Source organism: Microcaecilia unicolor, chromosome 3, assembly GCF_901765095.1.
Source record: "Microcaecilia unicolor chromosome 3, aMicUni1.1, whole genome shotgun sequence".
Lineage (NCBI taxonomy): Eukaryota > Metazoa > Chordata > Amphibia > Gymnophiona > Siphonopidae > Microcaecilia > Microcaecilia unicolor.
The window spans coordinates 46,907,120-46,974,134 of NC_044033.1; the positions used below are offsets into that span (position 1 = coordinate 46,907,120).

The 67,015-nt window shown below is 42.8% G+C and overlaps 1 pseudogene; it reads right to left on the reverse strand.

Moving 5' to 3' along the window:
- Nucleotides 1–12,555: 12,555 nt before the first annotated feature.
- LOC115465427 lies at nucleotides 12,556–53,205 on the reverse strand (annotated as a pseudogene).
- Between the last annotated feature and the right edge of the window lie 13,810 nt (nucleotides 53,206–67,015).

Below are 67,015 nucleotides of genomic sequence, written 5' to 3' on the forward strand. Positions count from 1 at the left end.
GAAAAATGTTCAAAAAGCGGAACAAAGTAGTACTTAGATGTTTTGCTTGCCAAAACATTCAAATCACTATTTTCGAAACCCATTTTTTAAACGTTTTGCTATGCAGTTCATCAGCAGTGTGTCCAAATCACAAAGGGGGCATGTTGAGGATGGGATGTGGGTGTTCCTAACACTTGGACATTTTTCTGCCATAATGGAACAAAAACGTCCGGGGCTACAATTCAGACGTTTTGGTCTAGATCTGTTTTTATCATGACTAAGTCATAAGTACATAAGTACTACCATACTGGGAAAGACCAAAGGTCCATCGAGCCCAGCATCCTGTTTCCAACAGTGGCCAATCCAGGTCACAAATACCCGGTAAGATCCCAAAAATGTACAAAAACATTTTATACTGCTTATCCCAGAAATAGTGGATTTTCCCCAAGTCCATTTAATAATGGTCCATGGACTTTTCCTTTAGGAAGCCGTCCAAACCTTTTTTAAACTCTGCTAAGCTAACTGCCTTTAACACATTCTCTGACAACGAATTCCAGAGTTTAATTACACGTTGAGTGAAGAACATTTTTCTCTGATTCGTTTTAAATTTATTACATTGTAGCTTCATCGCATGCCCCCTAGTATTTTTGGAAAGCATGAACAGATGCTTCACATCTACCTGTTCATCTCCCCTCAGCCACCTTTTCTCCAAGCTGAAGAGCCCTAGCCGCTTTAGCCTTTCCTTATAGGGAAGTCGTCCCATCCCCTTTATCATTTCTGTCACCCTTCTCTGCACCTTTTCTAATTCCACTATACCTTTTTTGAGATGCCCTAAATGATCAGATGACCACTGGAGGAATTACGGCATGAACCCCCCCTTACTCCTCCAGTGGTCACTGAAGCCCCCCCTCCCACCTCCCAAAGATGTGAAAGAAACAGTACATAGCAGCCTCTATGACAGCTTCAGATGCTATAGCCAGATCTATTAGAGCAGCAAACAGGTCCCTGGAGTAGTTTATTGGCCAGTGCAGTGTACTGTAGAGAGGGGGACCCAGGCCCATATCCGACTCTAACTGTTACACTTGTGGTGGAAAGAGCAAGCCCTCCAAAATCCACCCAAAACCTATTATACCTACATAAAGGTCACACTTGCAGGTATAAGGGCTATTGTAGTGGTGTACAGTTGGGTACAGTGGGTTTTGGAAGGCTCACCATACAAGATAAAGGAGCAAAGGTGAGAGATGTATACCTGGGACTTTTGTGTGAAATCCACTGCACTGCCCTCTAGGGTGCCCCATAGCTCTGCTGGGATGTCTGTGTAGCCAGTCTAAGAATGGTGGCTCCTTCTACATCCTAAGGGCTTCATTTTGTGTATTTTTCACTTTGACGTTTTGTTTTTGAAAATGGTCTAAAAAGATAGACACACTGAGTACAAAACATCTTGCCATTTTCAAAACAAAAAGATAAACATTTTTGTTTCAAAAATTGCTGTATTCACCACTTGAATTTGGGACATTTTGAGGAAAACGGAAACATCACATCGAAAATGCCCCTCTACATCTGTGATCAGTTAGTTTTACATTAAGTTATGTTGTATATTTAACCCTATTATGTAGGTAATTTTGTAACCTGTTCTGGGAATTATAATGGAACAAATAAATAAATAAATTGTGTTTAACATCTTTGAATACAACACTGATAATTGTTAATGATTAACAACAATTAAAGGACTATGAGTGAGAATTGATCTTCACCCATCCTGGTGAAAAGTAAGTCAAAGAGAAGGAGAAATGTTTCTAACCATGCTTACTGCTGGAGGAGATGAACTTTGTATACAGTTGGCCATCAATTTAATGGACTTTTTTTATACCCTCATTAATTGAAGGACAATAAAGGCGTTCTGGTTCGGATAGAGTAGCTGATGTGGACTGTATTATTGTGTGAAGTGAAAAGTATGTGGCCTGCCAGGGAAACTCTGGTCCTGGCCTGGTCCTATAACTATTCTGTGTTTCGCAGTTCCATTTGCATTAATCAAGTAGAATACAAGTTGTCCATGCTGATAAAGATCTTGAGTGACCTAGTTGACTGCTCAGCTTCTATGTAAGCCCAAATCTCCATCCTAGTAAAGAAATTGTTTTTTTTTCTGATGAGGAAACTTTGCTGTATCCAAAACTATTTTGAGAAAGATCAATTCAGCTTTTTGGTACAGACTCTCCTACTCTCACAATTACGGTAATCTTGGCTATTCGGGCTGTACTTTGAGTCAACTGAAAAGACTACAGTCCATACAGAACACAGCAGTATGCCTAACGTTTTGTCTAACTAACTACAACAGAATTTCTCTATTTTATATTAAACTTCACCTTTTTTCTTTCAAAATGATACGGTGGCTGCTCAGTCATCTACGTTTGACAAGCTCTTTCCCTTTGGTAAGTTTCACCAGAATAAGACATTGCACATATTTTTATTAATTATCAAGTTAATGTTTTTGTTCAAGTGTACAGCGCTGCGTACGTCTAGTAGCGCTTTAGAAATGATAAGTAGTAGTAGTAGTTTTTAACTGTTTTTGTCCAAACACAAACAGGGGAAACCTCTACATTAATAAAACCAAACAAGAAGAAGTAGAGGTGTCCATCTGTATTACGGACATTTGGTTCGACCTTCGTTCAAAAGTGAAATAGGCTGTTTTGGATGAACTAGTCATATGACCCCTGATGCAGGCTAAACGCCGAAACACGGACCATGTCGGGTCCTTTTACAGTTGCATCAATAAAGTGTTTTCTCCATAAACATCTCCAGTGGTGGATACGTCCTTGAATCAGCCTTAAACTGTTTTTGACCACGTCTTTCTAATCATGGTCTTTTGGAGCCTTTTTAACCACTCTTAACATCCTATATGATTTTACTTGTAACTGGTTTACTTGCTTATGGTGTTTAGCGGTTTTAGTAAAACCGGTATCCTTATGGTTTACACATCTCAGTTTTATTATTATAAACAAAGTGGGCTCATGTTGAGTTGTTTTCATTTCCATAATGGTACTTTAAAAATCAGGACGATTCCTAGGTATAGCTTTCATACCGCGCTTCAAATCACGGTTTTGACACCTTTTACCAGTTTTGATGTTTTATCTGGTTTGTTTTATAACTGATTATTATATGTGTTAAGCTTATCGTTTACATTTTAACCTGCTTCCCTTCTCGTTTTATACTTTTAATTACATAGATACGCATTGGGTAAGGGTCCTTTTTTGAGGCTTTTTTATAGTAATGGTATTTTTAAAATTAGGCTACAAAACACACACTGGGATGAGAACCAAAAATGTTATCAACACAATAATATATAAATCTAGGTTCTCATGAATTAAATGTAAGCAGCAAAAGGCAAGGGAAGAAAAAGCCTTAAGAAGCTCCCAGCCGTTAGCTGGTTGTGCAGGACTTCATCATCGGGGGAAAAAAAAAAACTTCCCTGCACAAAATCCGTTTTATTTAAAAAAAAAAAATAGTATTTAGCTGCATAATGTCTTTCTCCCAAACAGACACCGGACCATGACCGACGTTGGCCAGCGTTTCAATATAGCTGGGTCAGGGTCAATCGGTCATAAATTTCATTCCAGCTCCATTTCAACTTGACAGAACATGGGAGGGCAGTGATTTTGCTGTCCTAACTTTATCTGGACAATTACTCTGTTAGGGGCCCTTTTACAAAGCGGCAGTAAGCCCAACGCGGGCTTACTGCATGCTAAAACTGAACTACCACCAGAGCAATGCAGCCGTTGGCAGTCGTTCTGGGTTGAGCACACACCATTTAAAATGTTTTCTTTTGTCTAGTGTGGCGATAACACAGCAGTAATAGGACATCACCACGTGCTGTCCGGTTACTGCCAGGTTACCGCGGGAGCCCTTACCACCAACTCAATGGGTGGTGGTATGTGCTCCCCAACGCATGCCATGTGGTCAGTTATCTTACTGCATGACCATTTTGGGGGAACCTTTTAATCGCTACGGTAAAAAGGGCCCTGGCGCACGTAAAAAACGGCCCCTGCTGCTACCTCAGGGCACTTTTTCCCGCAGCTTAGTAAAAGGACCCCATAGTGAATTAAAAATCACTGCCAACTTGGTAAGTCCTGCCTCTGCCCCAACTCTGCTCCTCTAAACCGCCTTGGCACCACCCAGTGACATACAATATGAAACTGCCCAGTTAGGGCTGATCTGTGGATAGGGTGGTCGACATGATTTAACTGTGCAGGAGCCTCTCCTAGTGTAATAAATCATACTGAATATTGGCCCCTAGTCACTGCCTCTCAAGATGCCACAAATTACACTGATAGGCCAATAATGCAGGGGCCAAACCATTTATTATTCTAGTCTGTTTTGTAGGAATATGTGAAAGACAAGTGCTGCATGCATTAACTGTCAACAATTCTATGAGCTATGATGTCATTGGATATAGTGTAATGTCTTGTGGGTGTGTCTGAGTCACTCTAGTTGCTCTGAGCTGTGTTGCCAGGTGGGCGGTTTTCCCGCCCAATTGGGCGGTTTTCCGCGACCCGCCGCGGGAAAGTTTTGCCCGCGGCGGGTCGCGGTTTTTTTGGCTTCTTTTTTTTCTTTTCCGCGGTTTTTCGGGCGGTTTTTTCGGCCGCGGGGGGCGGGGTTAGTGACATTTTGGGCGGGGTTAGTGACGTTTTGGGCGGGGCCGATGACGGGGGAGGCGGGGGCCGATGACGGGGGAGGCGGGGCCGGTGACGGGGGAGGCGGGGCCGGTGACGGCGGGGGCGAGGTTGATGACACGGGGGTGGGGGTGTCAGGGGCGGGGTTTGAGTTTGGGCGGGTTTTGGGCGGTTTTTACGCTGGATTGGGTGGGAAAAAAATTTTCCACCTGGCAACACTGGCTCTGAGAGTGAGTCAGTCTGTGTCAGCATAAGATGGTGTTAGCAATCTCTCTTCAAGCTGTATGATAACCAACTGACAGATTTTTGTATTCAGTAGTTTTACCATGTCTACTGCAAGTATGATGTAAATAGTTATCTGAAGAAACTGTAAGTAAACATCATTTTTGTTTGGAAGTTAAAGAAGAGAGAGTAATTGAATCTTTTATTCAAGAGTCTGTGTGAGAGAGAGAGAGAGAACAAAAAAGAATGGGAGTTAACACTTCTAAAGCTCTGCTGCGTATGGGCTAAAATCTGCTGAAGTAAAAGTCTATTTTTTTTTTCATTTCTCCCCATCATATTGGGTTATGGGCCCAGACCACTAAAATAAAAAAAAAAGAAAACATTAAGAAATTTTTTTTTATCTCTCCACACAAAAAAAAAAACAAGATGGCAGCTGCACCATTACTATGTTCTCTCAAAGTGCCCCAACTGAATGAATAGAACTATATTCAGTGGGAGATGAGATTTAAATGTATTATTGAAGCAAAGAAGCTAAATATATGTTTGGATCAAGTAAGAAATGCTGACAATTTTGAAGAATGGAATACTGCAGACTGTTATGTCAAAAGTATGCTATATGAAGCTCTGACAGAGAAACAGGCAATATTGATTGATGGAACAGACACCTCAAAAGAAATACTGCAAAAATTGAAAACCATGTATGGTACTTCATATACAAAACAACAGCCTATATGGTTATCAGAAATAATTCAATTGAAGTTGAATGACAAGAAAAAATGTAATGATCATATAACACATTTAATGTCATTATTTAAGAAGCTAGAATTATCGGGTATACCTATCTGCGATGCTTTAAAGAGAGCTTTTATGTTTACATCTCTGTCTAAAAGTTTTGAAGTATTCAGGACAGTGAATGAAGCAATTGAAGGACAATCTTTTGAACAGGCTGTCTCTAAGCTTAGACAAGAATGTATTATAACAGAGGAGATCTGTTCACCAAGAGAGATTAACCAGAATGAAACATTTTTCTCAGCGATGCATAGTAGGAGGCGGAGCTATAATGAAAAAAGCCTGCCCAGAAACAAGCTGATTTGCTATTTATGTGGTAAAGAGGGACATGTATCAAAATACTGTAACAAGAAAAACCACACCCCTTCTAGCTCATTTAAGCCAATGGAGAATAAGCATGGTCAAAGAAGAAATTATGACCATGACAACAGTAAGAATAAGAGCTGTATAATGACAGAAAAATCTTTTAATATAATGAAGAACACTTCAGATAAAAATAGTTGGATATTAGATTCTGGCAGCACAAAACATATAACCAATAATAAAGAATTTTTCATAGATATGAGACCAGAAGATGGTAGTCTTCACACAGTAAATGCTGGCTCAACAATGATCAAAGCAAAAGGAAATGGACATTTAAAATGCATAGTATCAGATGGAGTCAAAAAAACTCTTATAAAAGATGTCTTATATGTTCCACGAGCAGTTTGTAATATGCTCAGTGTATCAGCATTAGACAAGAAAGGTTTTTCAATTCATTTTGAAAATAGTAAATGTACAATTTCTGATGGTAATGAAATTTATGCTGAAGGTTATATGAGTAACAATGTCTATAAGTTAAACATTACAGGTGAATCATCACATCTTATAAAAACAAAGAAGAATACAGAATGTAATCTTGAGACCTGGCATCGTCGAATGGGACACAGAGATCCAAAGGTGATCTTGGAGCTGCAAAGTAAGCAACTTGCAACAGGCATAAAAATAAGTGCCAGTAATGGTAAGATGGAAAAATGCATAGATTGTATTACTCAAAAGGGGGTAAGACCCTCATTTCCATCATATAAAGGAAAAAGAAGTAGTAAAATACTGGACTTGATACATAGTGACTTATGTGGACCATTTAATATTCCATCACTAGGGAATAACAAATATGCATTAATATTTGTGGATGATTTCTCTAGATACTGTATGGCCTATCTATTAAAAGAAAAGAATCAAGTTGCTGATATGTTAAAGAAGTTTGTAGCCTTGGTAAGCAATAAATTTGATAAAAAACCAAAGATTCTACAGACTGATAACGGTGGTGAGTTTACTTCACATACCATACAAACATTTCTAGAACAAGAAGGTATTCAGCACATAAAGACAGTTGCATATACACCAGAACAAAATTCTGTAGCTGAAAGTTCAGATCGCTTGTAGAAATGACAAGATGTATGCTATCTGATAGTAATCTTCCAAAGAGATTATGGGGAGAAGCAATTCTCACAGCAGCATACCTACAGAACAGACTACCTACAAAAGGGACTGATCGCACCCCACATGAAATGTGGCATAGTAAAAAACCAAATCTGTCACATATAAGAATATTTGGAAGTACAGCATATGCTCATGTGCCGAAACAGAAGAGACATAAGCTGGATTCCACAACAGAAAAAGGAATTCTAGTGGGCTATGATTCAGGTCACAAAGGTTATAGAATTCTGAATCTAAACACTGGATTTGTTGGTGTAAAACACATAACATATTTTGATGAAAATAAAAAAATTGATAAAGACTGGAAAATTCCAAATGAACCTTATCATCCAGAATATGAAAAGAAACCAATAATCAATATCCCGGTGATTATAAACACTAACATACCAGAATTGTCTGATAATAATTTTTCTGATTCTAATGAGGAACAGGAAAATGAAATAGATACAGAAAGTGTTTATACTGAAGACAGTACCACTGATGAAGGGGAAAGGATTGGAGATAGAATCTCGATCTCGGATGACACGGAGAGGTCAGACCAACAAAATGTCAGACGCTCATCCAGAGAAAATCAAGGTAATCCACCCCAAAGACTATCTTATTTAACAACTTCTGATGATGCACAAGAACCTTTAACTTGGGATGAAATTGATCAAATGTCTAAAAAAGAAGCAGAAGAATGGAAAAAAGCTGCACAAGATGAAATCGACGCGTTGCATAAAAACAAAACATGGAACTTAACTGAATTACCCCATGGCAAAAAGGCCATAGGATGCAAGTGGGTATTTAAGTTGAAAATAAATGCACAAGGACAAGTAGAAAGATATAAAGCCAGACTGGTAGCAAAAGGTTATCTTCAAAAATATGGTGAAGATTATGATGAAGTATTTGCACCAGTAGTGAAACATACAACAATCAGAACTCTCCTAAGCATAGCTGCATCAAAGAAAATGCAAGTGAAACACATAGATGTTAAAACAGCATTTCTTCATGGAGATATATCTGAAGACTTGTATATGAAACAAACAGAAGGTTTCATAGATACAAATAACAGTCATTTAGTGTGTAAACTGAACAAAGGTTTATATGGTTTAAAGCAAAGTGCAAGATGCTGGAATGAGAAAATGCATGAAATGTTAACTGATTTAGATTTTAAGCAAGGAGAAGCAGATAAATGCTTGTATACTAGACAAAAGGAAGGTCATTGTGTGTACATTTTAGCATTTGTAGATGATTTGCTTATAGCAAGTGAAAGTGAAAAAGAGTATAAAGACATTGTAAAGTGTTTAAATCAGAATGTTGAAATAACTGAACTTGGAAATGTGTCATACTATTTAGGTATGAATATTGAAAAACAGAAAGATGGTTCTTATTTAATAAGTCAGAAACAAAAGATTAATGATCTTATTGAAAGTATGGGTATGCAGGAAGCACACTCAGTAGGTTCACCTATGACCACAGATTTTCAGAGGGATGAAACTGAAAGGGAACCATTACCAGATAACATTCTATACAGATCTGCAATAGGAAAACTTTTGTATCTAACTACCACTTACAGAGTTGATATAGCTAATGCTGTAGGAATTTTAAGTAGAAGAGTGAACAAGCCTACTAAGACTGACTGGACTGCTGTAAAAAGAGTGGTAAGATATTTGAAAGGTACAATTGACTGTAAATTGGTGATTCCGGTAAATAGTAATCAGAAATTGATTTGTTACTGTGATTCTGATTGGGCTGGAGATCATTCAGATTACAAATCCACAAGTGGGTATGTGTTTATGTATGGAAAAACATCTATTTCATGGGCAAGTCATAAACAAACCATTGTAAGTTTATCATCCACAGAAGCAGAATATGTTGCTGTGTCTGAAGCATGTCGTGAACTAATGTGGATAGAAAAACTGTGTACAGATTTTGGTATAGAACAGCAGAGACCGATACAGATTTTTGAAGACAATGAAAGCTGTATAAGGTTGTCAATAAATGACAGGGTACAGTCTAGAACAAAACATATTGCAACAAAATTCCATAATGTCAGAGAATTATCAAGGCAAGGAGTAATAAGTTTGCAATATAAACAAACTGACCAAATGATTGCTGATATCTTGACGAAACCGCTAGCTGTAAGAAATTTTGAAAATCTACGAGAAAAGCTAGGACTGTATGTATATAAATAAATATATAAGAATTAAATTGTTGGACAATAATGCATGTGAAGGGGTATGTAGGAATATGTGAAAGACAAGTGCTGCATGCATTAACTGTCAACAATTCTATGAGCTATGATGTCATTGGATATAGTGTAATGTCTTGTGGGTGTGTCTGAGTCACTCTAGTTGCTCTGAGAGTGAGTCAGTCTGTGTCAGCATAAGATGGTGTTAGCAATCTCTCTTCAAGCTGTATGATAACCAACTGACAGATTTTTGTATTCAGTAGTTTTACCATGTCTACTGCAAGTATGATGTAAATAGTTATCTGAAGAAACTGTAAGTAAACATCATTTTTGTTTGGAAGTTAAAGAAGAGAGAGTAATTGAATCTTTTATTCAAGAGTCTGTGTGAAAGAGAGAGAGAGAGAGAGAGAGAACAAAAAAGAATGGGAGTTAACACTTCTAAAGCTCTGCTGCGTATGGGCTAAAATCTGCTGAAAAGTCTATTTTTTTTTTCATTTCTCCCCATCATGTTTATCCTTCATTTCTGTTAAAAAGTACCTCCTCATTTATTACCTGATAACAGGAAGACTGTAAGTGATGTTCCTAGGAGTCTACACTCTCCCTCTCCTTATCAGTCTGGGCAGCTAAAGCCTTTTCCCATAAGGTCTCACGGTTAATCTGATCCCCCCCCCCCCAAGACCCATAACTTTTTAGAAAGAAAAAGTAATCCAAAAATGGTCAGACCAGAGTAGCTTCCCATTCTCTCCTGAGATCCTCTTCTGCCAGACCAATGGATTGTGATCTGTGATGACAGTAAAGTCTCGCCCATACAGATATGGTTGTAACTTCTTGAAGGCCCACACTAAGCCCAGACACTCTTTTTCAATAGCGGCATAGGCTACCTCTCTGTCAAGGAGCTTGCAACAATGGGGTGCTCCTCCCCTCTGCTATTCACTTGAGTACAGCCCCAATGCCATATGCCGAGGCATCAGTCTTCACCACAAATCTTTCCTGGTAATCAGGTGCAGCCAGTACTGGATTGGTAGCTAATACTGTATTTAATGCCTGGAAGGCCGCTTCACACTCTGGCAACCAGATAACTATTTGGTGTAGTCTCTTTTTAGTCAGGTCAGTTAGGGGCTTGGCTATGGTGCTGTAGTGAGGCACAAACTTCCTATAATAACCCGCTCTTCCAAGGAAGGCCAACACTTGCTTTTTAATTTGAGGAGTGGGCCAGTCTTGTATAGCTTCCAAAAGGCATTACAGTAAACTCATACAGACCAAATGGGGTAATAAATTCTGATCGCTCCTGAGCAGCAGCTGTTAGGGGGATCTGCCAGTAACCTTGACTAAGGGCATCGGATAGGCGTCAGATACAGTACAATCATTAAGTCTCCTGTAATCCACGCAGAAGCAGGTTGTGCTATCTTTTTTGGGAACGAGAACTACAGAAGCCCAAGGACTATGAGATTTCTTTATATCACCTAGGGCTAACATCTCATCAATCTCCTGCTTCATATTTCTCCACACCTCAGCAGATATTCGATAGGGACCCTGAATCAGTGGGTCATGGCCACCCATGTTTACATTTTGATTAGCCAAATGGGTAAGTCCTGGTTTAGTGGAAAACACATCAGCTAAAATACTGCTTCTAACTGCTTTCTTTGGATGGGGGTTAATTGCTCTCCAGTTACAATTTGTTGTATAGATCCCTCTGGTAAGGTCTCTGCTAAGATGTCAGGTATGGGCTCACTATCCTGACACTCTTCTGGTAGGCTGCACACAGCTAGTACCATAGCTGTGCGATTTGACTAGGCCTTTAACATATTTACATGAAAAATGATGCTGCTTTCTGTCAAGAGTCCATAGATAAAACGTAGTTTGTATCATTCAGGCGCCTTATGACCTTGTAAGGTCCCGCCCAAATAGCCTGAAGTTTATTTTGACGAACTGGGACTAAAATAAGTATCTGCTGGCTCTCATAATACTCTCTATTTTGGGCCTTACAATCATACCTGGTCTTTTGCTTAGTCTGGGCTGCCTGCAAGTTATCTCTGATGAAGCCCACAAGTTCTTCTAATCTCTGTCTTATATTAACTACATATTCAATTACAGGGGTCAGAGGTATCAACTTACCCCTCCCAATGTTCTCTTATTAGGTGAAGGGGCCCTCTCACCCTCCAGTCATAAAGCAGCTCAAATGGGGAGAACCCTGTAGACTCCTGAGGTACTTCTCTGTACGCAAACAGTAGGTAGGGCAAGTATTTCTCCCAGTCAAGGTCTCCTGTTTCTATGAAATGCTTTAACATGTGCTTTAATGTACCATTAAATCTCTCCACCAACCCATTAGTTTCAGGGTGATATGGTGTGGTACGTACAGATTTCACTCCACAGTGTACCCACAGATTTTGGATCAGCTCAGACATAAATTGTGTCCCTTGGTTTGAGAGTATTTCTTGTGGATATCCTACCCGGGAAAATATTTCCAGCAGGGCAGTGGCAATTTTCTCTGATTCTATAGAGGATAAGGCTACCACTTCAGGATATCTGGTAGCAAAGTCCACCACTGTCAATATATATCTTTTCCCAGTCTGGCTAGGGACAGCTAGAGGCCCCACTATAATCCACAGCTATTCAATCAAAGGGCTCACTGATAATGGGTAAAGGTTTCAGGGGAGCTCGGGGGTGATCTTGGGTCTCACCTACTCTTTGGAATGCACCACAGCACCCGCAGCATTCCTCTCCCCTAAGTCAACCTACCCTTGGTGCAGAATAACACCAATAGCCTTTAAGACATAGCAGTTCAAATATAACCTTATTCCAGCAGCATTCATGACTCCTGTATTGTATCCTGTAAAATATGCCACTTATTCTAAGTCTAGAACAAATAAAAGCTCAATGACAAGGCTGAACATTCAAAGGGATGAGCCATATGAAACAGAAGACAGCTTCATGTGAATGGAAGTAGAATATAAGAAACGGAATAGAATAGTGTAAAACACAACTGAATCTCTCCTCATCCATTCCTTAGCATACCTTCCCCAACCCATACAACTTACAATCTTTCCCAACAATGGCTCCTTTGACCAGCAAACATTTAACACCCCATTAACTTGTTCTGGCTGCTGAAGCATCTCTCTGTTTTCTATTCACATTTTTATTTATCACATTCAGAATATTTAAAAATTATTTCTCTTAGGGGACAAAAGTCTCCTCATGGGTTAATTTTCCCCATATCATGACAGTAAAGGACCTGACTCCTAATGCCAAGCTGTAATACTTGCACAATATGTCAGACAGCTTTCTTCTGGAGTTTATACAAAGTAACACGTATAGGCAACCTATCCAAGTATGCTTGAAAATTCCATTTTATTAAGCTTGTGGTGCCAAAATAATAGGAAATACTTCTGTATCTTTCTGCCCCATTTTCTTGTTCTTATACAGCACTTCTTGGTACTGCATACAATACAGAGCAATCACTTGGGACTGAACTGAACAATGCCATTCTGGTGGTCTTCTCTTGTATAACTATGTCCAGTCTCCTTAATCCATGTTTTATCAGTTGGAATGGGAATGACCTAGGTGACCATAACCTCTTCATTTGCCTGCAATGTTGTAATATTTATAAAGATTCCAATGGATCAAACTCGCCACCTTCGTGTTCCTTTCTGTACAGAAATTTTCAGCCATCAAACCTTTGCAGCCAGCAACAAGATGAAGAATTCTTAAAATCTTTCTAGTAAAATCTGCAGATGTCTGTTGTACCAGCTTTTTCTAAACTTGATGTGAATTTTGTCTGTAATTTGCAGTCCTGAGCTGCAATTATCAATTGCTCATCTTATAGTTAAGGAGAGGAACATGTAAACTTTTTGTATTCCCAGTTTTCTTTATCTCCAGTGTGGATTCTTTTGTGAATTCTGAAATTGTATTTTTGAGTGAAGTTTTTCTCACATTCAGTACATTTATATGGCTTCTCTCCAGTATGAATTCTTTCATGACGTCTGAGATCACTTTTTTTGAGTAAAGCTTTTATCACATTCAGAACACTTAAAAGGTTTTTCTCCAGTATGACCTTTTTCATGAATTCCAAGGTTATGTTTCTGAGTGAAGCTTTTATCACATTTAGAACATTTATATGGTTTCTCTTCAACATGGACTCTTTCATGAATTCTTAGAACAGATTTTAAATGGCAAGATTTATGACATTTAGAGCATTTAAATGTTTTTTCTCCAGTATGGATTCTTTCATGAATTTTGAGTTTACAGTTTTGAGTGAAGCTTTTATCACATTTAGAACATTTATATGGTTTCTCTTCAACATGGACTCTTTCATGAATTCTTAGAACAGATTTTAAATGGCAACATTTATGACATTTAGAGCATTTAAATGTTTTTTCTCCAGTATGGATTCTTTCATGAATTTCTGAGTTTACAGTTTTGAGTGAAGGTTTTATCACATTCAGAGCATTTATATGGTTTATCTCCAGTGTGGATTCCACGATTATTCTTGAGACAAAAGCTTTTATCACATTTTAGAGCTGTTATACAGTTTGTCTCCAGTGTGAATTGTTTCATGAATTCTGAGGTTATTTTTTCGATTGAACGTTTTATCACATTTAGAACATTTAAACAGTTTCTCTCCAGTATGAATTTTTTCATGACTTCTGAGATAACTTTTTTGATTGAAGCTTTTATCACATTTAGAACATTTAAATGGTTTCTCTCCAGTATGAATACTTTCATGAATTCTGAGATAACTTTTTTGATTGAAGCTTTTAGCACATTTAGAACATTTAAACAGTTTCTCTCCAGTATGAATTTTTTCATGAATTCTGAGATAACGTTTTTGTTTGAAGCTTTTAGCACATTCAGAACATTTATATGGTTTCTCTCCTGTGTGAATTATTTCATGCTTTTTTAGATCAGATTTGGTACGGAAATACTTATCACATTCAGAACATTTATATGGTTTCTCTCCTGTGTGAATTCTTTCATGCTTTTTTAGATCAGATTTGGAATGGAAACACTTATCACATTGAAAACATTTAAAAGGTTTTTCTCCTGTATGGATTCTTTCATGTATTCTGAGGTTATTACTTCGAGTGAAATTTCTATCGCATACTGAACATTTAAATAGCTTCACTCCCTTGAGGTTCATTTCATCTACTTGTTTCTTTCCAGTGTTGATTAATTCATGTCTTCTCAGATCAAATACCTGACTAAAGTTTTTATCATGTACAGAATATGTCAAATATTTTCCATATTCAATACAATGTCTGTGAATTTTATTTTGCTCTGCCAGGTTTGACTTCCCAATGAACCTTTCCTTGAATACAGTGCTCTGAAGAAGTGTCTCTCCATGAAGTCTCTGATTTTGCTTGAGATTTGCACAGTGGGTGGAATTGCTGTCTTGTTCAATACATACATTGGGTTTCTCTCCTTTTAGGGCATTTTCTTTTATGCTATGTGGTATTACTCTGCTAATACTTTCCAGACAATCAACTGAAGGATCTGGGCTGTCATTGTGTTTCCATTCCTCCCTCTGCTGCCCATCGTACACTCTCATTCTCTTACTCTTGTTCCCAAACCCATCATCTATGAGATAAAAATGAAAGTATGTATATAAATTATACAGCTATTGAATAAAACATGTATAGACCAATATCCCCCACAGGAGTCTTTTAAAGACATTTGCTTGGCTATACTTCCATATGTCACATAAAAGGAAAAAGTGTTGATTGTAGACAGGTGCAAGTAGCTTTTATCATATGACACATGAGATCAGGATAGTTTGTCTAGCTCTGGACACGTCATTCTCACCTCCAGTCTTTGCAGCGATTCCCTTAACTTTGATTATATTCACTAACTAAAAACTCCTGGAGACTGGGAAATTCAGGACCCGGACTCTAAACCTCATGCCTGGTAGTTTAAGAAAACTGAATTCTAATTTCTAAGAAATAAAAATATACCTGTAAATCACTAATAATATTCACCATGTATGTGAATGGTAGAAATACTCCATGGCACATAGCAAGGATTTTATTATAAAGGAGTTCTTGGCTCACCTCTCTTGGTATCTGTATTCTCCTCTCCTCCATCCAGCAAATCACTGTCAGGAACCTCTTCCATTTTCAGGAACTCAACTGTGGGCTCAGCAGTGTAACTCTGGCTGCCTGTACGAAAATAGAAAAATAACTACAGCTGTACTGATAGCATCTTTTACTAATCGGCCAAATACGAATAATGAAAAATAGCAAAACCTTAGACTGTACTGGAAACTATATATTCCTTCCTACCCTCGATCCTTTGTACCTGAATATACCAACCTACCCGGTCTAACATCAAATTGTATTTGTTTCCATACCGGACTTGGCGATCGCCTTTACGGTACTATGTAAGCCACATTGAGCCTGCAAATAGGTGTGAAAATGTGGGATACAAATGTAACAAATAAATAAATTATTCAGCCAAATACGAATAATGAGCAATGAGTTTTAACATAAAAAATAATAAAAGCAGCAAAATGAGATTAGAGATCAAATGTTTATTTTAGTATGATTGAGAACAGTAGAGCCCCGGATTATCTGTATTCAAATTTAAATCACTATTCAGCTGAATACGAGTAATGTATTCAGGGCTAAATTGAATCAAATCCGAATATTCAGTTTTATAGGATAGCTTAAGCTCTAAGAAAAGCAAAACTTGACTAAAATTAGTGAGAACTTTATGAGCTCTGAAAATGTAAGTATCCTGGTGGAAGGAGTAAGGACTCTCTGTGTTTCTGAAAGTGAACCATGAACTTCAACAAAAATAGCTTCCTACGATATTAAGACAATGAAAACTGCTGCAGAATATGCCCTTTGTTCAAAAATCCCAGCTCTCTTCAACAATTAGGGTCTTCCTGTCTCCCTTCCCCCTGCTATTACTAAAGAGGGAGTTACTCAACCTTTCTCTCCCCTAATATGGATAGTAGTGGCCATCCTTCTTTTTCTCTCCTGCTGCTTCTGTCCCTTGCTTTCATTGAGGGGAAGGAGCCACTTTGCATCCATCTATCCTGCTGTCATCATGTTGGGACATGACAGTACTTGGTAGTAAAAGACAGTACTTTTTCATCTTCACGGGTGCCCCCCTGTGGGTACCTCAGGGTTCTCCCCTTTCCCCCCTCTTATATAACTTATTCATGAGCTTGATTAGACAAGTTTTTCTAAGCGTATGCTGTCATATGCTGGTGATATTTTTGTGTTGGTCCCTATCAGTAATGATGTAAGTTCCATTCCTTCTATCATAGAATATTGCATTAGAAGGATTAGAGATTGGTCTACATCTGTATGACTTAAAATTAAATACAGATAAGACTAGAATCCTATGGTTTGCCTTTAATTTGCCAAACATCCCCCAGTTCATTCCAACTAGTGATGGGATTCAATTAAAAGTTGAAAGAGTTTCTAAGTTTTGGGGGATGCTTTTAGACTCTACATTAACTATGGAACCCCAGATTAATAATTTGGTTCGAAAAGCCTACTTTAAGCTAAAACAGCCACATCTACTGCATTCTTACTTCTTGTGGGATCATTTTAGAATTATTGTGCAACATTCAGTCTTAGCCCTACTTGACTATGCCAATTCTTCGTACCCGGGATTAGCTTCTAAATTGACTCGCAAAATCCAATGAATTCAGTATTCTGCTGCTAGACTGATTTATTGTAAGTATCACAGTGACTATGTGACTCCTCTGTTCAATGAGTTACATTGGTTACAAGTACAACCTCATATACATTTTAAGGTGCGCTGTCTAGTTTTTAAGATTTTAGAAGGTACTTGTCCGGAGGGTCTAATTCGATTGGTAAAAATATTAAATTCAAATTCACGGTAAGAGCAGCAGTAAGAGAAGAGCGCTCCCGGGCCCCATCCCGCAAATCGCTATTTAAAAAGGGTTTGTTGAAGGCCATATCTTAACAAACAGCGAATTTAGGAATATAAACTGCGGAGGATATAAATTGACTTCTTCGAAGACGATGGCATCGCGGGTGCCGAGAAAGGAGAAAGAGAAGCCATGCCAGAGCGAGAACAAGATGGCGGAGGATGGCGACTCAGGACAAGGCACAGTAGGATCCGCGTGGGCCGCGGAGATCGTCAACGAAGTAAAAATGGCGATCGATGCTTCGCTGGACAGGCGATTTCAAGGGGTCACCGACAAACTTGATATTATAGATGGCAGGCTGGAAGCGTTAAATGGAGAATTTGCAACATGCTGTCAGCGGGTGTCGGATCTCAAAGATAAGGTCCTACAGCTGACTACTGGGCATGAAGAACTACGAAAAAAGGTACAAACCTTAGAAGATCAGCTAGATGATGCAGAGAACAGATCCCGGCGGGGAAATTTACGCCTGGTGGGTCTGTCTGAAAAAGTTGCTGAACCGGAACTTCGGAGTTTTCTGGAAACCTGGCTAAGTGAGAGTCTACAACTACAGTCGGAAGCAGGAGTGCTGCGCATTGAGAGGGCACATCGATTAGGCCCACAGCGGTCCGCAGAGGCGCGACCACGAGTGGTCATTTTCAAGTTGTTGAACTTTGTCCATAAAACTGAAATATTAAGAGCCATGAGGAGTAAAGGACCACTAATGTTTGAAAACCAGCGGGTGTTATGTTTTCAGGACTTCTCTTCCAGGATCTCGATACTACGTAAGGCCTACGCTCCGATCTGTGGAGAGTTACATCGGAGACAAATTCAGTTTGCGTTGCTCTACCCTGCCCGTCTAAAAGTATTCATGGAAGGGAAACCGCAACTATTTGAAACGGCTGATGGGGCAAAGGCTTTTCTCCAGACATTGCCCTCCCAATGATATGGCTATGCAATACCCAGAGGACGGGATGGGAGAGGAGCTAGAAACAGGAAGAAGTAACAGTGCCCTATGGAATATAGTGAGAGTCATTTAAATCTATGGTTTCTGGAGAGTAGAAGTAATTAAATTTTACAAACATCCGCGGTGGATTAGCCTATGTGCAGCCTCACTAGCCTCAAACAACTATGCTGGGTGGAAACCTGGTGGACGATATAATTTTTCTGAGTTGGTGTATTGCTCTGTGGGACATCCTAATGAACTTTAATGTGCTACACCGGTTGAACTGCGGCCAGACGATATCGCTGCTGGCCTCACGGGTCGGCACATGGAGATTTCAGTGTACGGTGTAAAGACTTGCAGTGGACTTGTTTCTTCTTGGTCACTTTACATCCAGACCCGATTAAGCGGAGAAAGTTCAGTGAGGTTTCCGTGAGATGGTCTGCTACACTATAGACATTCTTTGAGAGTGACTTTGGAGAAACTACGCGCAGTGGATAGCACAAGTGGCGGTAAAGGGATGGGACTGTTCCAATACTGAAGTAGGGAATAAACTTAAGCTACAACAACATGGGGCCGGGTGCTTAGTGGAGGGGATATGGGATGAGATGATTGTGATTGAGTGTCAGAGTATGATAGATGAATGGAGAAAAAGGGGTTTTCTTTAGAAATGAGCAGATTAGTAGGTATGAATATATGTAAATTATTATTATGCCAATATAGCGCTGCAATCACACTGTATGGCAAAGATACAGTGGTGGAAATAAGTATTTGATCCCTTGCTGATTTTGTAAGTTTGCCCACTGACAAAGACATGAGCAGCCCATAATTGAAGGGTAGGTTATTGGTAACAGTGAGAGATAGCACATCACAAATTAAATCCGGAAAATCACATTGTGGAAAGTATATGAATTTATTTGCATTCTGCAGAGGGAAATAAGTATTTGATCCCCCACCAACCAGTAAGAGATCTGGCCCCTACAGACCAGGTAGATGCTCCAAATCAACTCGTTACCTGCATGACAGACAGCTGTCGGCAATGGTCACCTGTATGAAAGACACCTGTCCACAGACTCAGTGAATCAGTCAGACTCTAACCTCTACAAAATGGCCAAGAGCAAGGAGCTGTCTAAGGATGTCAGGGACAAGATCATACACCTGCACAAGGCTGGAATGGGCTACAAAACCATCAGTAAGACGCTGGGCGAGAAGGAGACAACTGTTGGTGCCATAGTAAGAAAATGGAAGAAGTACAAAATGACTGTCAATCGACAAAGATCTGGGGCTCCACGCAAAATCTCACCTCGTGGGGTATCCTTGATCATGAGGAAGGTTAGAAATCAGCCTACAACTACAAGGGGGGAACTTGTCAATGATCTCAAGGCAGCTGGGACCACTGTCACCACGAAAACCATTGGTAACACATTACGACATAACGGATTGCAATCCTGCAGTGCCCGCAAGGTCCCCCTGCTCCGGAAGGCACATGTGACGGCCCGTCTGAAGTTTGCCAGTGAACACCTGGATGATGCCGAGAGTGATTGGGAGAAGGTGCTGTGGTCAGATGAGACAAAAATTGAGCTCTTTGGCATGAACTCAACTCGCCGTGTTTGGAGGAAGAGAAATGCTGCCTATGACCCAAAGAACACCGTCCCCACTGTCAAGCATGGAGGTGGAAATGTTATGTTTTGGGGGTGTTTCTCTGCTAAGGGCACAGGACTACTTCACCGCATCAATGGGAGAATGGATGGGGCCATGTACCGTACAATTCTGAGTGACAACCTCCTTCCCTCCGCCAGGGCCTTAAAAATGGGTCGTGGCTGGGTCTTCCAGCACGACAATGACCCAAAACATACAGCCAAGGCAACAAAGGAGTGGCTCAGGAAGAAGCACATTAGGGTCATGGAGTGGCCTAGCCAGTCACCAGACCTTAATCCCATTGAAAACTTATGGAGGGAGCTGAAGCTGCGAGTTGCCAAGCGACAGCCCAGAACTCTTAATGATTTAGAGATGATCTGCAAAGAGGAGTGGACCAAAATTCCTCCTGACATGTGTGCAAACCTCATCATCAACTACAGAAGACGTCTGACCGCTGTGCTTGCCAACAAGGGTTTTGCCACCAAGTATTAGGTCTTGTTTGCCAGAGGGATTAAATACTTATTTCCCTCTGCAGAATGCAAATAAATTCATATACTTTCCACAATGTGATTTTCCGGATTTAATTTGTGATGTGCTATCTCTCACTGTTACCAATAACCTACCCTTCAATTATGGGCTGCTCATGTCTTTGTCAGTGGGCAAACTTACAAAATCAGCAAGGGATCAAATACTTATTTCCACCACTGTATGTAATTCAGGCTATGATAGAAGATAATAATATGAGAGAGTAAAGTTGGGACAGTATAGGGGGGGAGTGAATGTAAATGTGTGGATTGGCTGACATGCATGTATAACGGATATTGGCAACACGAGATGATGTTCCAAGGTATGATGTAAAAAAGAGCAGGAGGCTGGATTAGGGTGAAAGGGGGGGGGGGCTCGGGGGCGAGCTCTTCACACGGACCTTAGATTGGACTGGGTGAAATAGGATGGGACAGTAGGCAAGGGGGAGGGGGAATGGGAAGGGAACAGCTATTAAAAGAGGGTGGGGGGATGGAGGGTGGGGTCTATGTTTGGGAAGGGATTGGTTTCTTTTATTGGGTTTGTTATATTGTTGTTTGTTTCATAGTAGATTGACGTGTGCGGTGGGGGAGGAGGTTGAAGATGGAACACTTATTGAAAGGGTTTTGGGTTGGAGGGCCATATGCTTGGGTGGCCCTGAAGCCCGGCTTACAGTAATAGATAGTTGGATGTATAATCATTTTTATTACACATGACTCCAATTAAATTAATTTCTTGGAATGTTAACAGAGCGTCTTCACCTGTCAAGAGGCAAAAAATTATGCAGGCCTTAAATCGGCAGAGAGCAGATGTGGTATTTTTACAAGAAACCCATCTATCTACGATAGAACATATGAAATTAAAAAAATAGTGGGTGGGAGATTTAGTGGAAGCCCCAGCGATTAATCGCACGGCAGGGTTGATGATTCGATTTCGGAAAGGGTTGGAGGTACATAAATTACAAACTTGGAGGGATCCTAAGGGAAGAATTCTAATTGTGAGAGCTATGATTTGCAAAAAAGAGATGCTACTGTGTAACGTATATGGCCCAAATGTCTATGATCATAAAATCACGCAATCTATCATGCATAGGCTATTAGAGATGCCAGATATTCCAATATTAATGGGAGGAGACTTTAACATGGTACACGACCCGAGTATGGTCAAGTCTCTGGGCTCTGCACGAGAGGTGGGGAATCAGAGTAGAAGGATTCCATTACTGTGTTCTACTTTGCACATTTTAGATGTTTGGCGGACGCTACATCCCGGTGATAAAGATTACACACATCTTTCAAGGGCCCATGGGTCGCAATCACGCATTGACTATTGTTTGGTGTCGACATCACTTTTTTCAGCAGTGTTGGAGGCAGGAATTGGTGCATACAGAGTGTCAGACCATGTCATGGTGTGGTGTTCGGTAAAGATAGGACCGGAAGCAGGGGGGTCCTACAGTTGAAGGTTTCCAATACAACTCTATTGGGATGTTGAATTCCGAGAATAGTTGGTAAATAAATGGAATGAATACCAGGTTAACAACGCTGAACATGCGCATACGCCAGTGCTTTTTTGGAAGGCGGCCAAAGCAGTGCTTAGAGGGGCTATTATTGCTTACACTGCGTTTAAGAGAAAGGCGAGAGATCGGGAAATCTTAAGACTTGAAAAACAGCTGATTAAGGAACGGATATTGTATGGAAAATCCCCTTCAGAAGACAGACGTAGTTCATTGATAGCATTGCAAACTGCGCTGGGGGAATTGCTTCACGCCAGGGCAATAAAGTCGCTGCAATACTATAAGTTTCAATTATACCGACATGGTAACAAATCTGGGAAATTAATGGCGAAATTAGTTAAAGGAACAAGAGGTCCTTCCCGGATTGTTCATATAGAAAAAGGAGATGGGGTCTTGGTGAGGGAAGACTCAGAAATTGCAGAGGTGTTTGTAAACTACTATAAAAGGCTTTATGCCAGGCCGGAGGAAGAGGCGATGGAGGGAGAGGTATTCTTAAATAGTTTAGCCCTCCCCCGAATACCAGAGAAAGATCGGGACAAGTTAGACGACCCAATAACAGAGGATGAGGTGGCCCTGGCCATCCAGCAAAGTGCACTGTGTAAGTCCCCAGGTCCAGATGGACTACGAGTAGAATTCTACAAGCTTCTGTCACCGTCTGTTGTACCCTTGCTGCAAGCGTTATTTATGCAGTTTGTCCAGGATGGGACTTTACTTGGATCTCTCAGGTTAGCTCAGATTATTCTGTTGTTGAAGCCTGGGAAAGATCCCAAACAGGCCGCCTCGTACAGACCAATTTCTTTACTGAACACGGAGGCTAAGCTGTTTGCTAAGGTTTTGGCGAATAGATTGGCCAGGGTATTACCTGCTGTGATAGCTGAACCACAAGTGGGATTTGTGCGTGGACAAACCATAACCAAAAATATGAGAAGAATCCTCATTTCCTTTGAACAGGTGGAACGGTCGAAGGTACCATCTCTACTAGTAAGTTTTGACGCAGAAAAAGCCTTCGACCATTTCGATTGGAGGTTTTTATTCAATACCATGCAACATTATGGGGTGGGAGACTTTTTCTTAAGAGTAGTGCAGACCCTGTATATATCGCCTCAGGCAATGATTGGATTAAATGGGATGCTTTCTATCCCATTTGAGATCAGTAGGGGTACTAGACAGGGTTGCCCCCTATCCCCTCTTATATTTGTATTATCCATAGACCCCCTGGTGCGAGAGGTTGTGGGCAATCCTGAGACAAAAGGAGTTCGTGTAGGGAAGCAAGAATTTAAAATATCTGTGTTTGCAGAGGATGTATTGTTTCATATTACAGAACCCCAGAGCTCCTTAATGACATTGATGGAGAGTTTGAGAGAGTATGGCGATTTTTCTGGTCTTAAATTAAATTTAACCAAATCCTTAGCTCTGCCAACATGTACATCGGCGCGCCGAGATTGGAGGGGGGCATTCCCGCTAAAGTGGGAAGATTCATCTTTTAGATACTTAGGGATGAGACTTTGTAATAGAAGTGCCTTGTTATACCGGCATAATGTGGATAGGCTATTACAATCTACTAAAGACTGGCTGCTAAAGTGGATCCATCTACCACTATCAATTCATGGTAGAATACAATTATTTAATATGGTTCTATTCCCTAGATGGCTGTATGTGCTTCAAGTGCTGCCGATTAGGTTGTTGAAGCGGGACTTGCAAGCACTACAGAAGCTATTATCCAGATTTTGTTGGGCAGGGAAGAAAGCCAAAATGGCATTTAAATATCTTATAGGCTCCTGGAAATTTGGAGGCATGGGGTTGTCCAATCTGCGAGTATATAATCAAGCTTGCTTATTACAACATCTTGGGGACTGGTTCTTAGAGGAACATGAGTTTACACCTATAGAACTCAAAACGGAGCACTATAGTCCATGGCACATTAATTACCTACTTCATGAAACTGGGAAGATGCTCCCAAAAGCGATGAGGCATAGTGTTCTGTTGCAGTCGGTGCAGTGGCGTACCAAGGGGGGGGGTGGTCTGCCCCGGGTGCACGCCGCTGGGTGGGTGCCGCGCGCCAGTCAGCGTCGTTCGTTTCCATGCTCCCTCTGCCCTGGAACAGGAAGTAACCTGTTCCGGGGCAGAGGGAGCATGGAAACGAACGACGCTGACCGGCGCGTGGCACCCCCCCAGCAGTGTGCACCCGGGGGGGTCCTTCGCCGGAGTGTGGGGGGGTGTCCTTTCGTCGGGGGGGGGGGTCGCGCTGCACCGGGGGGGGGGGGGGCGGGGTGCATCGGCGATCCGCCCCGGGTGTCAGCCCCCCTAGGAACGCCACTGGGTCGGTGCAGGAGGCGTGGAAATATATAGCTCAACTATTGGGAGGGGACCCGGGAATTTCGGACCAGATACCCATTCGGGGCAACATGCAATTTTCTCCAGGGCAAGAGAACATTAGCTTCAAAAGATGGGCGGACCAAGGCCTGATCCTTTTACAACATGTGATGGATGAGGAGGGTAGATTGCTTGGCTGGGCTCATATGCAGACAAAAGAAGGAGTAGAGGCCAGGATGTGTTAGCATATACGCAACTACAACACTATCATAAGTCCCTAGATAGAGGGAAATTGGCTATTAAAATGGGCAATCAGAAGAATTTTTTGGCCAATTTCGAGAGGGGGGAATGTCTGTTTCACAAATTTATAAGGCCATACAACGACGATTGGTGGGTGTACCCCGAACGGCATTGTCAGAAAAGTGGAGTCGAGACTTGGAGGACCCACTTACTGGGTCTGATTTATTGACACTGATCAGGAGAATCCCAGAAATCTCCATAAGTGCAGAGTTGAGGGAATGTCAGTATCGGGTATTACACAGAAGGTACTTTACACAGGAGCAGATGTTTCGAATAGGGGGAGTTGAAACACCGACTTGTCCAAAGTCTTGCTGAGTTTAAAGGGGGTCTGGACAGATTCCTGAAGGAAAAGTCCATTGATCGTTATTAAATTTTGGGGTTTTGCCAGGTTCTTGGGGCCTGGATTGGCCGCTGTCGGAGACGGAGTGCTGGACTTGATGGACCTTTGGTCTTTTCCCAGCGTGCCAGTGCTTATGTACTTATGTACAAGCAAGATATTAACTCCTTTTTCCATGCCTTTTGGAAGTGTCCCATGGTGCAGGCATTGTGGTGGAAGATTCTGAGATATATGGGGGGGGGGGGGGGGGGGGGGGGGGGGGCTATGGGGATGCTCTCTGCTGATTAAACCTGAAGGAGTACTTTTAGATAAATATGAAAAATTTGGAATTAACAAGAAGGAAATAAATTTATTTGTGCGGAAAGGGCTAATATTGGGGAAAAGAATCATACTAGGTGAATGGATAGGAGATGGGAAACCATCTTTTTGGGCGTGGAGAAATCATCTACATTCACTGATGTTACTGGAGAGGAAGAGTGCTGGTAATTCTCCTAAACAAAAGAAACAGTTTTTCAGCATATGGGATGCATACATACAATCCCTGTCTCATAGGGCGAGAAGTCAGATTTTGAATGCTATGTAAAAATACCGTCAATAGATGTTATAAGCTCCATTGGATGATTTTGGGTTGGGGGCTTATGCCTGCTGCACACGTCTACAAAATTTAATAGGTTTTTTTTTCCCTTTCTTTCCCTTTCCTTTGAGCAGGGACTGTCCTTCTTTGTTAAACTGTATAGCGCTGCGTAACCCTAGTAGCGCTCTAGAAATGTTAAGTAGTAGTAGTAGTTCTGTTTAGGGAGAGTTGGATAAGGGAAGGGGGGTATAGAGGATTAGATTTAGGAACATCCCGTTCATCGTCTTGGGGGGTTATCAGAGACCAAACCTCCAGAGGCATAGATGAGGGGAAAGAAATACATGGGAGAGAGGAGAGACTGACAGACATATAAAAATTTTATTTAGCAGTCTCATGGGTCTTCTGTTTCCCAAAATGATAGTTTAATTCAGTGGAGCTTTAGATCTACTGATAGTTATGTTATAAAGTTTGCAGCATCGGAGGGCGGAGGGGAGAGGGAGGAGGGTGGGTTCCGGGTGAAAAATGTAAACGTTTTCAGATACTGTTCTGTATTTGCAAGTAATGTATTGTTGGGAGTGTAGATGAGAAATGCACTGTCAATATTACCATTGTTTCTTTGTTATGGTATCAATAAAAACCGTTTAAACATAAATTCAAATTCACATACTAGGCGCTGTAATCGGTTGCTTTTAGCACTACCTACAGTTAAAGTTATGAGATTCAAGGATTTATTTTCTCATTCTTTTTTATTTTTAGCAGTTCATTTATGGAATAATCTTCCTGCAGGTTTGCGTTGAGTGAAGTGTTATTCTTTTCATAAAGTTTTGGCATGTTTAGTAGGATGATGCTTTTTTGGTTAATTCTCAATTTTTATATTCATTTTATGTAATTCCTGATGTTTTGCATCAGTGTCTTCTTTACATTTATTGAACCTCGCCTTGAATCTCAAATTGAAGAAGTTGGTGGGTGATAAGTAATCTATAACCTAAGATAACATTCTGCCTCACTCCCATCTTCTGTCTCCTTCCCTTCTGGTTATGTCAGTTTGGACATCCTTCCTCATTTTTCCTACTGATCCCACTGTAAGGAAAGTAAATAAAAGTAAGAGTAAAAAGGAGGCAGCTTTGGTTCTCAAAAGTAGTAGCTGAAAAGGGTAAGGAAAAAAGAGGTTAGTCTTTATAAACTACAAGAGACTGCAACTACAATTCCAGGCTCCGCTCATTCTGCCTTGCCTCACCCTATGCCTGGAACAATCTTCCTTTACCCATATGCCATGCCCCCTCCCCATCTTCAAATCTCTGCTTAAAACTCACCTCTTCAATGCTACCTTCGGCGCCTAACCGCTTGAGAAATATAGAATGCCCCAATCTATCCACCCTATCAGATTAACTGTTCACTCGTCCTCTAGATTGTACACTTGTCTTTAGATTGTTCTCTTGTCTTTTAGATTGTAAGCTCTTTGAGCAGGGACTGTCCTTCTATGTTTAAACTGTACAGCGCTGCGTAACCCTAGTAGCGCTTTAGAAATCTTAGTTAGTTAGTAGTAGTAGTTAGAGTAGTCAGGAAAGCAAAGAAGCAAATGGAAGAAAAAAATAGCCAATATGGTAAAATGGGGGGGAGGGGAGAACAAAACTTAGTGATAGGAGAAAGTGCAAAACTGGCATTGTGAGACTCACAAGTGAGCGGGGGGGGGGGGGGGGGGGGGGAGGGATATGTAGAAGGAATGGAGGGGTGGTAGTCCTTGAATGATTTTTCAGAGAACTGTGTTTGTGAGGAGCTGGCTAAACTAAAGGTGGAGAAAGCGATGGGGCTGGATGGCTGGATGGCATGCATCTGAGGCTAAGTTCTAGCAGCTACACTGGCTGACCTTTTGGAATGTTTTTCTAGAGTCGGGAGTGGTCCCAGAGGACTGAAAAAGAGTAGATGTGGTCCCACTCCACAAAACCGGAAGTAAGGAAGAGGTTGGGAACTACAGGCTGGTAGTCTGACTTATGTGGTAAGTAAATGAATGGAAATGCTTTTAAAAACAGAGAATAAAGTTTTTAGAATCCAGTGGATTACAGGACCTGAGGCAACATGGATTCACTAGTGGCAGGCTTTGTCAGACAATCCTCCTGTCTCATCAGTTCGTAACCTTGGGGTCATCTTCGACTCCTCTCTCTCCTTCTCTGCACATATTCAACAGACTCCTAAAACCTGTTGTTTCTTTCTCTATAATATCACCAAAATTCATCCGTCAATGGCGGATCCAGTCATGGCAATGTCACGTAGTAAGAGGGCCATGTCAGGTCGGGCATGCTTGGATTTGGCCACCAACTCGCTGATGCGCAGAGCCGCGTGCCATGCTAAGGAGAATGCGCATTTGAATAGGCGGCACTCAAAGTCACTATCGCATATTATATCTAGTGCCGCGAAGAGATGAACCATCTCTTTACTCGTAATGGGCTGTCTCCTGTCTGCCTGAGGCAACTCCGCTCTACCCCATCCCTTCATCATTCTGGTGACTACGAAGGACCTAGCTGGGTTTTGGCCAGCTATTGCTTTGGCGAAAAAACTGATGGCTGCTATAGTGAGTGACACTTGGTTTCTGCTAATTCCCCTCTTTGCGAGCCGCTAATATGTATTGGACCAGGGAAGGGGCAGAGAATATGTTGGTACCCCCTTGCTCTTCAATGTGCTGAATATAGGCATGTAGTGCAACTTATATCTTCTCTGCGTAGTGTCCGACAGGGATCGCAGCATCAGGTCCAAAACGTCGGCGGGCCAAATTGCCAGACGCTGTCCAGGACCGGGGTCTGCGCTTCCTCCGCCCAGGGAGCCCGGGATTTGAAGTCTGTAAACTGGAAACGAGAAAGAGCGTCCGCTATAACATTGTGCCTGCCTGGTATGTGTTTAGCCCTAATCATTATATTGTGTAGGAGACATTGTAAAACTATCTCTCTGAGTAGGTTAATTGTGGGAAGAGTATGGGTGGACAACCGGTTAAGGGATTCCACTACTGCCATATTGTCGGAGTTAAATACAATATTCTTATTTGCCAAGGCCTTCCCCAGATGTGGAATGCGGCCATTATCGGGAACAGTTCCAGGAATGTGATGTCACATGTGGTCCCTGCCGTGACCCAATGTGGTGGCCAACGTGCGGCACACGAAGCCCCCTGGAAATAAATTCCGAAACCTTCCCCCCCCATGCCACATCCGTGAAGAACTGTAGCGCTTCCGCTGGGGTGGTGAATCGTGCCAGAATGATATCCCGTTAAACTGCGCTAAGAATGTAGCCCACACCCTTAAATCCAGCTTGATGTCCCGTGTAATTCGTATGTGAAAGTGTGCTTTCTTCACCCCTGTAGTTGCTAAGGCTAGCTTCCTGGCAAATATGCGCCCCATGGGAAATAGCTTATCTATTTTCTCAGGTGGAAGTCTGGATCATTGGTTGGGAACATCCAATTCAATACCCAAGAAAGTAATGGTCTGATTGGGCCCTACCGTTTTTTCTTCAGCTAGTGGGATACCAAAGTTGCACGCTACCTGGATAAAAACCTGTAACACGGCCATACACGCGTGAGTATCCCAACCTATGAAGAGGAAGTCATCCAGGTAGTGCACAAGTGCTCCCGTGGGGGCTATCTGCTCCACTATCCAATGGATAAAGGTACTGAACTGTTCGAAATAGGCGCAAGAGATCGAGCATCCCATAGGGACGCATTTATCGAAATAGAAGTTATCCTGGAATCTGAAACCTAACAAGTGAAATGACTGCGGGTGCACTGGCAACAGCCTAAAAGCCGATTCCACATCTGCCTTCGCTAAATGTGCTTGACTGCCATGGCGCCTGATTAGCTTAATGGCGTGGTCTACCGATGCGTATTGCACTGTACAACTGCTAGGGTCAATATAATCGTTTACTGAGGTTCCTATGGGTAGGACAGGTTATGGATCAGCCTAAACTTCCCCGGCTCCTTCTTTGGAATTATGCCTATTGGAGACACTATCATCTCCTTGAACGGTGGGTCTACAAACGGGCCCGCTATTCTGCCTAATAGCAATTCTTTGTTTATCTTGACCCTAGCAACCTGGTGATGTGCGTGAATAGAGGCAGCATTGTTAGGGTAATAGTTTGATTGTGGCATTGGACCTCTATATGGAATTATGTATCCATTCTGGAAACCCGTAGTGAAGGCCTCCGCCGCCGGCCTGTCAGGATACCGGGATAAGAAACAAGATGGCAAACGATCCGCAAAATCCATCCGCAATCAAGCAGAGTAGGTGTTTGAGCAATCAAGCAGAGTAGGTGTTTGTGCACACTTGCCAGCTCTGGATTTATCCCATGTTTTCAGTTCAGTTTCACTTTGCTTTCTATAGTGGACTGTTGATAGTTAGTTCTTTGTAGCAAGTAATGGTTCCTTAAGGCAAGTGTAGAGATTGAGAGCTTTATGTATATAGCCTGTTTGTGTTATGCTAGCACTCTGTTTATTTATTAAATAAGATAACAGCTATGGTGATTTATTATCATTATTAAAGGAAGATTTAACTTTTAATATATAAAATTTAAGTCTCCAAGTAGCATATAGAAAGTTTTTCTTTCTTTTTTTTTTCTCTCACTTTTCACAATTTGTTTGCAGTGTCCTCATCTTGATTGAGGAAAGCACCCTGCTGGTTTTTTACGTTTCAATCTCATGTCCTGCTTGGACTATTGTGAGTTATCTGTGTTTTTATTATTTTGATTATGTATGTTTTCAAGTAACATTATAGTAATAGACTTCTCATATTAAGGTATTCATCCAACATATATGCCATTCCTTTCTGAAAGAGATAACTGATAACAAATGACATTTTAAATAAGTACTGCCATAGAATTTTTTCTGTGTGGCCGTTGTCTTGTTGAATCATATGATTTATTTTGGTCCTTTTAATATTTTATTTTACCTTTTTTGTATATATATAATTATAATTGACATTTTAAATATATTATAAATATATATCGCCATATATATATTTTTTTTTTTGTGAGTTTTATTGAGTGATAAAATTGTATGAGGTATTTTGTTATAATTGTTGTGAGTCTGATTCTTTATATATGTAAGTATAAATGATATTTCATTATGCTAATTATTGTTTGGACTATTGTTTTTATGCTATCTAAATCAGTTATCTCTATTTCAGATTATTATCATATGCATAACAGAGAATTTATGGTTATGTCTTATTTGTGTTATTCAAATTTGTATGTTTGTAAACATAGGTTTATGCAAGTATTTATGTTTATTTCCTCGACGATATTTGATTTCTCCTTCCAAGTGTTTGATTGATTTTATATATCTGATATGGTTTCTTTTTCATTATTAACATTTTATGATATAGTATTATACAAATATATATGTTTTAATTGTATTTGATTTTATTTGCTTTTGTAGAGCCCCTGACGCAGCCCTTGTGGGCGAAACACAGTCTGTGTCGGGCGAATCTCTGAAAATAAAGTTTTGAACCATATCAGGATACCGGGATAACCATAGCCGCATAGCCTCAAGCCTGATGGGGTGGGGGCCGCTCCTTCAGGTCCTTGCCCTGGGTGACTTGTTTGCTGCCTCCTGTCTCTGGGGAGCCTGCACTGCATGGCAGCATGCCCGCCCCCACACGCTGACCAGGCGTGTCGGAACTTACATGGGTGCCAGGTGCCGTGTCCATTGTTATACTGCCTACATAGTCTCTTTGCCCCTTGCGAAGAGTACTGCCTTTGTCCTGGTGGAAAGGGCTGCCCCTGGCGCTGACCTGTGCCCTCTACCTGGGTGAACCCACGGTCATTGACAAGAAAAGGCCTGTTTGGCGACATCTCATCTAACCATAGGTCCATGACCCTATGCTTCCAAGATATGGAGGGATTGTCTGCCATGCTTTTCCGGAATTTTATATCCTAGTTGAGCCACGCCCATCCTCCATATCGTCTATGTGCTCTAGTGATAGAGTCCATATACCGTATGAGGTATGGGCCCATGTCCGGCTCTTTCTCTATTATGACTGTCATGAATATGTGGAAAGCTGACAGCCAGTTAGTAATAGACCGGAAAATCTTAGGCATCCTATCTCTCTCATATTATGTAGTTAAATTGTCCCGGGCCATAGTACCCTCATCCTCCAGCTCCCTTACAAGGAGGGAGAAGATATCAATAAATTCATGTTTCCAAATCTTTTCTTTTATCACTTTAGAGCAGGGGTGTATCTGAAGTTCGGCGGTAGGGGGGGCTACAGCCAGAGTGAGGGGGCACATTATAGCCCGCCCGCCCACCGCCACCCCCCCTGCCGCTGTCACCTACCTTTGCTGGCGGGGGATCCCAACCCCCGCCAGCCGAGGTCCGCTTCCTCCTGCTGCTGCCTTTAAAAAAATTCCTTCAGCTGGCGGGGGACCCCAACCCCCGCCAGCTGAGCCGAGGTCCTTTCAGTTCTTCCATCCTCCGTGCTGGCACTGCAAAGCTGCTGAAAGTTTCTGAGTCTGACGTCGCTGCACGTTGTACGTGCAGGACGTCAGACTCACAGAAACAGAACGAAGTCTTGCGAAACTTCATTCTGTTTCTGTGAGTCTGACGTCCTGCACGTATAACATGCAGTGACGTCAGACTCAGAAACTTTAAGCGCAGCTTTGCAGTGCCAGCACTGAGGACGGAAGAACTGAAAGGACCTCGGCACTGCAAAGCTGCTGAAAGTTTCTGAGTCTGACGTCGCTGCACGTTGTACGTGCAGGACGTCAGACTCACAGAAACAGAACGAAGTCTTGCGAAACTTCATTCTGTTTCTGTGAGTCTGACGTCCTGCACGTATAACATGCAGTGACGTCAGACTCAGAAACTTTAAGCGCAGCTTTGCAGTGCCAGCACTGAGGACGGAAGAACTGAAAGGACCTCGGCTCGGCTGGCGGGGGTTGGGGTCCCCCGCCAGCTGAAGGAATATTTTAATAGGCAGCTGCAGGAGGAAGCGGACCTCGGATGGCAGGGGTTGGGGTCCCCCGCCAGCAAAGGTAGGTGACGGCGGCAGGGGGGGAGGGTTGGCGGCGGTAGGGGGGTCCAGGGTGAAATCTGCGGGGGCCCAGGCCCCTGTGGCCCCACGCAGATACGCCCCTGCTTTAGAGACGCCTGTGGACAGAGTGAAAACGCCACATAATGTGTCACCCTTAGGGCTAAATACTCCCTCATCTTGACTGGTCCCCGGGCGTGGTTTACTAGGCCCCGGGTCTTGCGAAACAGCCAGTGCAGTAGCTGCAGTCCGTACACTAACCACTGCATCAGCTGCAGTCTGTACTCCCGGGGTAGGCGCTGTAAGTCGTAATCCCGCACCGCATTTGTAATTACCGCCACCAATGAAGTGGCATGGCTCTGCGCCGTAGGAAGTGTGGTGCTGTCTGTAGACTTACCACTTGAGGTCAGAAATACCCGGCAAGATCCCAAAAATGTACATAACATTTTATACTGCTTATCCCAGAAATAGTGGATTTTCCCCAAGTCCATTTAATAACAGTCTATGGACTTTTCCTTTAGGAAGCTGTCCAAACCTTTTTAAAACTGCGCTAAGCTAACCGCTGTAACCACATTCTCTGGCAACGAATTCTAGAGTTTAATTACACGATGAGTGAAGAAATATTTTCTCAGATTCGTTTCAAATTTACTACATTGTAGCTTCATCGCATGCCCCCTAGTCGTAGTATTTTTGGACAGCATGAACAGACGCTTCACATCTACCCGTTCAACTCCATTCATTATTTTATAGACCTCTATCATATCTCCCCTCAGCTGCCTTTTCTCCTATCACTCTCTTGAATCCTGAAAAATCAAAAAAGAAGGGAAATGGTAAATAAAAATACACACCCTTACATCACCCCAAAAATTTACACCACCCCCTAGAGTACAGTAAAAGTAAAATTTACACCCCACCCCCCCCCCCCCCCAGCATAAGCTCGAAAAGGTTACCAGAAAAATAAAAAACAACAAAAACCCTGGAGGAAGTGAGAAAACCCAAGATCGGTTACCAGCACAGGCGCACGAGGTACAAATAATACAATACAAAGCCACCTAGATCAACAGGGAAGCAATGTTTTACAGCACCATGTATTGAACCCACTTTACAACACGACGGCAAGCAGTCCTACGCACATGTGTGCTGTTTGTGCCCTAGCGCGTCTGATTAGTGCGCATGCATCCCAGCTACTTAGCTTAATTTAACTACGCTGTCTACAGGGGGTTAGCGCCGCTACACCGCTGCTTATATCTGCATATATTAACTTCTGATCATGACGAGAGCGCTACACCGTGCTACTACAGTGTTGGAATAGCAGTATTTCCAGAGCGCTATCTAAAATAGCGCCGGGGTTTGATCATCGGGCTGTTAAGAGATCCTATGTACTGAATTAGTGAGGAATACATGGAAGATTATGAACACTGATGTGACCCCCACCTCTTGATACAACAGCTCACCCTACAATGACCCTAAGATTACCTCAGGTAAGCTTTTGTAGATCTGACAGAGGTGAGGTGCAATAAGTTTCACTACCCTTGCTCTTCTGCTTCTAAAACAGGGGGGGAAATTAAACTAAATTAATCGGTAAAACAAAGTTGATATGCCAAATAAATGACATTTATTTACTTATTAATGTAAAACCTTCCAGTTCTCTTTTCTCTTTATAGGTATGCCGCAGCTAACATCACCAACTTGCAAAGACAAATCAGATAAGTATACTTTGTAAACTTAGCAAAACCCCCTTTTTCCCCTCTAACATGTAAAGCACAACAGTAATATATTTCTCAAATTCTCTTAAATTTTAAGAGCTGATTCTTTGTTTTGTTTTTCTTTTCCAGGTATTTCTTCAGGTAAAGGTAAGGTAAGTATTATCAGTCAATGTTTTTTTCCCTAACAAGTCCCTGTTGAATCTTTCCTCAATGTGTTCTCATTATTGATATTAAAGGATACTCTTTCTCCAGTTCTTCTGTATGGTCTTCTTTCCTTTCTTCTATCGTTGGGTACCGTGTTGTTTTATGATGATTGCAGGTATAATGCTGGCAGGAACCAGGACTCCTCCAGAGCACCTACTACTCTAAGCTTAACAAGAAAAACCCTAAACCCTATCTATGCAGGCCACTCTGACTAAAACGCAGTAAATTATTATTCTCTTCATTAACTAGCTATTCCCAGGTAAAACAAATTATAATTAAATAACCCTATCTTGACCCTCCCAGTCCAATTACTTCAAAAGTGTATTTCAAATTAATACAAACACTAGGATTATTAAATCCAGTGTTCTGGAATTTTTCTGCAGTAGAATAGCGCTCAGCTATTTCAGTCACAGGAGTGATTGATTATAATTATATATAAAAAAAATTTTTCTTTAAAATAGCACCACTTAAAATTACTGAGGAGGTTATTTAATTAAACCTTTTCACAAGGTAAACCTCTAACAGTAGTATTTTAACTGCTTACACCAGTTCTTATACAAGTTCACTTTCCTCAGTGAGACAAACTGGTGTACTAAGCAGCACCAGATATTTTAATTACTAAAGAAGATTTTATTATATTAACTTATATTGAAATTCTGACAGGATCTCTCCCATCCAACTCACAATCACACTCCTAAAGCCTTCTAACAAAACGCGAGTGGCTTTCTAAATAAGTTAATCTACTGCAGACACACTTCAAGACTTCCAATTAACTCCATAAACCTATTAAAGCCCAACTAAAACCAATTTTTCTGCTTGGCTGTTCAGAGACCACTTATACAGGTCTGTCCAGCTCTTAGCTTACCTCCCAACTGCCAGCTTACAACGTTTGGAACTCTAACCATGTCACACATTGCATGAGCTCAGCAGTTGCATCAGCTCAAACAACCCAGTCTGAACGCTGCTCCTCCTCCACAGCGCAGCACTGCACAAGCCTTGCCACCGCCGCCCTCTCTCCCCAAAACGGCTCACCAGTGCCGCAACAGTTTGCAGCCCCAAACCACCTCTTTCCCAACCATGTGCCGTCCGAACAGCGCCGCTCCCACTACCCACGACGCCGCCGGACCTGCTGCACAGACCCCACACAAAAAAAACAAGTTAAGTTCTATTTTTTTTTTAACCCCATAGGGGTTACACTGATAAAAGATGAGAGATATTAGGTGCTGAAAAAAGAAGGGAAGAGACAGAGATACACAGGGTAATGGAGAGGGAGAATAAGAAAAAGCGAAGAAATGAAAAGCCAAAAAGGCAGACCAGGCAGTGAAAGGAGAAAAATAAAAAACAAGGGAAATATAACAAAGAAACTCATTATCCACAAAGCAAAGCTGTGATTATAACTCCTCATTCTCCTTGTGCCTCATCCAGAGGAGATATGTCTCTTGTAAGAAAAGTTTGTATCCGTCTCATTTCTAACTTTAATCCAAGCTACATCACCTGCTTCATGCTGCTCCTCACATGTGCCTGTGGTGGTCAGATTTCCTCTTTCCTCAGATTTCTGAGGTTCAGTCCTGAATCCCTCTTGCTCAAATCTGATTAAAATGTCAGGCTTGACATTGTAGAAGCCTGTTATTGGAAAAAGATAGTACAATATCTTTATAACAAGTCACCAAAGAACCTATGTATAAGTGCTCAGAATTGTGCTTTTCTCATAGGCACTGTCAGCAGAACAGAGCTAAGAGTAGAAGGGTGCTGCTGTGCTGATTGTCATCAGAAATATATTTTAGCAATGCCCTGATCATTTTAATACTGTGGTGGGCAACTCCTTTCCTCAAGAAATACAAACAGGTCTGCTGTGGATACTGTTACCGTATAAACGTAATGGAAATTTCTGTTTTGTTTTTTTTTGGACACAGGCTGTTCATCTAGTTGCTGTAAATCAGATTCTGTCTGACACCCTCAACTGGATATCTGATAAATCATTATGATTCTGTGTTACAGAGTGGAAGAAGTCTCAGCCTCAACTAAAGGGCACCAAAGACAAAGAATTCTTGGAAAGGTGGAGAACAACTACAATGGCACAAAATGCCCCCACAGCGGTGAGAGGAAGAGCCTCCTATTCAGGGTAGAAGTGACACATTGAACTATCAGACAGGTATTGACAGTTTATCCCCTATGTCTATAACCTCCATTCAATGCTTGTGTGCCAGTGTTAGGTCCCATGAACCCCTAGGGTGGGTCTTTTTGTCATAGTGAATTTTGTATTATTTTAGAGTCCCTTGGGAGCATTAGGACAAAGAAAGCCAGAGATATGTTTGCAGGAGAGTGGAAGCTGGGAATCTGTCTGCTGGATAGCTTGGTCAGGTCTGAATGCTGCAGAAAGAACTCTGGGTGTCTACAGACACTCTGAGAACCAATCCCAGTGCTATTATCAGGAGCAGCCAGATGTAAAGATCAGTCAGCAAATGGAAGTCAGGAGAGGACAGGGCCTGGGAAAGGAGAAGCATGAATTTCATTTCATGTATTATCGTTTATTTATTAACTATACCGTCACTTATTGCGTATACAAATAACAAACAATAAAATTCCAACTTATAAAATTAAGAAATTGGTCAATGCAAATCTTCAAGAATGTCAGTTTAGAATTTTGCATAGAGCGTACATGACCAAATCGCAGGTGTTTAAGATAGGCGGGGTGCCAGATCCGCTCTGTTCCAAGTGCCAGCAGCAGGAGGGAACGTTCTTTCATTGTCTCTGGGAGTGCCCTTTTATAAAAGCTTATTGGGAGGGGATAATTACATATTTGGAGGGTCTTGTGAAGTCCCGGATTAGTAGTATCACCCCTATGGGGATTATGTTGGATAAATATGAGCTCTTTGCCCTTCAAAGACGGGGGCAAAAACAACTAATTCGAAAGGCCTGCATAGTGGGGAAGAAACGGATTATGAATGGGTGGTTAGATGTATCTCTGCCGGAATATTGGCATTGGAGGAACAGGTTACATGATCTTTTGTTGCATAAGCATATTGCGGTGGGAACCTCCCCGAAGAGACGAGCTTGGTTCCTGGAAATCTGGAGATCTTACATACAATCTCTGTCTCTGAGAGCGCGAAGCTCAGTGTTAAATGGTTTCTGATTTTTTTTTTTTTTTTGGTTGGGTGGAAGTGGAAGGTCGGAGGGGGGGGCGGGGAATTAGAGGAGGGAGGTAGTTGGAGGGGGGGATCTTTTGAAGGGGGGGTCTGATGAAAGAGTTCCCCTTTTGGGGTTTAATAATGTTGTATGCTCACAGTGATTCTGTAGCTTGCTTTTTGGAGAACCGATTCATGCAGCTTTGATTCATACGACTGATATGGCTGGAGCATGGGAGGCTATAAGAAAAAAAAGCCTCCTGCCTGGTTGTGCATTTATTCAGCGGGACAGAGGTGGTCGAGCTGCTTGTGTTCTCCTGGTTATTTGTCTTTGGGATCGTATAGGCAGGCTGAATATGTTGAAAGTGTTGATACATGTATATTCCAATTGGATGCTTGGAGAGTTGAAGGGGTGGGGGGGTTGAGGGTAAGGCTGGGGGAAGACACTGTTATAAGGTTGAGGATGTGATATTTTTGTTGCGTTGTTCTAGTAGGATTGACTCTGTATTATGTTTTCCCTGTTTTGTGGGATTGTTGGAAACTTTCTTTGATATGTCACCACAAAACAGGAAAGTTGATATATAACGGGGGTTTGGGAAGGCGGAGGGTGGGGGGGGGGAATGGAAAAATTTGATGACGGACTTTACTTCTCAGATCTTTTTGTATAAGATTGGATAATCTGATTTTTGTATTTCATGCTTTACAGTTATATATGTTTCATTAAGGTCATCAATAAAAACGTTGGAATATAAAAAATTAAGAAATCCATTTTATGATAGGACAGCACAAACAAAAACGTCCATACCAAAGAGGACAAAAACAATTAATTATATCAATCGTACACATCACATCAGTCATACTATTTCCTTTGGTAATATATATCCCCTACTTAATAGACATATTTTCTTTCCTGAGTGGTTCTCTAGCTAGATAAAGTTATATTTCAAAAGCTTTTAAAAAAAAATAGATTTTCAAGGCCTTACAAAACAGCGTAAATGATTCTTCCACCCTGATAAAGTTTGGGAGGGAATTCCACAGTGATGGTGACAAAAAGAAAAAAGCTGAAGCTAGGGTTGATTCCCACCTACACACCTTAATGTAAAGTCACTCAAAGTGTGCTACAATGGAATACAAAAGCTCCACGGCTAAGTCAAAGCGCACCAAAATTTCTAATTTCTCAACCCCAGGACACCCATCTCATTCGGCAGCCTACACCGTCCAAAGCAGACAGCGGGAGGAAGAGAGAGGATATTGGCCTTTTATCCTACCAGCACAAAATTCCTGAATGGTCCCAGCTGACCTTAGTTAAAGTAAGCAGGAGGAATTTACTACTTACTTGTTACAGAAGGATGAGTCTGTTCAGAGGTCTCTGATTCGGGATGATCCATGAAGGGGAGATCTTCCTCTTGTTTAACACTCAGTGAGAATACAGACGTTACAATCGGAAGGCCTGTGATGAGAAAACACATTTACAAGGATTCACCAAAGATCTGATAAATTAGGATACAGATTTTAAGTCTGCAAATGTCTGGTGTTAACGACCCATCTCCCATGACCTGAAAATGCAGAGCCCTTTAAATCCAAAACATTTCCTTACTCTTGGTGGGGTCATTTGGTTTTTCTTTTCCATTCCACTCTAAGTGTTGAGGGAAATATTTCTCATCTTCCTTTTCAATCTTGAATACAGCATCAGGATTAACAATTGAATAACCTGTCAATAAAAGTAGGAAAATAACAGTTATACTATATTTATTGAGCCTCTAGGGAGGTTCCATCTGTTTCCTATTCTGAAGAAGCAGCGAATGAGCGAGTACATGTGCTCGACAACACTTGGAGAGAACAGGCAGCTGCAGCTTGCCACTTCATTAAGATTAAATCTTGGAGATTTGCTGGTACAGACACTTCTCTTTGAGGCCCTTCTTGGTGGAGGCACTGCAGCTGCTAATAATCTCTGTGACATCTGGTTACCATCTGAAGGGGTTACATATTGTACAGTATAGCTGATTAGTGTGCAGTAGAGAATGACAAGGGGACCCACAGTAACCTCAGGGATGGGGTCAGAGCCTGTGAGGATGGGGACAAACTTTGTCCCTTTGTGACTTTCTACTTTGAAGCCCGTTAATGAACTGGACTGTTATTTATGTTTCATTGATGCAGACGACAATATTTTTATTTTTTGGAAAAACAAGCAAACATGCTGGCCACAGCTAACAAAATTTGCACAGGGCGGATCCTGTACATCCTGCTACCAGCACATCTTCTAAGAAGACATCTTCTATTGCCGGAAGGGCTGTAGAAAACAGGAGAGTTAGACTGAATCCTGAGATTGTTGATGACTTCTTATTCATCCACAGATTAAAAAATCATAACGGTGCTTCAGAGAGCACATTTCTCCCCTCTAGGGCATACAGAACAGGTTGTATTTTGTACCCCTGGACATTTTAACAGGGTGGATTGGGATCCCTTGGGGTAGTAGAAGTCAGATATTGTTGGGGTTGGAAGAGTAGAGGGTGGTGTTGGTGGGAGGGTTTATTATAGCTGCTTATTGTTATTAATGTTTTATATTTGTAATTTATACACAACAGTTGCACAGCATATTGTTCCTTTTTATACTTTAACTAGTAAAAAAGGCCCGTTTCTGTTTTAAAGGAAACGGGCGCTAGCAAGGTTTTCCTCGGAGTGTCTATGTTTGAGAGAGTGTGAATGTGCGAGTGTGTGTGTGACAGAGAGAGTGTGAGACTGGGTGCGAGTGTGTGTGTGTGAGAATGAGAGTATGTGCCAGGGTCTCCCCTCTCTCCCAGTTCCAGGGTCGTCCTCCCCCCCCCCCCAGTATGTCTCCCATTTGCAGGGGTGTCCCCCCCCTCCCTCCCTTCCTCCCAGTTGCAGGGTCCCCCTCCACCCTCCAAGTTACAGGGTCTGTGTGTCTCCCCCCTCCTTTTGTCCTCCACATTTTAAGGCACTGTCTATCCAGTGGAAACAGCTTTAAAAACGACAATGAGAAGCAGCAGCTCCTAAGTTTCCTTTTTTTTTTTATTTTTGAGTGTATAGGAATGATGGCTGCTTTGGGAAGTGGAATCAGAGATTAACCAATGGGCTTCCTTGCTTACCATAGACTTGCTTTGTTCACTTCCACTCCTGTGTAATGAACGTCCTGCAGCACATCATAGGTTTGTTTGCTTTCTTTTGAGTGAACGGGGATGACAGCCGCGCTGGAATCGAACCCGCTGTGCTTTCCCTCCCCCCTCCTCCGACTCGCCACTACTGGACCCCGCCCCCCGCCCTGAGGCCTCACCCGCCTCCTCCGCTCGCCTTCTCGCCACCCTCCCTCTTTTTCCTCTCCGACAGTCCAAATCCTGACTTGGAGAGGAGAGGGAGGGCTGCGGCGGTTTTTTGAGGGCGGGTTGTTTTCGCGCGTGGTTTGGGAGGTTGGCAGGCAGTCTGGAGTGGGTTTAGCTACTCCTCCCGCTGGCTGCTACTCCTCCCCCTGCCTGGGTTGCTGTTTGCTGCTGACGTCAGTTTGATGTACTCCATACTCCTCCCCCTGGCTGCTACTCCTCCCCCTGCCTGGGTTGCTGTTTGCTGCTGACGTCAGTTTGATCTACTCCACCACCTCCGGCGGAAGCCACGGTTCCAGGCAGCCTCAGAACGTTGGAGGTGAGAATTATTATATAGGATAAAAAGATTTAAATATAAAGTCATAAGTGTTTGAGGCTTCTGAAGATGGGAACAGAGCCACCGGGATGGGGTGGGGACAGGGACAGAACCTATGGGGACGGAGACAGAACCCATGGAGATGGGGTGGGGACAGGGACAAATTTTGTCCCTGTGTCATACACTAGTGTGCAGCTAGCATGTCATGCCCTCACTGAGAAGTTGAAGTTCTCATCAAGAAATCCGAGAGGTAAATCCTCTCTCTGGTATTCTATGCCAATGTTTTGCTTTATAAAGAGACAGACTCCAGCTAGTCTTGCTTGAAGCCTCTAGTCTCTAGTTTAAGATCTATTTCTCAACACAGAGCAGCATCTTTAGCAGAACCTGCAGCAGTGAGGTGATTCACTGGCTGCTGTTGCACATCAGATGACATCAGAAACCAGGTTCCTTGCAACTCCTTGTGACCCTGGGCACTTAACCCTTCATTGCCTCAGGTACAGAAACAGCTTAGATTGTGAGCCCACTAGGGACAGAGAGTACCTGCATATAATGTGTACAGTGCTGCATATGTCTAGTAGCACTATAGAAATGATTAGTACTAGTAGTAAGTTCTAAAATTTTAGGTGCCCATGAGGGGCATAATCGAACTGGGCACCCATCTCTAAGGACGGCCCAGTGAAGGGGCGGGGCATCCCGTTTTATCAAAACAAGATGGGCGGCCATCTTTCGTTTCGATAATACGGTTGGAGACGGCCAAATCTCAACATTCAGGTCGACTTTAGACAGTGGTGTGCTGGTAAATGTTTAACAGGCTCTCTCCCTGGTCCCCCTCTGCACCCCCCCCTCCAAATTGCAGAGCTGGCTATAGCCGGGGAGAGCCTGGGAGGGGGGGGGGCAATGCATTACTCCAGGAAAAAAAAAATTAAATGATCCCAGGTTCCAATCTAATTCATGTTTAATGTGCGATAAAATGCCATAAATAAGTAAATAAATATAAACTTTTAATGTTGAGCACCTGATTCTCAAAGTGAACATATTCCAAGCACTATAATGAAAATAAAATGATTTTTTTTCTACCTTTGTTGTCTGGTGACTGTTTTTCTTATCATGCTGGCCCAGTATCCGATTCTGCTGCTATCTGTCCTCTTAACTCCGTGTCCAGGGCTTCCTTTCCATTTATTTCTTTCCTTTCATCCTTTCTTCTTCATTTCTGGTCCTCAGCTTCTGCCTATTTTCTTCATCCATGTGCAGTTTTTCTCCTCTCTTTCTTTTCCCTCATCTCATCTCCTTCCTCACTCTTCCCTCCCCTCCATCCATGTCCAGCATTTCTTCTCTCTCCCCTCCTCTCCATCCACCCATGTCCAGTGACCCTTCTCTCCCCCTGCCCTGCATGCACCCATGCCCAGCGACCCTCCTTTCCCCTGCCCTCCATGCACCCATACCCAGTGACCCTCCTCTCCCCTGCCCTCCATCCACCCATGTCCAGTTACCCTCCTCTCCTCTCCCCTGCCCTGCATGCACCCATGCCCACCATCCACCCATGTCCAGCAGTGACCCTCCTGCCTCCTCTCCCCTGCCCTCCATGCACCCATACCCAGTGACCCTCCTCTCCCCTGCCCTCCATCCACCCATGTCCAGTGACCCTCCTCTCCCCTGCCCTGCATGCACCCATGCCCAGCAACCCTCCTCTCCCCTGCCCTGCATGCACCCATACCCAGTGACCCTCCTTTCCCCTGCCCTCCATCCACCCATGTCCAGCAGTGACCCTCCTGCCTCCTCTCCCCTGCCCTGCATGCACCCATACCCAGTGACCCCCCTTTCCCCTGCCCTCCATCCACCCATATCTAGAAGTGACCCTCCTCTCCCCTGCCCTGCATGCACCCATACCCAGTGACCCCCCTTTCCCCTGCCCTCCATCCATGTCCAGCAGTGACCCTCCTCTCCCCTGCCCTGCATGCACCCAGCCATACTCAGTGACCCTCCTTTCCCCTCCATCCACAAATGCCCAGCGACTCCCTTCTCTCCCCTGCCACCCCCTCCAGAGTTGTTGGTGAATTCTTCTCCCCTGCTCCCTCCCGATCCCTCACGTCACCGACCCGACCTGACTCTTCGAATTCTTCGGGGAAGGCAGTCTTCCCTGCCCGCTGCCAGAACTAACTCTCCCCCACTGGCGCTGCCGGTTCGCGCTTCAAAATGGCCGCCGAGACTTCAGCAGAAGTCTCGCGAGGCTGCCTCTGGAAGTCTAGGTGGCCATTTTTAAAGTGCGAACCGGCAGCACCAGCGGGAGAGAATCAGTTCTGGCAGCGGACAGGCAAGACTGCCTGCCCTGAAGAATTCGAAGAGTCAGGTCGGGTCAGTGACGTGAGGGAGGGAGGAATCGGATCGGGAGGGAGGGAGGGAGGGGAAGAGCCGGCTCGCAAGAGCCGAGCAAAGTTAACAACCGGCTTTTGCGAGCCGGCTCCAGCACACCACTGACTTTAGAGATGGCCGACCTCGGTTTTCGCCTATACTGCAAACCGAGGACAACCATCTCAAAAACCACCAAATCCAAGCCATTTGGTCGTGGGAGGAGCCAGCATTTCTAGTGCACTGGTCCCCTCTCACATGCCAGGACACCAGCTGGGCACCCTAGGGGGCACTGAAGTGGACTTCTCAAATAGCTCCCAGGTGCATAGCTCCCTTACCTTGGGTGCTGAGCCCCCCAAAACCCACTACCCACAACTGTACAACACTACCATAGCCCTTAAAGGGTAACGGTGGGCACCTAGATGTGGGTACAGTGGGTTTCGGGTGGGCTTTGGAGGGCCCCCATTTACCACCACAAGTGGGGGGGATGGGCCTGGGTCCGCCTGCCTGAAGTGCACTGCAGTACCCACTAAAAACTGCTCCAGGGACCTGCATACTGCTGTGATGGAGCTGGGTATGACATTTGAGGCTGGCATAGAGGTTGGAAAAAAATGTTTTTTTAATTAGTTTTCTTGGGTGGGATGGGGTTGGTGACCACTGGGGAAGTAAGGGGAGGTCATCCCCGATTCCCTCCGGTGGTCATCTGGTCAGTTTGGGCACCTTTTCAAGGCTTGGTTGTGAACAAAAACGGACCAAGTAAAGTTGGCCAAATGCTCGTCAGGGACGCCCTTCTTTTTTCCATTATCGGCCGAGGACGGCCATCTCTTAACCACGCCCCCGTCCCGCCTTCGATACACTGCCGACACGCCCCCTTGAACTTTGGTCTTCCCCGCGACGGAAAGCAGTTGGGGATGCCCAAAATCGGCTTTCCATTATGCCGATTTGGCTGGCCCTGAGAGAAGGACACCCATCTCCTGATTTGTGTCGGAAGATGGGCACCCTTCTCTTTCGAAAATGAGCTGGCTTGGCACCTGGTACCTGAAATGTTTCCACCACCAATTCCATAATGTGCCTGTGCAACAGATAATGTAGAAGGGCTTATTTACCTCGTGACATGAGGATGTCATGAATCTCCTTGATGACCTTCCTGTACAGCTCTTTCTGCCATTCTCCCAAAATGTTCCACTCCACTTCCAAGAAATAAGCAGTGACATCCTTGAAAGTGACCAATGCCTGCAACAGCAAACAGGGCCCCCCCTCAATCAAAGTTTCAGTATTATGATTCTGTAATAGACTTCAGTGAGATCAAATTTCCAGTAGATTACAATGGAAAGAGAGCTCTGTTCCCTTAACTATCTAGTATTTTGATTGGACTGCCTGATTCCTAGTGACTGAGTGCAAATTTCAGAAGCTGGCTAATTCAGCAGTTGGAAGGTGGATCGTAAGGAATCGACAACAATGCACCAGGGACTTTGGCCTGTGCTAAGTGGATGAAGGAGGAGGCAGCAGCGGCAGCTGAAGAGGTGGGAGGGAAAGAGGCTGGTGGGTTGGTGCCTAAAGGCAGGAAAGTGAAAAGTGCTGGGGTCAGGCCTGGGAAAAGGAGGGAGAGGGAATTCGTTTGTATCTGTGTGTACTGTTTCTATTACTAGGCTGTAATCTGTTTTAAAAAGGCAGAGATAGGAGAAAAAGGGGGGGGGGGGGGGAGTAGCTCTTTATGTCAAAAATAATATCAGGGAAAGAAGGTGCTGCTGCAAGCCACAGACCTCTGGGTCAGACAGAAAGATCCGACTGAAGACATTCAAATGGTTGAAATGAAGGAGAAGTATGTTTGCTAGGAGTCTTTAACCTAAAGGATATGGGTTTTAGCATCCTGTCTGCAGGTTAGGAAACCCCACAGTACATTTACATATATTAATGAGGCCATGAACATTACACTGTTCATAACCACATAAATGCACAATGATGGGCCCAAGTCCTGAGCCTACTTTTTATTAAAGAAGTAGCTCGCTTTCTCTCCTCCTATTCTCATAAATCCCTGGGGCCAGGACCCCAGGAGACTATGGGGCTTATTTTAAACAGTGTTGTAGAGAGAGACTTCCGGTGGAGCTGCGGGCCAAGATGGCAGCTGTAATGTGAGCTCCTGCAGGCAACGACCAGGGATCCCATCGATTTCGACAGCTCCAACCCCCAGAACAAGACGGAGTGTATGGGTTCTTGTGGAGGAGAGTCCCAGGCGCATAATTGAGAACCGCGAAGCCGATTGGTAAAGACGGTGCGTTGAAAATCGGCGATCGCGCGTCCGACCGCAACCGCGTGGAGTCGGGGCCGGAGGCGGCCAGCGGGAAGCAGGGAGCGGAACTACGGGCCCGATGCTGGCGGGAGACCTGGAAGATCAAAAAGACAAAAGGGTCTCGCTGGTGTGCTCTGGATCAGGCGATTGAGACTGTAGGTAGGAGCAGCCAGATGAGGGTGCGGCGGAGGACGGATAAGAGTGTGGGACACGAGGAGCACAAGGTAACGTGCTATCTGGAGAAAATGGCGGAGAGCTAATGGGCAGAGAAGCACGGGGAAACAAGAGCAAGGAATACAGCACCAGTCACTGCAAATGAATATGTGCCGGTTGAATAATAAAGAGAAAGAGGAATACTTAGTATAGAGACAAAGACTAATAAAACAGTATCCAGCACATAATAAAAAGCCGAGTCAACCCACTGCAGCTGAGAAACTGGGACAAAGAATAGTATTAAATCAGTCGAATAGACAACAGCTGCCTCCTGTATTATTGTATGGCGACCAGAAGCTCCAGGAAAGAGCCGGAGAAGAATAAGAGCGGGGGTACAAAGATGGCTGACAAAAATTCCCCACCGTCACCATTAGTGAGTTCCGTTTGGGCCACGGAAATTGTCACGGAGGTAAAAATGGCGGTAGAGGAAACCATGAACAACAAATTACAGCAAATAATTGACAAGCTTGAAGGAATGGATCAAAGAATCACCACGTTTACTAACGAGTTCCAGGAGGTTCAACAGCGACTGGGGGAGGTGGAAACCTCCTCGCAGGAGGCCTCGAAATCCATCGAACATCTCCAAGCTATGGTGACAACCTTGGAAGATAAAGTGGACGACTTGGAAAATCGATCTCGAAGGAATAATCTTCGGCTGGTAGGCATACCAGAATCAATACCAGAGGTGGAACTGAGAGGTTTTTTGGAGCCATGGCTCACCAAGATTTTGACTAACCAAAGTACCGCGGGACCAATCAAGATAGAACGAGCACATCGTTTGGGTCCAAGAAAAGAGACTAACACAAGGCCAAGAGTGGTCATATTGCGAATGCTACACTATCAACATAAGATGGACGTGTTAACAGCTCTTCGGAAAGGAGAGAAGCTGGAAGTGGACGGACATAAGATACTGTGCTTTCAGGACTATTCTACCAAAGTTTCCCTCCAGCGCAAACAATACTCGCAAATTTGTGGGCGACTACATAAAATGCAGATAAGGTTCAGTTTATTGTACCCAGCAAAATTAAGAATCCAGCACAATGGTTCAGTCAGATTTTGTGATACGGTGGAAGCCGCTCAAGCATTTGTAGACCGGCTGGAGGATGAAAGGCCGAGAACGTCGAGCAATACCTGAATAGTGCGGTGGATAATAAAAGAGAGACTGGTACTACAGTAGGAGGAGGAGCAGAAGTGGTGAGGAGACCAGTGACTATTTGATGCCGAGTTATAAAGTTTTGAAGTTGTTGATATTGTTTGTAAAGTCAATAAGGTAAAATGAGGGGGAAGGGGTCAAGTAAAATATAAGCAAGGTTGGTCTAGATGGGATCCCGGGTCGGAAGCACGGAAGTAGAGCACTATAGGTGCTAATAAGAATATGGGGAAGTTGGGTAGTAGGGGGGAGGGTGGGGGAGGGAGGGGGGAGGGATAATGAGGAGCAAGAACTTCATGGTTAAAGAGGAACAGGGGAATACAGGCAACACAGTAGGTGTCACACGAGGAGAATACCCATGTGGAAACAGGATCAACTACAGGGGGGGGGGTATAGGCTGGGATGCCCTCCCCGCTCAGTCAGAGAAGGAATCAAGGTAATATTACAGCTAACTTATGATATCACCTAATGGCCCTTAAAGTAGTGACATGGAATGTGGGAGGTATTTCTTCGCCGATAAAAAGGCAGAAGATACTCCAAGCACTCCACAAGCAAAAGGTGTCAATAGCATTACTTCAAGAAACGCATTTAAATGCCAAAGAACATGAGAAATTATGCCGTTGGTGGGTGGGCTCATATTATGAATCCCCAGCGCAGGCAAAAAAAAGCGGGAGTCATAATTCTAATCAAGAAAGGGGTGCAAATTACTACACACAAAGTAATAGCTGACGATGCGGGAAGATTTGTAATGGTACATTTAACTGTAGAACGTCAACCAGTAGTTGTATGTAATGTGTATGCTTCTAACACTTATAACAAAGCTTTCTATAAACAACTGTTACACCATTTAACAAGTTTTGAAGGAACACCCATAATAGTTGGGGGAGATTTCAATGCAGTGGTGGATCCCACACTGGATAGATCACAGGGGGGAAGAAGAGGAGCAGGGACGGAATCCAGAGGACTGGATTTGTTAAGTGATGTCCTGGACCTGGTGGATGTGTGGCGAACATTGCATCCCGTAGAGCGTGACTATACTCACTTGTCTCGCGCACATGCCACCATGTCGAGGATTGATTACATATTTATATCTCGTTCAATATTTACTAAAATATGTAGTGCAGAAATAGGCCCCATTAAAATATCAGATCATGCAATGGTAATGACGGTATGGGAGCCTTTGGAGAGAGAGGTCAGACAGTTCCGGTGGAGGTTCCCTATTCGGTTATACAAAGATCAGGGATTCCGAGATTTTATAATTAAAAAGTATAAGCAGTTCCAAGACACCAATCAGGCACACACGACAACTCCTATACTTTATTGGGACACGGCAAAGGCAGTACTTAGGGGAGAGATAATCGCATATACTAGCCATCAAAAAAAGGCAAGGGAGAAGGAACAGATTTGGTTAGAGAAGGAAATAACACGGGTACGGCGGGAATATGGACGCCAACATACTGTCACATTAAAAACCCAACTTTTAGAACTGCAGCAAACCCTTAATGAGAGACTTCATAGTAAGGCCCAACACAACTATGTTTCTTATAGATATCAATTATATAAATATGCTAACAGAGGTGGAAAGATGTTGGCTAGGTTAGCAAAACCCAGGCAAGGCCCCCATAAAATAAACGCACTATATTCATCTAATGGAACTTTAGAAAATAAAGATGCCCAAATAAACAGAATTTTGCAAGATTAGTATAGGCAGCTGTACGATGTCCCAGACCCACCCCCGATGGATAGCGAAATGTATCTTGAGGGACAAAATCTTCCGAGAATAGATATAGAGAGCCAAGATATGTTAAATGCCCCCATAACGGAAGATGAAGTATCATGGGCCATACAGCAGGGACCTTTGGGGAAAGCCCCGGGACCAGATGGGTATAGAGGAGAATTCTATAAAATGATGAGGGATGAAGTAGTGGTACCCATCACATTAATGTTTAATGCCATAGTGCAAGAAAAACAAATGCCCATCTCCCTGAGGACAGCCCAGATCATCGTGCTCCCAAAACCTGGATGGGACACACAGAAACCAGAATCTTATAGGCCCATTTCGCTACTCAATTATGAGGCTAAACTATTTGCCAAGGTTTTAGCAAATCGATTATCGCGAATTCTGCCAGATATTATTGAAGACTCACAGGTGGGATTTGTACAGGGTCGAAATATTTCAAAAAATGTGAGAAAGATATTGGTAACATTGGAGGCGGTATCGGAGCGGGCCACACAGTCGGTGCTGGTCAGCTTCGATGCCGAAAAGGCATTCGACAGGGTAGTATGGGACTTTTTGTTTGGAACGTTAGATGCGTATGGAATAACAGGGTTTTTTCAGGAGGCAATTAGAGCATTATACTATCTTCCACAAGCCCAGGTGTGGGCGAATGGAATATTGTCCCCTCCCTTTCTCATTTGTCGGGGAACAAGGCAGGGATGCCCACTATCACCTTTATTATTTGTATTAACATTAGACCCATTGATTAGAAATATTCAACAAACACCCGATGTACAGGGAGTTAGGATGGGCACAGAAACTTTTAAAATAGCAGCGTTTGCTGATGACTTATTAGCACATGTGACTCAGCCAGAGGAATCATTACCAGCTCTCATTGAGTGTATGGCAGAGTATGGCGACTTTTCAGGTTTTAAGCTAAATCTAGAGAAGTCTGAAGCTATGCAGAGGGAGGGAGCCCACGTTAGAGAATGGCAAGGACAACTCCCGTTAAAATGGGCGGAGGAATCATTCAGATATCTGGGAGTGCGCTTGACTATGGATACTACTAATCTATATAAAATCAACATAGAAAAGTTGTTACAGGACACCAGCAGATCTCTCGAGAGATGGAACTACTTGCCCCTGTCCTTAATAGGCAGAATCAATTTATTTAAAATGATTATATTCCCAAGGTGGCTCTACATATTGCAGGTATTGCCACTACATATACTGGGTAAAGACATCAGAAAGTTAAATAGAATAACCCGGAAGTTCCTGTGGGGGGGGAAGAAATCAAAAGTTCGTTTTGAATATCTGTATGATGGCTGGGTGCAGGGGGGAGTGGGATTACCCTGTATAAAACGATACAATCAAGCATGCCTGTTGCGACATCTTAGGGATTGGCTGCTTAATACAAACCAGTATACGCCGACTAGATGGGAGGGAACACTATTTGAGCCCTGGCACTTGAATTTCATATTGCAGGCCAAAACAAAAAATTTACCATTAAACTTTCAGAAAAGCATATTGCTACTGCCAATGAGAAGCATTTGTCAATCGCTCATGCAGATGTGGAAGCAAAACCCCAATGTTAGCGATCAACTTCCACTAAGAGGTAATGGGGACTTTCCACCGGGAATGGAGAAAGGTATATTTGAAAGGTGGTCGAGGGCGGGGATTACCTTGCTCGAACACCTAGTAAATGAGGAGGGAGGGTTGTATGGCTTCCAGGATCTGCAGCAGAGATTGTCTTTAGCCAACCAGGATTATTACTCATATAGACAACTACATCATTACTGGTGCAGTATGGACCAAGAAGCACTAGGCACAAAGCTTGTTTGCAGGCTTTGTGAATTTTTAAGGGGAGATGCGCACGGGCAGGTATCAATATCGAGTTTACATAGAGCTTTAGTATCACTGAGTCCCCCCCGTATCTACGAGATACTTAAAGAGGCATGGAGCAAAGATCTGGGATACAAATTGAAAGGAATACATTTTGCAAAATTGATAAAAGATATACCAAAACAAGTAGGTGGGGCAGAGTTACAGGAGAGTCAATTTAGGGTAATACACAGGGGATACATAACACAAAAACAAGCAGCAAGAGCGGGTTGGATAGGCGAAGCTCAATGCTCCAAGTGTAATAGAGAAAGTAATACCTTTTTGCATGCATTCTGGAGATGTGTTCGAATAAAACTATTTTGGAGAGCGATACAGAACTATCTTGAACATCTCATAGGGCAAAGATTACTCCCCTCTTGGAGAGGAGTGTTGTTGAACAAGAGGGATGCGTATGGGATATCAGACAGACATATAGAGCAATTTTTATGTAAGGCATATGCAGTGGGGAAAAAATGCATACTTAGACACTGGATGCAAGAAGATCCACCCTCCTTTTGGTACTGGAGAAATAGGATGCATGAATTAATGCTTTGGGAGGCTAGGATGGCTTATGGTACTCCAAAGAAAAGAAAGGAGTTTATTAATATATGGAGTAAGTATTTGCAAAACATCTCCCACAAAGCACGAAGTGCGGTGCTAAATAGACTTGGAATGCCTTAGCAAATGGGGTGTTCAGGAGATAAGCACTCCAGGTTGTAAATGGGTATAGTCCTGTAATAGATATTGGGAAAGACTAGACGCTATGAAGTAAGAAGATTATTGTGAAGATGTTAACCTGGGGGTTGGGGGGGGGGGGGAGAAAATGATGATAGAAAATATTGATGATGCAGTTACGATGTATGTACGCAACAGTGACCTGTTCTTAGGTTAACGAAGTGTTTGAATTTATGGATTATGTTTACAATGTTTATTGTCATCAATAAAAACCGTTGAAATAAAAAAAAAACAGTGTTGTAGAGTAACTAAGTAAATGTAACTAGTTACTGTACTTAAGTGAAAGTTTTGTTACTTTTACTTATACAGGAAATATTTGTTAATTTTACCGAAGTAATAATTTTACTAATTTTTTCTACTTTTACCTAGTTACTTCTGATGCTTCCAGTTAAAAGTAAAAAGTAAAAGTGGCAGAGAGACCTAAATGATGATTCCTCAGTAAACCAAATAAAACAGCAAAACCTGAAACAGGATTTTGCTATTACAAACCTCGTCACACACACAGTGGATCCTCTCATCTTAAATTTTGGTGTTCAGGGAATACAGCCTATGAGAACAGTAGAGGAGTTGCCTGATTGGCTGGAGACTAGTAACCACTTCAACAAACAGAACAGTGACCAGTTGGGTCACTTTGAAGCGGAGATGAGGCTGAAGCTGGTTGCAATTCTTGGTGAACAGACATATGTTTCTATCCCAACAGACTGCTGGTCATCCCCCACTGGATTTTTTAACCTGCTTGTCTGGCCTTAAGACCGAAGACTTTGACATTTGACATTCTTGCATCAGTTCTTGAAGATATACAAACAGAGTTTGCCATCAGATGAAAAATAATTAGGCCAATAACAGACAATGATTTCAACTTTGTGAAAGCCTTTTCTATAATTGGACAGTATGACAATGATGACAAAGATGAAGATGCAAATGATGAATAAGTACTGCTAGTAATCCAGATGAGAACGACAATGATGATGATAAAGCATCCTTTGCTATAAGGAAGTCAAGTGTTTCAGACCTAGTTAAAAGGCATCAGTAATATTGCGGCCTGGCCTGATTTGAAAGAACTTTTTATCAGCCTGAACAATCCACTTCCTGATAGTGAAGTTGTTGAACACCTTTCTAAGTGTGGTGGATTAAAGACTCACAAGTGCATTCGCATGAGTGACAGTCATGATCAACATTTTTACTAAATGCAAAGTAGATTGAATTGTAAAACAATAAAATTATTGTGATAAAAATGTTAACAATAATTGCATTCATAGTAGTTTCAGTACATTTACTCAAAATGTATTATATTAGGCAATAACCTTTTTACTTTCACTTATGCACATTTTTAAAGTGTTTTTTATTGTATTTTTACATTCACATAGGTCGCTATGGAACTTTGTAAGTCTAAGTGCTTTGAAAATGAGCCTCCACAAATTCTTCAGGCAGGATATTTAAATCACTTCTATGAGGATAAAGCCTTCTACCAACAACACTAGGTTCACTCTAAAACAGACCATCAAGGAAAGAGAAGGGAAGGCTAGCTGCACTACACAATAAAAAGTTTTCCTTTTCAGCTGGTACGCTGTATAAAAGAGGAACGAGAAGAATTTTGTACCTGATCAGAAACCAGAGCAGACATTTTCTTCCTGGTTTCCCTCTGGATCCTGCAGTTGCAGGGAGGATTCGGGCCAGAGAGTTCCCTGTTTCTGGAAAGATGAATAAGGCAGGAACTGATTCCTGAGTCTCATATAAAGTCCTTCCTCTCCCTCTCTGCAGGTCTAGGACAGAAGCTTGAAGGGATTTCCAGTCCTGGGAAGCTAGAAAGTTTCAGTCTTCTTCACTCCTGACACTTTTTTACTCTTTGCAGCCCTGCAGATGCTACAAAAACCAGCAGAGCATGCTCACTTGCTCAGACCTCTTCACCCCTCCCCCTTGCTGACAACATCCTGGTCTATCCCATCTCTCTTAAGGTGGATTTCTAGAGATAGCAAACACAGGCAGCAGATCCAACACTGGAAGAATAAATCAGGAACTGATTCAGACCCAGATGCACAAGGTCCCTGTAAAGAATCACTCTCTATTTGCACCTTGGTAAAAATTACTGATTTGAAAATTCAGAGAAATTCCCAAAGTGAATCGCATGCAAATGAGCTTCCAAAAGCAGCAAGCAGCTCAATACGTGGGAAGTCAGTCTGGCTCTTCCTTCTTGGAGATGCCATCAGCATTACCATGTTCACTGCCTTTCTGGTTCTGTATGGTGAAGTTGTACATTTTCAGGGACAGGCTCCACCAGAGTAGCTTCCCATTCTCTCCTGAGATCCTCTTCAGCCAGACCAATGGATTGTGATCTGTGATTACAGTAAAGTCTCGCCCATACACAGTGGCGTACCAAGGGGGGGGGGGGGCGGTGGGGGTGGGCTGCCCCGGGTCCACGCCGCTGGGGGGGTGCCGCGCGCCTCTCGGCTCTTCGATTTCATGCTCTCTTTGCCCCGGAACAGGTTCCTGTTCCGGGGCAGAGGGAGCATGAAAATGAAGAGCCGGCAGGCGCACGGCACCCCCCCTCCAGCGGCGTGCACCGGGGGGGGGGGTTCTTTCGCCCGGGGGGGCGTCGCGCTGTTCCGGGGGGCGCTGCACCCGGGGGGGGGGGGGGCGGGGCGCATCGGCGATCCGCCCCGGGTGTCAGCCCCCCTAGGAATGCCACTGCCCATACAGATATGGTTGTAACTTCTTGAAGGCCCACACTAAGGCCAGGCACTCTTTTTCAATAGTGGCATAGGCTACCTCTCCGTCAAGGAGTTTGCAACAATGGGGTGCTCCTCCCCTCTGCTATTCACTTGACTTGAAACAGCCCCAATTCCATATGCCGAGGCATCAGTCTTCACCACAAATCTTTCCTGGTAATCAGGTGCAGCCAGTACTGGATCGGTAGCTAATACTGTATTTAATGCCTGGAAGGCCGCTTCACACTCTGGCAACCAGATAACTATTTGGTATAGTCTCTTTTTAGTCAGGTCAGTTAGGGGCTCGGCTATAGTGCTGTAGTGAGGCACAAACTTCCTATAATACCCCGCTGTTCCAAGGCAGGCCAACACTTGCTTTTTAATTTGAGGAGTGGGCCAGTCTTGTATAGCTTCCACCTTAGCTGGTTCAGGCTTCAGCTGTCCACCTCCCACTCTGTGCCCTAAATATTGCACTTCTGCCATCCCCAACTGACATTTGCTGGGTTTTATAGTCAGGCGGGCCTCCCTGATCCGGTCCAGTACTCCACTCGAATGGATCAGTTGGTTATCCCAAGTCTGACTGTACACAGCAATATCATCAAGATAAGCCCTAGCATGCTCCTGGAGTCCATTTAACAGACGATTCACTAAGGACTGAAATGTATCAGGGGCATTTTTCATTCCAAAAGGCATTACAGTAAACTCATACAGACCAAATGGGGTAATAAATGCTGATCGCTCCTGAGCAGCAGCTGTTAGGGGGATCTGCCAGTAACCTCGACTAAGGTCCATTGTAGTCAGGTACTGGGCCACAGCTAAGTGGTCTAGTAACTCATCCATCCGGGGCATCGGATAGGTGTCAGATACAGTACAATCATTAAGTCTCCTGTAATCCAAGCAGAAGCAGGTTGTGCTATCTTTTTTGGGAACGAGAACTACAGGAGAAGCCCAAGGATTATGAGACTTCTTTATAACACCTAGGGCTAACATCTCATCAATCTCCTGCTTCATATTTCTCCCCACCTCAGCAGATATTCGATAGGGACCCTGAATCAGTGGGTCATGGCCACCCTGGCCACCCGTGTTTACATTTTGATTAGCCAAATGCGTAAGTCCTGGTTTAGTGGAAAACACATCAGCTAAAATACTGCTTCTAACTGCTTTCTTTGGATGGGAGTTAATTGCTCTCCAGTTACAATTTGTTGTATAGATCCCTCTGGTAAGGTCTCTGCTGTCAGGTATGGGCTCACTATCCTGACACTCTTCTGGTAGGCTGCACACAGCCAGTACCATAGCTGTGCGATTTGAATAGGCCTTTAACATATTTACATGAAAAATTATGCTGCTTTCTGTCAAGAGTCCATAGATAAAACGTAGTTTGTATCATTCAGGCACCTTATGACCTTGTAAGGTCCCACCCAAATAGCCTGAAGTTTATTTTGACGAACTGGGACTAAAATAAGTATCTGCTGGCTCTCATAATACTCTCTATTTTGGGCCTTACAATCATACCTGGTCTTTTGCTTAGTCTGGGCTGCCTGCAAGTTATCTCTGATGAAGCCCACAAGTTCTTCTAATCTCTGCCTTATATTATCTACATATTCAATTACAGGGGTCAGAGGTATCAACTTACCCCTCCCAATGTTCTCTTATTAGGTGAAGGGGCCCTCTCACCCTCCAGTCATAAAGCAACTCAAATGGGGAGAACCCTGTAGACTCCTGAGGTACTTCTCTGTAAGCAAACAGTAGGTAGGGCAAGTATTTCTCCCAGTCATGGTCTCCTGTTTCTATGAAATGCTTTAACATGTGCTTTAATGTACCATTAAATCTCTCCACCAACCCATTAGTTTCAGGGTGATATGGTGTGGTACGTACAGATTTCACTCCACAGTGTACCCACAGATTTTGGATCAGCTCAGACATAAATTGTGTCCCTTGGTTTGAGAGTATTTCTTGTGGATATCCTACCCGGGAAAATATTTCCAGCAGGGCAGTGGCAATTTTCTCTGATTCTATAGAGGATAAGGCTACCACTTCAGGATATCTGGTAGCAAAGTCCACCACTGTCAATATATATCTTTTCCCAGTCTGGCTAGGGACAGCTAGAGGCCCCACTATAATCCACAGCTATTCAATCAAAGGGCTCACTGATAATGGGTAAAGGTTTCAGGGGAGCTCGGGGGTGATCTTGGGTCTCACCTACTCTTTGGAATGCACCACAGCACCCGCAGCATTCCTCTCCCCTAAGTCAACCTACCCTTGGTGCAGAAAAACACCAATAGCCTTTAAGACATAGCAGTTCAAATATAACCTTACTAGTAAAAAAGTCCCGTTTCTGGAGCAAATGAAACTGGCGCTAGCAAGGTTTTCCTCTCCACACCTCGTCAACACACCTTCATCATCTTCTTCATTGTGAAGCCACTGACGCCATTGCTCCGCCCTCGATGTGTGACACCATTGCTCCGCCCTCGACGTCATGACTTTTGACGCGAGGGCGGGGCCCAGAGATTTGGCGATTTCGGTGGCTTCACCACCACGAACCCTTCATGAAGGAAGTGACGTCAGTGGCTTGGCTTCAGTGACGTCAGTGTCTTCAGAACGTTCAGGGTGAGTTTTATTATATAGATTCCAGCAGCATCCATGACTCCATAACAAGTGCCCCTCCTGTATTGTATCATGTAAAATATGCCACTTATTCTAAGTCTAGAACAAATAAAAGCTCAATGACAAGGCTGAACATTCAAAGGGATGAGCCATATGAAACAGAAGACAGCTTCATGTGAATGGAAGTAGAATATAAGAAACGGAATAGAATAGTGTAAAACACAACTGAATCTCTCATGTATAGTCCTTACCCCTCCTCATCCATTCCTTAGCATACCTTCCCCAACCCATACAACTTACAATCTTTCCCAACAATGGCTCCTTTGACCAGCAAACATTTAACACCCCATTAACTTGTTCTGGCTGCTGAAGCATCTCTCTGTTTTCAATTCACATTTTTATTTATCACATTCAGAATATTTAAAAATTATTTCTCTTAGGGGACAAAAGTCTCCTCATGGGTTAATTTTCCTCATATCATGACAGTAAAGAACCTGACTCCTAATGCCAAGCTGTAATACTTGCACCATGTCAGAGAGCTTTCTTCTGGAGTTTTGTTTATTTATTATTAGGTCTGCCTCTTCTGTTTGGGCAGCAGCGGCATGGGCTTTCTACTAACCTGGAAAGAACTGCATATCCCCTCTAAATACTTAATTACTCTAACCTTGTATCTGCTCGTGACAGGGTTACATAGTCAAGGCAGTAGCAAATTCAGTAATTAGGAGGAAACCCAGTATTCAAAAGATATAATAAGATAGTTTATTAGCAAAAGTGTCTAACCCAAAGATAGTACAAACAGTTCAGGCATTCACATGGTAGTACAGCACTTCACGACCGATGACATGTGCCTTCAAAGGTTGGTGGCTTCTTCTCTGTCTCTCCCCAGCACTGCTTAGGTAGCAGACCTTTTATACTTTTTTGGTCCCATAGATTCCTATAGACATTTCACTTTCCCACCTGCACTTTCGTCATAATTGGCACATACATCCAATTATGCCCAAGTTCTAACTTTTCTTTTCTTTCATCCAATTAGGACCGAGTTTCAACCTTAGCAAGTTTGCTTATCTCTTATCCAATCATGACCAAGTCTCAGTTTTCTTATCTCTTATCCAATTATGACCAAGTTTCAGCTCTCCTATCTCCAAACTTCGCTTTACCCTTAAATTGAACTTTTCTTCACCTGGCCTAATTAATTTTATAGTTTCTCAGTATGCCTATGTCCAGCTATACACAACCCTTGCCAACTTTGTAACTCTGCCAAGGTTAAGCAGACTGTCACATTTCTTCAGTGAAGTATCAGGACTGAGAAATGCTATGATTTTAGAGGCCTAGTTTACTTTAGAAAGCCTGAACCTGTTTTTCACTGCATTCAATTTGTGACAATTATTTACAGTTTATACAAAGTAACATGTATAGGCAACCTATCCAAGTATGCTTGAAAATTCCATTTAATTAAGCTTGTGGTGCCAAAATAATAGGAAATACTTCTGTATCTTTCTGCCCCATTTTCTTGTTCTTATATAGCACTTCTTGATACTGCATACAATACAGAGCAATCACTTGGGACTGAACTGAACAATGCCATTCTGGTGGTTTTCTCTTTTATAACTATGTCCAGTCTCCTTAATCCATGTTTTATCAGTTGGAATGGGAATGACCTAGGTGACCATAACCTCTTCATTCACCTGCAATGTTGTAATATTTATAAAGATTCCAATGGATCAAACTCGCCACCTTCGTGTTCCTTTCTGTACAGAAATATTCAGCCATCAAACCTTTGCAGCCAGCAACAAGATGAAGAATTCTTAAAATCTTTCTAGTAAAATCTGCAGATGTCTGTTGTACCAGATTTTTCTAAACTTGATGTGAATTTTGTCTGTAATTTGAAGTCCTGAGCTGCAATTATCAATTGCTCATCTTATAGTTAAGGAGAGGAACATGTAAACCTTTTGTATTCCCAGTTTTCTTTATCTCCAGTGTGGATTCTTTTGTGAATTCTGAAATTGTATTTATGAGTGAATCTTTTCTCACATTCAGTACATTTATATGGCTTCTCTCCAGTATGAATTCTTTCATGACGTCTGAGATCACTTTTTTTGAGTAAAGCTATTATCACATTCAGAACATTTAAGAGGTTTTTCTCCAATATGGCCTTTTTCATGAATTCCAAGGTTATGTTTCTGAGTGAAACTTTTATCACATTTAGAACATTTATATGGTTTCTCTTCAACATGGACTCTTTCATGAATTCTTAGAACAGATTTTAAATAGCAACATTTATGACATTTAGAGCATTTAAGTGGTTTTTCTCCAGTATGGATTCTTTCATGAATTTTGAGTTTATAGTTTTGAGTGAAGCTTTGATCACATTCAGAGCATTTACATGGTTTGTTGTCTCCAGTGTGGATTCCTTCCTGAATTCTACGATTATTCTTGAGACAAAAGCTTTTATCACATTTTAGAGCACTTATACAGTTTGTCTCCAGTGTGAATTGTTTCATGAATTCTGAGGTTATTTTTTCAATTGAACCTTTTATCATATTTAGAACATTTAAACAGTTTCTCTCCGGTATGAATTTTTTCATGACTTCTGAGATAACTTTTTTGATTGAAGCTTTTAACACATTCAGAACATTTATATGGTTTCTCTCCTGTGTGAATTCTTTCATGCTTTTTTAGATCAGATTTTGAATGGAAACACTTATCACATTGAGAACATTTAAAAGGTTTTTCTCCTGTATGGATTCTTTCATGCATTCTGAGGTTATTACTTCGAGAGAAATTTCTATTGCATACTGAACATTGAAATAGCTTCACTCCCTTGAGGTTCATTTCATCTACTTGTTTCTTTCCAGTGTTGATTAATTCATGTCTTCTCAGATCAAATACCTGACTAAAGTTTATCATCATATACAGAATATGTAAAATATTTTCCATATTCAATACAATGTCTGTGAATTTTATTTTGCGCTGCCAGGTTTGACTTCCCAATGAACCTTTCCTTGAATACAGTGCTCTGAAGAAGTGTCTCTCCATGAAGTCTCTGATTTTGCTTGAGATTTGCACAGTGGGTGGAATTGCTCTCTTGTTCAATACATACATTGGGTTTCTCTCCTTTTAGGGCATTTTCTTTTATGCTATGTGGTATTACTCTACCAATACTTTCCAGAGAATCAACTGAAGGATCTGGACTGTCTTTGTGTTTCCATTCCTCCCTCTGCTGCCCATCGCACACTCTCATTCTCTTATTCTTGTTCCCAAACCCATCATCTATGAGATAAAAATGAAAGTATGTATATAAATTATACAGCTATTGAATAAAACATGTATAGACCAATATCCCCCACAGGAGTCTTTTAAAGACATTTGCTTGGCTATACTTCCATATGTCACATAACAGGAAAAAGTGTTGATTGTAGACAGGTGCAAGTAGCTTTTATCATATGACTCATGAGATCAGGATAGTTTGTCTAGCTCTGGACACGTCATTCTCACCTCCAGTCTTTGCAGCGATTCCCTTAACTTTGATTATATTCACTAACTAAAAACTCCTGGAGACTGGGATTCATTCAGGACCCGGACTCTAAACCTCACGCCTGGTAGTTTAAGAAAACTGAATTCTAATTTCTAAGAAATAAAATTATACCTGTAAATCACTAATAATATTCACCATGTATGTGAATGGTAGAAATACGTGGAGAAAAAAGTGAGGAAATTGAATGAGGATACCAAATACTGTATATTTATTCACATAAAAAATGACGAAATTTTTAAAAAATGACCCGACACGGCCGTGTTTCGGCTCAAAAGGCCTGCCTCAGGGGTCTTTAAAACCTCGGAGAGTGCGGCTTGAAGTATATGCTCCAAGGTGAATGATAAAACAAAATTCTCTTGGGTCTACAATTATACACGTCGTTTTGCAGAGGAGGTAAGCATTTAACGAGCTTGTTCCGTTCTTCTTTTTTAAAATACAAAAACCCTTTTAGAAGAGAGGAGACCCAAGAGAATTTTGTTTTATCATTCACCTTGGAGCATATACTTCAAGCCGCACTCTCCGAGGTTTTAAAGACCCCTGAGGCAGGCCTTTTGGGCCGAAACACGGCCGTGTCGGGTCATTTTAAAAAAATTTCGTCATTTTTTATGTGAATAAACATATTTGGTATCCTCATTCAATTTCCTCACTTTTTTCTCCACATCTCACGGTTCCGTGAGGGTTTTTACCTCCTGTTTGTTTTATAATGGTAGAAATACTCCATGGCACACAGCAAGGATTTTATTATAAAGGAGTTCTTGGCTCACCTCTCTTGGTAACTGTATTCTCCTCTCCTCCATCCAGCAAATCACTGTCAGGAACCTCTTCCATTTTCAGGAACTCAACTGTGGGCTCAGCACTGTAACTCTGGCTGCCTGTACGAAAAATAGAAAAATAACTACAGCTGTACTGATAGCATCTTTTACTAATCGGCCAAATACGAATAATGAAAATTAGCAAAACCTTTGACTGTACTGGACACTATATATTCCTTCCTACCCTCAACCCCTATGTACCTGAATATACCAACCTACCCGGTTTAACATCAAATTGTATTTGTTTCCATACCGGACTTGGCGATCGCCTTTACGGTACTATGTAAGCCACATTGAGCCTGCAAATAGGTGTGAAAATGTGGGATACAAATGTAACAAATAAATAAATTATTCAGCCAAATACGAATAATGAGCAATGAGTTTTAACATAAAAAATAATAAAAGCAGCAAAGTGAGATTAGAGATCAAATGTTTATTTTAGTATGATTGAGAACAGTAGAGCCCCGGATTATCTGTATTCAAATTTAAATCACTATTCAGCTGAATACGAATAATGTATTCAGGGCTAAATCGAATCAAATCTGAATATTCAGTTTTATAGGATAGCTTAAGCTCTAAGAAAAGCAAAAATTAGTGAGAACTTTATGAGCTCTGAAAATGTAAGTATCCTGGTGGAAGGAGTAAGGACTCTCTGTGTTTCTGAAAGTGAACCATGAACGTCAACAAAAAATAGCTTCCTCCGATATTAAGACAATGAAAACTGCTGCAGAATATGCCCTTTGTTCAAAAATCCCACCTCTCTTCAACAATTAGGGTCTTCCTGTCTCCCTTCCCCCTGCTATTACTAAAGAGGGAGTTACTCAACCTTTCTCTCCCCTAATATGGATAGTAGTGGCCATCCTTCTTTTCTCTCCTGCTGCTTCTGTCCCTTGCTTTCATTGAGGGGAAGGAGCCACTTTGCATCCATCTATCCTGCTGTCATCATGTTGGGACATGACAGTACTTGGTAGTAAAAGACAGTACTTTTTTATCTTCACGGGTGCCCCCCTGTGGGTACCTCAGGGTTCTCCCCTTTCCCCCCTCTTATATAACTTATTCATGAGCTTGATTAGACAAGTTTTTCTAAGCGTATGCTGTCATATGCTGGTGATATTTTTGTGTTGGTCCCTATCAGTAATGATGTAAGTTCCATTCCTTCTATCATAGAATATTGCATTAGAAGGATTAGAGATTGGTCTACATCTGTACGACTTAAATTAAATACAGATAAATACAACTTAAATTCAACACAGATAAGACTAGAATCCTATGGTTTACCTTTAATTTGCCAAACATCCCGCAGTTCATGCCAACTAGTGATGGGATTCAATTAAAAGTTGAAAGAGTTTCTAAGTTTGGGGGGATGCTTTTAGACTCTTCATTAACTATGGAACCCCAGATTAATAATTTGGTTCGAAAAGCCTACTTTAAGCTAAAACAGCCACATCTACTGCATTCTTACTTCTTGTGGGATCATTTTAGAATTATTGTGCAACTTTCAATCTTAGCCCTACTTGACTATGCCAATTCTTCGTACTCAGGAACAGCTTCTAAGTTGACTCGCAAAATCCAATGAATTCAGCATTCTGCTGCTAGACTGATTTATTGTAAGTCTCGCAGTGACCATGTGACTCCTCTATTAAATGAGTTACATTGGTTACCAGTACAACCTCAGATACTTTTTAAGGTGCGCTGTCTAGTTTTTAAGATTTTAGAAGGTACTTGTCTGGAGGGTCTAATTCAATTGGTAAAAATATTAATTTCAAATTCTAGGCACTGTAATCGGTTGCTTTTAACATTCCCTACAGTTAAACGTATGAGATTCAAGGATTTATTTTCTCATTCTTTTTTATTTTTAGCAGTTCATTTATGGAATAATCTTCCTGCATGTTTGCGTTGAGTGAAGTGTTATTATTCTTTTCATAAAGTTTTGGCATGTTTAGTAGGATGATGCTTTTTTGGTTAATTCTCAATTTTTATATTCATTTTATGTAATTCCTGATGTTTTGCATCAGTGTCTTCTTTACATTTATTGAACCTCGCCTTGAATCTCAAATTGAAGAAGTTGGTGGGTGATAAGTAATCTATAACATAACATAACATTCTGCCTCACTCCCATCTTCTGTCTCCTTCCCTTCTGGTTATGTCAGTTTGGACATCCTTCCTCATTTTTCCTACTGATCCCACTGTAAGGAAAGTAAATAAGAGTAAAAAGGAGGCAGCTTTGGTTCTCAAAAGTAGTAGCTGAAAAGGTAAGGAAAAAAGAGGTTAGTCTTTATATAAACTACAAGAGATTGCAGAAAGAGGAAGACAGGTGGCAAAACTGGTAGAGTAGTCAGGAAAGCAAAGAAGCAAATGGAAGAAAAAATAGCCAATGTGGTAAAATGGGGGGGAGGGGAGAACAAGACTTAGTGATAGGAGAAAGTGCAAAACTGGCATTGTGAGATTCACAAGTTAGGGGGGGGGGGTGGGATATGTAGAAGCTGACAAAGATAAGGCAGAATTACTTAACAAATATTTCTGTTCTGTGTTCACAGCTGAAGGGCCGGGAGCAGGACTGCAGAAGACAAACACAAATAGGAATGGAGGGGTGGTAGTCCCTGAATGATTTTTCAGAGAACTGTGTTTGTGAGGAGCTGGCTAGGGATGATGTTTTTTTTTTTTTTTGGGGGGGGGGGAGGGTGGGGTGCAAATAGGGCAATTGAGCTTGGCTCTCTGGCCAGAGAGAGCTCCAAGCCTGCCAGAAGCTGAAGAAGGTGCAGCCTGGTAATGGGCTTTGGGGTCCTCTCCTAGATTTCTTCCCTGGACCCCAGCCATGTCTGACATATGCCAAATCTGACACAGTCTAATCACAAAATAGAAATAAAAATAATTTTTGTACCTTTTTGTTGTCTGGTCATTTTATTTTTCATATATTGGTCCCAGTCTCTGGTTTCTGCTTCCCTGTGTCTTTCCTGTCCATTTGACATTTCTTCTGTCTCCATGTCCACCATCCATCTCCCATCTCTGTGTCCATATATTTCCTTATCCAGAATCTCCCGTGTTCATCTCCCTGCATCCATCATCATTCCTTTGTACACCCATGTACCCCATGCCCAGCATCTCCTATCTGTGTTCCTATTCTCCCTCTTGTCTGGTATCTCCCCTCTGTGTCCATTATATCTCTATTCCCATACCTCCTCCCCCATGTCCATTGTATCTCTATTCCCATATCTCCCTCCCCACCCCCATGTCAGGCATTGCCCCTATGTGCCCATATGCCATCCCAATACAGCATCTCATCTGTATCCCTGTCCCCATGCTCCCATCCAATGCTCATCATCTCCCTTCTGTTTCTTTGTACCTCTCTATGTCCCCTTTCTCCCTCCCACACACCTTTCCTCTCTAACCCCACTCCAACCAGCAACTTTCCTTCTCTCTTCCCTCCCCCTTATGCATCTGGTTCATTCTCCACTGTGGGTTCAGCATTTGACCCCCCTCCCCCCTATTCCTTTATCGCCTTGATCCAATATCCCTCTCCCTTTCCTCTAACACTAACCCTTCCCCCTCTCATAGGTCCAGTACTTCTCTCCCTTCGTTCTCACCCCCTTGCAGGTCCACATCTCTCCCTCTTCCCTCCAGCCCTCCCCTGCATATCCAGCATCTCTCTCCCTTTGCTGCAGCCTCCCTTGCATGCCCAGCACCTCTCCCCCTTCCTGCCTGCCCTCCCCCACAAATCCAGCAGCTCTCTCCCTTCCCTCCCACACCCTCAACCAGCACATCTTTCCCTTCTCTCCTTCCTACATATCCAGCACCTCTTTCCCTTCCCTCCCACCCACATATCGAGAACCTGTATCCCTTCTCTCCCCCTACATATCCAGCAACTCTATCCCTTCCCTCCCCTCGCAGTTCCACATCTCTATCCCTTCCCTCCAGCATCTCCTTACATGCCCAGCACCTCTCTCCCTTCTCTCCAACCTCCCACCCACAAGCATACATGTCCAGGGCCCCTCCCTTCCAGCCCCCATGTCCAGGGCCCCTTCCCTCCCCTCCAGCTCCCATGTCCAGGGCCCCTTCCCTCCCCATGTCCAGCACCTCTCTCCCCTCCCACAGTTCAGGCACCGCCACCCTCCGTGTCTTCCATACCCACCCCCCACCCTTGCCGCGGCGCTTGCTCACTCAGAAGTTCCCATATCAATCGTTTTCTCCCCACTCCTCCTTCCCATCCTCCCCCTTGCAACACTACAACTAGAAGACTACCAGAAACAGATCCAAGTATCCAAATATCCAATCCATCCCTTCCCTCCCCTCCAATCCCCATGTCCAGCACCTCTCTCCCCTCCCACAGTTCCGGCACTGCCACGGCGCTACCTCCGTGTCTTTCTTACCCACCGCCATCCTTGCCGCGGAACTTGCTCTCTCTATGATCGCTGCCCAGCAGGAACTTCAAACAGCGCGTCAGCGCTGTGTCAGAGCCTTCCTCTCTGACGCATCTCACGCAACTTCCTGTTTACGCAGGCTGGGTGGGACGCGGCAGAGAGGAAGGCTCTGACACAGCGCTGACGCGCTGTTTGAAGTTCCTGCTGGGTGGCAATCATAGAGTGAGCAAGCGCTGCGGCTAGGATGGGGGGTGGGTAAGGAAGACACGGAGGTGGCGGAGCCGGAACTGTGGGAGGGGAGAGAGAGGCGCCGGACATGCGAGGGTGGAGGGAAGGGAAGAGGCGCTGTGCTGGACATGGGAGTGAGGTTGGAGGGAAGGGAGGGAATTGGTTTGGATGTAGTGCTTCTGAGTGGGCCTGAACCAAGACTGGATGGGCCTAGGCCCACCCAGGCCCACCCGTAGCTACGCCCCTGCAGCACATCAACAACAGAAGGAAGAGCTCTTTGACGTGATGCAAATATTCAGGTGAGGACCAGCAGTAAATTTAAGAGAGCGAGAGCATACCCAGCATACCCTGGTTTAAGAATTTGTGAATCATTGTTGTTATGTATTGTATGAGGAAAAGCTGACAGTAGAAATGGTGTCAGGACACAATATGTAACTGTTTTATAATCTCCTGTTGAGGGTATGTAGGTTTCAACAGGACATGCTTAATGAAATGAAGGTTCTTCAAGTTTCCTCCCTGTACCTACTCATTTAAACGGGGCTTCTCAGCCTAGCAATGAGGATAAGGAATGTGTAAGACATGGGTCTCCAGTAAAATGGATCACTGTTGGATTCCATCTCTTACTTTCTTCAGCCCACATCTCCCTCATAAAGTGCAAGTTCAACAGCGAGCATTAGCAGTACATTGGAGAGACTGAGATCATACTCCATATTAATATCTAGAAAGTAGGGAGATATCAATTGTCAAGCATCAAAATGTCTGACTTAGTATACAATAACTCAAATGGTCAGAATACTGATCAGAGGAAAGGCCTCGAGAAGCCCCCAGCATAAACCAAAGCTTCGGGGGCTGGACTTCATCATCATCGGCCAGAAAACCTCTGTAAACCTAAATGATCTTGTCAATTTAGCTCTACAACTTCACTTGATACATAAAAGTCCACACCGGATTTTACTTAACTTCATCAGGTGTTTAACGTGCGAGTCCTTCCTACACTTTGACCACGACCAGGTAAAATCCGTTGTGGAGTTGTATGTATCAAGTGAAGTTGTAGAGCTAAATTGACAAGATCATTTAGGTTTACAGAGGTTTTCCGGCCGATGATGAAGAAGTCCAGCCCCTGAAGCTTTGGTTTATGCTGGGGGCTTCTCGAGGCCTTTCCTCTGCTCAGTATTCTGATCATTTGAGTTATTGTATACTAAGTCAGACATTTTGATGCTTGACAATTGATATCTCCCTACTTTCTAGATATTAATCTGATCAATAGGGAGATCACCTCTTTGTTAGATTAATAGTATCATACTCCGTATACCATGACTCAGGAATAAGATTCTTTACTGTCCATAGTATGCGCTAAATTAAAGGTCACATATAATAATCACTGCTGAAAGATACAAGGTTAATAGGAGCACAGTTTAAATAGACATAA